This window comes from Bidens hawaiensis, unplaced genomic scaffold (assembly GCF_021521415.1).
Source record: "Bidens hawaiensis isolate Kalapana, Puna unplaced genomic scaffold, B.hawaiensis_p1.1 tig00419494_1, whole genome shotgun sequence".
NCBI lineage: Eukaryota > Viridiplantae > Streptophyta > Magnoliopsida > Asterales > Asteraceae > Bidens > Bidens hawaiensis.
The window spans coordinates 379,446-443,395 of record NW_027504880.1 but is presented as its reverse complement, the minus strand read 5'-3'; the positions used below and the strand labels follow the sequence as shown (position 1 = coordinate 443,395).

The 63,950-nt window shown below is 37.8% G+C and overlaps 5 protein-coding genes and 1 pseudogene across 5 annotated transcripts in view; 2 read left to right on the top strand and 4 right to left on the bottom strand.

Moving 5' to 3' along the window:
• Positions 1-21,135: 21,135 nt before the first annotated feature.
• On the bottom strand, positions 21,136-22,779 carry LOC143609152 (putative pentatricopeptide repeat-containing protein At5g37570 pseudogene; annotated as a pseudogene).
• A 4,649-nt stretch (positions 22,780-27,428) lies between these two features.
• Positions 27,429-37,514, top strand: LOC143609144 (uncharacterized). The gene is made up of 6 exons (XM_077083985.1): positions 27,429-27,897; positions 28,566-28,687; positions 28,777-28,817; positions 28,904-29,002; positions 29,084-29,427; positions 37,458-37,514. The coding sequence occupies exons 1-5, from the start codon at positions 27,429-27,431 to the stop codon at positions 29,232-29,234; spliced, it is 882 nt and encodes a 293-aa protein (XP_076940100.1). The 3' UTR covers positions 29,235-29,427; positions 37,458-37,514.
• A 1,805-nt stretch (positions 37,515-39,319) lies between these two features.
• On the bottom strand, positions 39,320-41,713 carry LOC143609143 (ATP-dependent RNA helicase DBP3-like). The gene is made up of 5 exons (XM_077083984.1): positions 41,582-41,713; positions 39,946-40,476; positions 39,783-39,871; positions 39,595-39,694; positions 39,320-39,514 (listed from the first exon to the last, which is right to left on the bottom strand). Exons 1-5 carry the CDS (start codon positions 41,711-41,713, stop codon positions 39,320-39,322), a joined length of 1,047 nt encoding a protein of 348 aa, XP_076940099.1.
• A 5,110-nt stretch (positions 41,714-46,823) lies between these two features.
• Positions 46,824-53,414, top strand: LOC143609119 (RNA cytidine acetyltransferase 1-like). Its single transcript, XM_077083969.1, has 26 exons — positions 46,824-46,995; positions 47,084-47,175; positions 47,887-48,058; positions 48,146-48,268; positions 48,422-48,595; positions 48,678-48,788; positions 48,977-49,110; positions 49,211-49,304; positions 49,448-49,546; positions 49,639-49,775; positions 49,902-49,999; positions 50,085-50,208; positions 50,288-50,375; positions 50,457-50,556; positions 50,646-50,698; positions 50,773-50,949; positions 51,047-51,084; positions 51,437-51,530; positions 51,636-51,815; positions 51,902-52,010; positions 52,094-52,166; positions 52,234-52,372; positions 52,453-52,581; positions 52,663-52,788; positions 52,882-52,947; positions 53,028-53,414. Exons 1-26 carry the CDS (start codon positions 46,891-46,893, stop codon positions 53,283-53,285), a joined length of 3,093 nt encoding a protein of 1,030 aa, XP_076940084.1. The 5' UTR covers positions 46,824-46,890; the 3' UTR covers positions 53,286-53,414.
• A 2,811-nt stretch (positions 53,415-56,225) lies between these two features.
• Positions 56,226-57,588, bottom strand: LOC143609117 (trihelix transcription factor ASIL2-like). Its single transcript, XM_077083966.1, has one exon. The coding sequence runs from the start codon at positions 57,563-57,565 to the stop codon at positions 56,366-56,368; it is 1,200 nt and encodes a 399-aa protein (XP_076940081.1). The 5' UTR covers positions 57,566-57,588; the 3' UTR covers positions 56,226-56,365.
• Positions 57,589-61,039: 3,451 nt separating this feature from the next.
• The window catches only part of LOC143609142 (putative phytol kinase 1, chloroplastic), a 3,506-nt gene continuing 595 nt past the window's right edge, over positions 61,040-63,950 (bottom strand). Inside the window, exons 2-6 of the mRNA XM_077083983.1 lie at positions 62,578-62,645; positions 62,182-62,313; positions 61,783-61,898; positions 61,570-61,684; positions 61,040-61,246 (exon numbers count right to left, since the gene is read on the bottom strand). Of these exons, the coding sequence (XP_076940098.1) occupies positions 61,054-61,246; positions 61,570-61,684; positions 61,783-61,898; positions 62,182-62,313; positions 62,578-62,645 (624 nt within the window). The 3' untranslated portion in view covers positions 61,040-61,053. The remainder of the gene's footprint in view (positions 61,247-61,569; positions 61,685-61,782; positions 61,899-62,181; positions 62,314-62,577; positions 62,646-63,950) is intronic.

The following is a 63,950-nucleotide window of genomic DNA, read 5'->3' as shown; positions in this document are numbered from 1 at the left end:
AAGTAATTTTCATGTATATACCAATGCCAGAGAGGGACATGCAGCATTGTAAATATATAAAAGTATGTATTCAATTATACATGAAACAAACTTACATAACCATTTAGTTTTAGAGAGTCTGGTATGACTTTTACAGCCTTGTTTTCAATCTGCTTTAAGTCGTAAGAAATAATTTATTTCTTAAACCATGGTATACTGATTTGTCTAACATGAACACAAAAAAAAAGCATTGGTTATTTACACACCTTTTATCTATCGACACACCCTTTAACTTGGGGTTCCATACGATAGTATAGCCGATCGTATGTAATGTGTGTGGATAAACAAAAGGTATACCAATATCATCTCCAACAAAAATTAAAACAAGATACCAAGCTTAATTTTCTATTAAAGTATTTCATACAATATCAAAACAAGATAACAACTTTACACGTGTTGCATTTGTACTGGAATTCATAGTCATAGTGCGTTTGTCTTCGACCAAAAGCCCATGAACTCCTGGATTCCATTCACACTGTTGGAGTGTTGGTGGTTGGTTCCTTTTTATTATTATTATTTTTTTATCTTTTGTGATTATTAATTTATCAGCACCCTTTGTGATTATGCTACTTGTCAATTGTTGACCTAAACTTCTAAAAAACTGTTTGGCATCATGTTGTCAAGAAATCCCACTATTCTATCTCTTTGTGCTTAATTATCTGCCATTCATAACACGCAACCATCTAAGTTTTTACGAGTGCTGGATACTGGATAACTGATATCCGAACATAAAATTGAAAGCGCTATTCACAATTCGGATATTTTCGGTTTGGTTTTCGGATATCCGTCCGCCAAACCCTATGCGCAACCAACGTGACCGATCCAAATTGCGAATTCGGTTTTCGATTCAGTTAGAGAATTGCAAATTCGATTTCAATTGGGATACTGGATAAGTGATATCCGAACCGATGAACACCTATAAACAATTATGGGATGTAGGGACACAATGCACTAAATCCATAAGATGAGTGGCTTACATTGTTAGAAATAAAACCAAAAGGATAACATTTGAAGCTAGTCGACCACTAATCACACCTTAATTAACAGATTAGCCACATGGATAACATGATTCTACAGTCAACCTTCATTTCCAAACATGGTGTTAGCTTTGAAACTCCATCTTCACACTAAAATCTCATCAATTCCATTCACAAAACTAATTCAATCCCCACAAACACCCTTATTCCAGCTAATTCAGCCTATTCAAGCATGCAGTTTGTCACCTTTACACCTCAAAACAAGAACAAACCCAAGGGGATTCAATGCATTATATTTAGAAAGATTGTGCATTAATGGCGGTGGCGGTGGTAACGGTGGTGGTGTAGAAGATTTTAGGAAAGATGGAGGAGGTGGAGGCGGAGACGGAGGCGGAGCGGGTGATGTTGTGAAACTTTTCTTGAGGGGGGTGGAGTTGTTATTGGATCCCGAACAGGCGATCGTGCGTGCGGTCGGATTACCGGGGAAGTTGGTCCAGTTATGTGCACAGGCGATGTGGCAGTTGCATTTGGCAATGATGGAGATTGGTAATGTTGTTATGATGTGTTTGTGTGCTAGTGTTGTTCTTGTATCTGCTGTTGTTACTTTTCTTGTTTTTAACTTTGTTATTTGAAGGATTGAATCCTCCTTTTGTCAGTTGAAAGTTGTTTTATGAATTAGAAATGTGGTAAGCTAAAAGAATAAGCAAGCCGGCTTCTCTTACTTTAGTCGCCATAATACGGTAAGGCTAAGAGGAGACAAGACAACCAGTTAAGGAAAATAGGAAATCCATTTGTAGACTAAACTTAGCCTACAAGTAACACATGTAAACTTTTGGTTGGTCAGAATGTGGGTCCCACATACTTTATATTAATTTCAGAGTCCAAAAAGGTCAGCTAAGGCTTAGCCTCCTTAGTTGGCTATTCCGACATGACTAAACCTGATTAGTCTAACAAAACATCAATTTCGGTCTTCTTATTACCTGACTGACCGAACCAAAACCCGATTTCAATGTTAGCCCCCCCGAGTATCTCGGTGTTAATTTATTCACTTGACCATCTAAACACCAACCCACTATCTCTTGATCGGGAGTCGAAGCCTAATATCGAGGTGTGCCTAACACTGTTGTTGAAACAAGTTGGATTCATAATTTACTTCCCAAGTTACATGTTCCAACAAAATGGGCTACGATAACATATAGTGATAATGTTTCGGCGCTCTATCTCTATGGTAACCCAGTTCAACATCAACGCACCAAACACAGAGAGATCCACATCCATTTTGTTCATTAAGCATATTCATTCCAATTTATGCATTATCCTACTTATGCAAACTTATGGGGTCTATTAGCAGATAAATATTCTGAATATATTATTCACTTACATGTTGATTTGGTTTTCCTAAATTAACTCAAAACTTTGTTGCATATCTCTACCTACATATATCTCACATTATTGATAATTAAGTGATTAACCAAAACTTACACAAGCATGGCATTAAGCCTCTCATTTCATCCTCACACCCATAAAACCTCATTGATTCCATTCACAAAGCTAGTTCGATCCCGACAGGTGCCACAAACACCCTTATTCCGAGTTGATCAGCATATTCAAGTATGCAGTTTCTCATCTTTGATCTCAAACCAAGAAGACATAACACTTGGGGATTCAACATTAATAGCGGTTGCGGTGGCGAAGAAGGAGGAGGAAGCGTTAAGGATGCAAAGAAAGACGGCTGCGAATGCGGAGGAAGAGGAAATGGAGGCATAGGTAAAGTTGTTAATAAGCTTTTGTGTTTGTTGGTTGTGGGGTGGTGGTTAATGGCTTTTGAAAGGAGGCCTCGTGCGCAGGAGTTGGACGCCATGGCGGAGTTGCTCTTGTTGTTGTTGTTTAATGCTTTGCGCCTGGTGTTGTTTTTAGTTGAGATCGGTAATACTGTTAGCAAGTGGTATAATGCATGTTGTTCTCAAGTATCTGCTGTTATTAAGTTTCTTTTCTTTTAGTTTGCTACTTGATAAGTTAACCCCCACCATTTGTCAATTGCAAGTTGTTTTCATGTTTTATGAATTATAAATAAGAACAGCTAAGTGATTTATACTATGGATTTGCTTAATATTGTTAAGAAGTTAAGAAAGATGGAGATGGACGTTGGTTATCGAGGTGCAGATTTTGAGAGGTAGGAGATAAAGAATTTCGTCGGATACATTAAAAGTTCCGTCAGATCCAACGGTTCTATAACGAATTCCGTCGGATTCATTAATATGATGACACATACAGGTCAATGAATTCAGTCGGAAGATTTGGAAAGAACCGTCAGAAAAAAGGTTCTTGAGTGGCTATTTTGGGGATTTTATAGGTATGAACGTACGGTAAACAAATATTCAAAGAGGAAGGTTAGAATGGCTATTTTTGTGATTTTCCCTGAAATTAATGCGCAAAATAAATAATATCAAATAAATATTCTGAACATATAATTATTTTATATTTTATATGTTGATTTGGTTTTCCTGAATTAACTCAAAACTTTATTGCATGTTTCTACCTACATATATATCCCGTATAATTGATAAATCAATCAAAGCTTACACAAACATGGCGTTACGTTTGTCATTCCATCCTCGCACTCGTAAAACCTCATCGATTCCATTCACAAAGCTAGTTCGATCCCCGCAAACACCCTTATTCCGAGTTCAGCCGATTCAAGCATGCAGTTTCTCACCTTTACATCTCAAGTCAAGAAAACCAAATCCTTGGGGATTCAATGTATCATATTCAGAAACATTAAACATTAATGGTGGTGGCGGAAGAGGGGGAGGCATAGAGGATGTGAAGAAAGACGGTGGAGGAGGCGGAGGAGGAGGAAACGGAGGCTTCGGTTATAAAGTTGTGAAGCTGTTTTTTAGGGTGACAAAGTGGATATTGGATGATGAAGGGAACCCTGTGGGGGAGTTGTTGGAGTTGACGATGATATTGAGCTTGTTGTGTATCGCGGCGGTGTTTATACTGCTTTGTGCAATGATAGAGATCATGAGTAATGGCAGTATCAAGTGGTATCAAGCATGTTTACATCTCGGGGGGGGGGGGGGGGGTATGCATGTTTTGTGCTCGTGTCTGCTGTTGTTGGTTTTCTTACTGCTTTCTTTTAAGTTTGTTTCAACATATATGTTTTGTTTGCCGAGTATTTTGAGAAAACTTGTGTAAGGCCCCGTTACCGGTAGCCCTACTTTCGTGTTGGATTTACTCATAAACGCAGTTCTAAATATCAGAGTTAATTAAAACATTCGCGGAATATAAAAGCTTTCATAAAACATTTCATAACAAAACACGTCTTGTCTTAAAACATCATTTTGTCTTTCAAAATAAACGAAACATTAGACTTAAACGTCTTGAGTCTTCCGATGCCAGCCTCTTATTCAGTGCCACGTGTCTCCTCAAGCGAGCTGCCTCATCCTACTCACCTGCGTGCATACTAAAAGTCAGCTACGCTGAGTGAGTTCTAGTTAATCATACACTATACAATACACATAAACTTATATTCTTACATTCATACTTTCATACTTTCTTTTGTATTAACTTACTTTCATATCGTACGCTATAAAGAGCATTACGACCTACCTTCCTCGAGTATTATTAGGGCTCGGTACCCTCCTTCCTCGAGTATTATTAGGGCTCGGTACCCTCCTTCCTCGAGTATTATTAGGGCTCGGTACCCTCTTTCCTCGAGTATTATTAGGGCTCGGTCCCTCTTTCCACGAATATTAGTAGGGTTCGGTTCCCTAGTTCTCGAATATTAGTAGGGTTCGATTCCCTCTTCGTTACCATACAACCATCCTTTCCTTCTTTTATTAACTTTATCACATTCATACACATAAGCATACATATCATACTTACTTTATACTTAGCGTTACAACCTGACAGTACGTGCAATATCCGAAGATTGTTCACGTACCGTCAAGCCATCATTCATACATATCACATCATTCACATAAGGCATACACTTATCTCTTAGGATAAGCGTATTAACAAACATATCGAGTATGCACACAGCCCCGAAAACATAACACATAAATGGGGCTAGAAACTCACCTGAACACGGTTACGTTCACCGTTAATCGTAATCCCTTTCTTCAGTTGTGCACGGCTGACTGTATAACAAGTATACATATCAATTAACTATCACTACTCATATCATCTTTCTAGTCTTAATTACTACCCACAACGAACGGGGGTCCGGGGGCAGCGCCCCTGGCAGCGGGGTCTAGGAGCGGCAGCCCCTAGCAGGGTCCAAGGGGCAGAGCCCCTGGCTAAGTTCGCCTAACTGTCTTAACACATTTTTCATTAGGTTTTTAATTTATTTACTAATCGAACTTGACTTTAGGCGAAGTTAAACCTTAGGCGAACTTAGCTTTAGGCGAAGTTAAACCTTAGGCGAACTTAGCTTTAGGCGAAGTTGTCATCAGGCGAACTTAGCTTTAGGCGAAGTTGTCATCAGGCGAACTTAGCTTTAGGCGAAGTTAACCTTAGGCGAACTTAGCTTTAGGCGAAGTTGTCATCAGGCGAACTTAGCTTTGCAGGCGAAGTTCATCAGGCGAACTTAACTTGCAGGCGAAGTTGTCCAGCTGCGGTACTGTTCGTTCTTAAATCACTTAATCATCTTCATTTCTTAACCAAATAACTCGATTTATGTATCCACGGAATCGTCTGACCAGCGCCTACAAACCCCAACCATCCAATCGACCTAACATCGATGTTTAAAGGGTGCGATTTAGGCATATAGGTTACGGGTTCTTTTATCAATCGATTAACCCATCAAATCATAACCATTTTCAGTAAGTTTAGCTTTGTTGGATTCGTTTTTACCATACAAACACAGATCTATCATTTCTATACTAATCCAAACCTAAACGAACAAGTTCTCGATATAAACGTACCGTAAATGAGTCGAACTACGAACACGAGCTGGTCTTGTTTCTTTGGTTCGTCACGACGATCTAGCACCAACAAGCTCGGGTCCTCGTCTTTGGATCTTGGTTCGGGTCGTGTGTGTTTTGGAGTGTGTTAGAGAATAAGATGGAAATGAATGATGGTTTAGGGTTTAGGGGATATTTATATCCCTTAAAGCCCATGGACCTAAGGCCCATTCTCATTTAACTCATCTCAATTAATCTAAGTCCATGATCCGTTCTTTACTCGATATTAATTAATTAATAACGCGAAATCACAAAACGTAACTTTCTTTATTCAACATTATAAATTTTAGGATGTTACAACTTGCAATTTTGATGGCTGTTTTTGGAAACACAAACTGATACAAAATAACCAAGAATTTACTTGGAAGCTTTAATCATATTAGACTGGTTGTTTTTGTAAAAGCTTCTCAAGGTTTGTAGCCTGTTTTTGTTCACTAACTAAAAACACGAAGAACTTGAACAAACTCATTTTACACTTTCTTGATTAATCGTAACCAAATTAACTGTTCGAATATGAACAAGTAAACCTAAGGAACAACAATTAAGGAATAAGGAAACTGAAGAAACACTAAGTGACCCCGGGCAGATTATGGGTAATCTGGGGGCTAAGTAATGTTTCCCTCGAAGGTTAGGTCCAGCAGAGTAAGTTGTAATTCAGGGAACCTGCAAAACAGACACCGTGAGCTCGTCACTGAGAAGGGGGGGGGTTCCTCCTTGTGACCACCCTCCGGCGTGAGAATCAGTCTATATTGCTCTTTAAATATAAAAGTATATGAATACTATTAGAGCAATTATCAAGTAAGTTATACGAGATAGTAGATGATGAAATGATAATACCATTTGCTGTCTTTTATAGCCGAAGGTGGGTTTCCAAGGGGTTTAGCCGGCCCAACACGCTACCAACTGTAACCTATGCACGTGCCCTACCTGTGAGTGGTGGATAGGTAGCGGCTGACACAGAGCAGGCGTGCCGTGCACTCTTCGTCTTCTACCAACTGCAGGCTAGGCACGTGGTCTGGCAGGAGTTGGTGGGCAGGCGGCGGCTATTGGTCACAGTGCTGTGGCGTGCTGTCTGCCACGCTGCTGTCAGTGAGCTGTCGCATTCTTGGTCAGATCTTTTGTCTTTACCTCGTCAGGTATCACGCAAAAGATCCTCCATCATACGGACTGGCCCATTTTGGCGGGAGTTTTCCCCCTCCCGCCTTTGCTCATTCTTTCAGGTGACACTGAATATTTGTAAGTGTTAAGCCTTATGCGTGTAGCTATGCTGTGCGGGTAGCCTTCCCTGATGGCTTGTATCCGCAACTGCGGGAACAGGCGGGTTACTTTACCATTGGGAGGCTTTTCCCTGCGTATGCAGCTTGCATACTGCGCGTAGGCTTCTCTGAGCATGGTGGGTCCTGCGGGAGTAGATGGTCTTTGCGCAGACATCCCTGTTCAAGGTGAGTCATGCGGGACCAACTGAGCCCTGCTGGGACCTACCTCTTCAAGTCCCCCCAGTCCAATGTTCTTCTCACGAATGTCTAATAAAGTGAGGTGAACTTTTGGACTTAAGCAAAGGGTTTTGAAAAGGGGTTTTTGTAAGGTTTTCCATGGGGGTTCTTCCCGCGGAAGTCCTTGTCACTTGCAGAAATTCCCGAGTTTCCTGCTTGGTCTTTGGGTATGATGCGGGTAGGTCTGTAACCTCCTCGCAAGTCAGGAGCATTGGGTCTTAGTTGTTCGGATTCTCCCTGTGGTTCTGGTAGTTTTTGAACATAGTGATCAATTATGTTTAAACCACCAATTCCATCTTGGAGCCTCAAACAACGTAGTACTCGATGTTCCCGCTATGCGGGGATATTATTTCCGTTTTCACAAGCATTGCCCAGAAGATCCTTCCTGGTTTCAATTCTCAGCGGGTGCTAGGTATGTGAAGGGTTTTGCCTTTACACTGTACCTGCATCCGTCTTACGGTTACTTTACTTCCAAGGTATTCCTGGCGTCCATTCCCTGCGGGTGCTAGGTATGTGAAGGGTTTTGCCTTTACACTGTACCCGCACCCGTCTTATGGTTGGTTGCCAAATATTTTGGCTTCAATTCCCTGCGGGTGCTAGGTATGTGAAGGGTTTTGCCTTTACACTACCCACACCCGGCTTATGGTTACTTGTTTGCCAAGGTAAGGGGTATTTTCCCGCTTACTTTTTTGAACCTTAGTCTTCAAATTTTTAAATTTTGAAATTTGAAGAGTTGGTGGATGGATAACAACCCAATACCTCAAACGTCGTGCGACGGTTTCTTCTGACTGTGTCAGGACGTGCCAGAAGTTATGGCGACATGACATTATGTGGTCATTCCAGTTGCTTTTTCAGGCGCGTGGGTACGGGATTTCGGGCGCGTAGCCGCGAAATCTCTGGCACACGTCCTTTTGACAGCTGTTGCCAGCTTGCCTTTGCCACGCGTCATAGTTTCATTGCACCTTTGATTTCTCTCTCTTCCGTATTAAATTCATCGCATTAATTGCGATTACTATATAAAGGGGGAGAGGGTTATTTGCAATTCACACTTTCCACTTTCATCTCTTCTTCTCCAGTAATTTCCGGCGAATTTCTCTTTTTCGGTAAAGCATTACTCTGAAATTTCTTCTTTCTTCCACCATGTCTTCTCACGATGCTGATGATCAGAAGACTGCTGGCGAATGCCAGTGTTCTCTTCCTGTCGAGCTGTACCAGTATATCGTCAGGAAGTTCATGCTCGAGTCTCTCGAGCCTGAGTTTCCTGAGCCCCACCATACTGTGTACGATGCCCCTAGTGGCAAGATCGGGGTTTATGCTGCATTCTTTGTCTACGGAAACCTTAGGTTTCCGTTGACAAAGTTTGTGTACCGTGTCCTGGAGAGGCACGGTGTGCACCTGACAGAGGTGCACCCCATGGCCATTGCCAAGGTCCGGCACTTTGAGTGGGTGTGCCGGATACTGGGCCTTGAGCCCCTCGTTGACCGTCTGATGACCTTCTACACTTGGAGGTGCATCCAGGGGTGGTACACTCTTACAACCCGTATCAAGGGTTTAAAGATTTGTACCACCGAGCGGAGTCTTCGCTCGTGGAGAAGAGAGTTCTTCTTCATATCCGCTCGCGCCATCCCCATCGCCATGAAGTTCAAGAATGGCCAGGCGCTTCCGAACCTTCCCGCCCTCAACTACGAGGAGGCGGAATGGTTCTCGAAGATATCCCAGGTCCAGTCCCCGGTTTTCCGTTTTCCGGAGTCGGCGATGGTGATGCTGGGGATGAGCCGGGTGTGGAAGGCGGCGAATGCGGATAAGGTTCCGATCGTCCTTGAATATGGTTCGAACTCTGTCCCTTATGGTACGTCTTGTTTCATTTTGCTGACTTCGATTTTTTTTAACTTTCTTGTTGATTTCAGAGGGGAACGATCTTCAGTCGCTCCTGAACCCGCGGGAGGAAGATGGTCCCGCGCGGATGGGTACTCGTGCTCTGGACGAGAACGAGTTGCCCATCTTAGAGCAGACCGCGGGTCGGTTCGTGGAGGTTTACCCGCCAGGCCAAGAGATCCTGAGCCACCGACGGCCAGGTAAGCCTATCTTCTACCCTGAACCTCTCAATGCTGTGCCTGCTGCTGGAGTTGACATTTCTTCTTCTGAGGAATCCGCAGAAGGTCCTCCACTGGTGCGGAAGAAAAAGGCTGCCGTCGGGAAAGGCAAGGAGAAGGTGGCCTCTACGGCCGACCCGGTAGTCCTATCTGACTCGGAGTCAGATAGTGCAGAGGTGGCGGGGAAGCCCGGTGGTGAGGAGACCACCGCTCCGGAGGCTGTAGCTGTTACCTCCGGGGAGGCAGCGACGACGACGGTTACCGGTGTCAAGAGGCCGGCTCCATCGGGTTCGCCCCCGCTCGTCCGTACGTTCAAGCTCAAGAAACCCCGTAAGTACCCCCATAATTCTTGTCTAGATTTGTTGTTTCAAATAAATTTTTCTAACACTTTTGCTTGTGCAGGTGTGGATGTTGACGCATTCCAGGGTGGAGTTGGAGCAAGTATTCCCCCGCCGATGAGGGAAGGCTCGGTCAGCCTTCCCGAGGCGTCGACCCAGGCGTCTGCGCCTGCTTCCGTTGGTTCCAGCCTTCCTGAGGCTGTTCCAGCTGAGAAGGTGTCTCCGCCGGCCGTGAGTGCAATTTTTACAGCATCTTTCACGGAGCCGGCGGTTACTGTTGCTGAGGAGGCAACGCCAACAATGGCTACCACAGCGGCTGCCACTATACCTGCGCCACCGGCACCGACAGCCGGACCATCAGGTACGCGCCGGGCTTCCCGCCGATCTATGCCACCTTCCCGTCTGCCTGACCTGTTGGATGGATTTCCTTTAGGTTCAGGTGATGGGTTTGGCGGCTATCGGCCTGTTATTGACCCTACAGGTACGTAGGGTTCTTTTTCCTTTGTATATTTTTATCATCTTTTCCTAACTGCCTTTGTTTCTTTCGCAGTGTCGGATTCCAATGAAGTGTATGTTCCAAGATGGAACATACGCCGAGGAACAACCCTTCGCACCCCTGTGGAGTGCGTGGACTGGGCTCGCCACGCTGCTCCTCATGGTGCGTTGGGGGAAGCCATGGCTAGCTACCAAGAGGGTAGGCTAACCAATGAGCTTCGGGTTCTCCAGGCCCGGACGTAGCCCCGCGTCGAGCTGCTTTGTCGTGAAAACGACAAGTTAAAAGCAGCGCGCGCCAAAGATGTATCTGAAGCGCGGGCTCTTCGGGAGGAGAACCGGCAGTTGGCCGCTGCCGCAGCCGAGAAGGAGAAGGCATTCAAGGCCCTCGAGGTTGAAGTCCAGGCGCGACTCGAGGCCCGCTCCAAGGCTGCCCAAGCTGTGAATGAACAGCTTCGGCTGGCCAAGGAGACTGCGCGAAACTCAACTGAGAGGGCTGCCAAGGCTGAAGCTGTTGCTGAGCCACTTCGCGAAGAGAATGAGCAGCTTAAATGCAAATTAAAGGCTCTTCAGCATGCTCATGACGCCTTGGCAATGGAAGATGCCAAGAAGGTGCAAGAGATTCTTGACCAGAGGGGGGTGCTTGACCAAACCGAGCGGAAGCTTAAGGGCGTCGAAGAGGCTGCCGCAAAGGAAGTATTACTTGCCAATCTGAACCAAAGCGAAGCCGAACGCGCCCGTGACGAAGTGCAAGCTACCCTCCAATGGCTACTTCGAGAAGCGTTGCCTCAGGTATCCTCTTTTTTTTCTTCTCTTTCTACTTGTAATTAGAAAATGTTCTAACTTGTAATTTTCTTTTGTAGGTTGTGCGTCGGGTCCTTTCAGAGACCTCTTACGACGATGCAATGAGCGCAGCCCTCAACGCTTCTCATGAGGATGGGGAGAAGACTGGCTTCCTGCTTGGTCTAGGGTTTGCTGAGAGAGGCTTTCCGCCCTCCAACTTCCCTTTATTCAATGTTAACACTGCAGCTGCTTATGACCAAGCAGTGAACCAGTACGCTGCCTTCCCGCATCCGGTGGTGGAGAAGGTGAATGAAGCTGCTGCTGCTGATGATGGGCTAAACATCCTTAAGACTTTCCTTGGACAGCCGCGCTCTGACGGTGCTGGTCCAAGCGGAGGTGGTCCTGAAGCCTGATCCTGAAGATCCCTTCCCACTGCTAGGATAGACTTAGCTTTGTATAGATTTCTTTTAGGCGGGTAGTTACCCGGCCACTGTTGTAATATATCATTGAAATATACGATTGTTATTCCTTTCATTGGATTCTTTGCTTTATAAACTTATGACTTGCATACTTAGTTTAAATTAGCAATTTTCCAAGTGTTTAGAATAAGTTAACCTGTGAACGTGGTTGATGATGGGTTAGAGTTTTGCTTCCTCCTTCGTGATTGTGCGGGTATAACCGTCACTTGCACTTGGTAGGATGGCTGAACTTTTGCCTTCATCTGACCGCGTGTAGGTTTTTCTTATCCTTTTTTAAGTGTTCATAAGTTAACCTTTTAACGTGGTAGATGGTAAGTTAAGTTTGGCTTCCTTGTTTGTGATTGTGCGGGTAAGACCGTCACTTGCACTTACAAGGATGGCTAAACTTTACCTACATCTGACCTGCGTGTAGGTTTTCCTTAGAACTTTTTTAACATTTTGGCGTTGTGTTTATGCGGGTATTGCCGCCTTCCACACGCAACTACTTCTTCCCGTAAGGGAAGTTCATAGGTTACAAGCTATCAATACATCATGAAAGGAGAATCATTTCCATTAGAAGTGGCTCTAGGCCTTTTCTTTACAAGTTGGAATTGATCTACATATAACATTTGCGTAATTGAGCTCCATTCCATGTTCTAGGGATGGGAGTGCCATCGAGCCTTTCGAGCCGGTATGCGCCCTTTCCCAGAACTTCTTTGATAACGTATGGCCCTTCCCAAATCGGGGCCAACTTTCCTGGGCGTTGTTGGTTCGAAGCCTCGTTGTTACGCAGTATGTAGTCTCCTTCATTGAAATTGCAGAGTTTTACCCGCGTGTTGTAGTATTTTTGCATTTGTCGTTTGTAGTTTTCTTCACGCACGGCGGCTAAGTCTCTGCGCTCTTCGGTTAGCATAAGGTCTAACCGTCTTTCCGCATCATTGTCTTCTGGTTGGATTAAGACCCTTGGTGAGGGTAAACCGATTTCGACTGGGATCATGGCTTCAGTGCCATAAGTGAGACTGAACGGGGTTTCTCCCGTACTGGTCTTCTTCAGCGTTCTGTTTGCCCAAAGGACGTGTGGAAGCTCGTCCACCCAACCGGATCTATGTTCCAAGAGTCTTCTCTTTATGCCTTCGACGATGCTCTTATTTGCTCTTTCCACCTCACCGTTACCTTGCGGGTGTGCCACTGAGGTAAAGGTGTGGGTGATTTGAAGTTCTTTCAGCCACTGCTGTAGCTTCTTGTCAGCAAAGTTGGTGCCATTATCGCTTACCAAATTCTGTGGAAGTCCAAAACGACAAATAATAAATTCCCAAATGAATTTTTTGATATGCTTTGCGGTTGTTTGGGCTAAAGGTTTCGCTTCTATCCATTTGGTGAAGTAGTCAATGGCTACCACTAGGAACTGAACATTCCCAGCTGCTGTAGGAAATGGGCCTGTCACGTCAATGGCCCACTTCTGAAATGGCCACGAGGAAGTGACAGGAACAAGTTCATTTTTCGGGCGATGCGTGTTGGGTGCGTAAAGCTGGCAAGATCTGCATTTTCTGATGTATGCCAACGCGTCCATATGCATCCCCGGCCAGAAGTATCCCGCGTTGTTTAGCTTGGCTACCACAGCGCGGGGGCCTGCGTGTACTCCACAGATGCCTTCGTGAACCTCCCTTAGGAGGTAGTCAGCATCTTGGTTGTCCACGCATCTTAACAATGGGCCAAGAAAGTTACGTCTGTAAAGGGTGTCATTGACCAGCTGATAATTCAGTGCTTTACAGCGTAGTTTTCTTGCCTGTGACTTTGACTCTGGTAACGTTCCTGCTTCAAGGTATTTTATTATTGGGGTCATCCATGTTTCTGTACCGGTTTGGATGACACAAATTTCCTTGTGCGGGACTGATGGTGTTTCGAGGAGTTCAACGCGGATGTCCTTTCCCAAGTGGGTGAAGGCCAGTGATGCAAGCTTGCTTAACGCATCCGCAGATTTGTTTTCGCTGCGCTTGACGTGTATCACTTTACAATCATTAAAATCGCGCATGATGGCTTTGGCCTGGGCAAGGTACAGGGCCATTGTGTCGTTCACAGCCGTGTACGTCCCGTTTATTTGGTTTGCCACTAGCATGGAATCTACATGGGCTTCCAAATTTTTTACACCCATTTTACGCGCAATCCTCAATCCGGCCAGGAATGCTTCATATTCAGCTTCGTTATTCGTACTTGGAAAATCCAGCCGAATAGCATAAGTATATTCCTGGCCTGCTGGATTTGTTAATTTTAACCCTGCGCCTGAACCCTCGTTACTAGCTGCTCCATCAGTGTAGAGTCGCCAGACCTCATTGATTTCGTGTGCTGGGGAGGGTTGAACCTCCTCCTGGCACTCTTTCTCCCGTGAAGCGGGGACTTCTGCAATAAAATCAGCCAGGACCTGGCCTTTAATGGCTGGTCTCGGCTTGTATTGAATCGCATATTCTCCCAATTCAATTGCCCATTTGGCTAGACGTCCCGATAACTCGGGTTTGCCTAGAACATTTGAGAGTTTGAAGTTGGTGAGAATAGTGATTGGGTGACCCTGGAAATATCGTCTCAACCTGCGTGAAGCGTGTATAAGTGCCAAGACTAGTTTTTCCAGGGTAGAGTACCGGGTTTCCGCGTCTGCCAGCACGCGGCTAACATAATAGATTGACATCTGGATGCCTTTTCGTTCTACAAGCAGGACTGCCCCGGTTGCTCTATCTGTTGCGGAGAGGTATAGGATTAACTCCTCCCCCGCTTGTGGTGCTGTGAGTGTTGGGAGTTCGATCAGGCGTGATCGAATCTCCTGAAAAGCTGCTTCCGCTTCTGGTGTCCAGCGGAAGTGCGTTTTCTTTAAACAATTTCTTAGCGTTGACACAAAAGGGAACGACCTATCCGCATGGTTTGCCAAAAAGCGGTTAAGCGCGACTAGTCGTCCATTCAGTGTTTGAGCCTGTTTTATGGTGGTAGGTGATTCCATTTTGACAATGGCTTCGACCTTTTCAGGGTTCGCTCTGAAGCCATCTTTAGTAATAATGACTCCCAAGAACTTCCCTTCTTCCACCCCAAATGAACACTTGCTCGGGTTGAGCTTCATGTTTATCTTTCTGAGCGTGTTGAAAGTTTCGTCAATGTCTTTCAACATCGCCTCTGGCTCGGGGCTTTTGATGACCAAATCATCCATATAGACTTCCAAGTTTCTCCCAATTTGGGCGTGAAACTCTTTGTCCATTAGTCGTTGGTACGTGGACCCCGCGTTCTTAAGTCCGAATGGCATCATTTTATAACAAAATGTGCCATCGGGCGTCCGAAAGGCGGTTTTGTCCTGGTCATCTACAGCCATGTGGATTTGATGGTACCCCTTATACGCATCCAAGAAGCATTTAAGGCGAAATGGTGCCACCGAATCCACCTTGAGATCAATTTCTGGCAACGGATAACAATCTTTGGGGCATGCTTTATTCAAATCTTTGAAATCTATGCACATGCGCCATTGTTTGTTATTCTTCGGTACCATTACGGGATTTGCAACCCATGTTTGATATTTGCTAACGCGCACGATGCCCGCGTCAAGGAGTTCCTTGACTTGGGTTCTGCACGCGTTGGTTTGCTCGGGCCCCATTACTCTGCGCTTTTGTACGATCGGCGTAACGGCCGGATCGCATTTGAGCTTATGCTCTGCCTTACTCCGGGGTACACCAGTCATGTCGGCTGGTGTCCACGCAAAGATGTCTGCGTTTCGCTGCAGTAAGCGCTTGAGTAAGGTGCGTGTTGGATCAACAATTGTCGGGCCAATGGTAACGGCCTGATCGGGATATTTCTCATTGAATGCCCACTTTTCAGGTTCAGTGATGGTTTGTTTGGCCATCTTCGGTTTGGGTTTAGAGGAGACGGATGCGATGCATACCTGGGGAATGCCCGTGATCATCGCTACGCCTTCAGTTGTTGGCCATCCCATCATGCCGTGGACTGAGGATACCACGGCGTTGAATCTTGCCATCCCGTCTCTCCCGAATAGGATGTCATACGTATGATGTGGTTTTTTCATTACAACAAAATCCACATCCTCCGTGCGTGAATAATTCCCATCGGTGAGAGTGACGGGGAAAGATAGGGTGCCCAAGGGAGTGTTCATGCTGCCGTCAAACCCTTCCATTGAAGCGTAGACCGTCTCCAGGCGTTCCTTGTCTTCATCGTCTAGCTTGTCGAAGAACTGCCTGTACATCACTGTCGACGATGCGCCATTGTCAACGAGGGTGCGGGAGGTGATGTAGTGCCCCAGCTGGCTTTTAATGACAATGGGGCCTTCTTTGTTTGGGCCTCCCGGCACTCGCGGGAAGCGCACTTCTGCTTCCTTCCATGCGCATGGTTCGGTCATCGGTCTCTTTCTTCCTCTGACCTTACCATGGACCATGTTGATGCTGATGTCGACGGGCTTTCGTCCGTTACCCCTGTACCTGTTGTCGTTCCTTCCTCCCTTCTTGATAGATGCCACGAGGTGTGCGAGCCTCCCATCCTTGACGAATGTCTCGACGATGTCCCTCAAGGATGTGCACTCCTCAGTGCTATGGCCCTTTGTCCCATGGAAGTCACAAGACTTGCTTTGATCCGCATTGGGTTTCTGTCGGATCGCTGGGGCTTTTGGCCATGGCAGTTTTTCCGTGGCAAATATCTCCGTGACGCTCTTGGTGAGTGGCGTCCAACGGTTTTTCCGGTTCGAAGGGTGCGTGTTGTCCCTTCCGCCAACCAGAGGGCGAGAGCTTGAGGGGGTGTCAAAGTTTATCCTTGACTGCCAAATACCTTGCCGCCTCTTTTTGTTTAGCCGGGCGGTTCTCACATTGTTCTCCCTTGTCCTCTGTGTGTAGAGGTTTGTATTCTGGGGGAGATCTCTTCCCAGCTGTTTCTCCGTTTCGGCAAAGCGTTTGGCTGCCGTCATTATGGCATCCCATGTGGATGGCATGCCGTCTTTACCTGTCAGAGTGCGGATAAGTTCTGGGTACTCAGCGCCCTGAATGAAAGCGGCGCGAACGAGGTCTTCGCTGATGTTGCCCAGACTCAGCTTCTTGGAGTTGAAGCGGGTGATGAAGTCCAGTAAGGATTCATCCTCTTCTCTCACACAGTTGAGGATCGTCCACTGCTCCTCAGTGTGCTTCCTCTGTTGACTAAACTGTTGACTGAACTTGTTCTGGAAGTCTGCCCAGTCATAAATGTGGTGGACCGGTAAACGGTCGAACCATGCTCTGGCTGCTCCTACCAGAGTCATCTGGAACATGTAGCACCACGTGGGTTCCGTCCAGTTACTGACGGTTGCCCCCGCAATGAACCTGTTCAGATGGTCATCTGGGTCGGATAGGCCATCGTATGTGCCAATGTTGGACATTTGTTTGGCACTCCTCGGGGCGATTGCTTCTGCAATGTCCCTTGCAAATTTTGACCTTCCTGCGTTTGTGGCAGTAGGTCTAAAGGCCTTGGAGAAGTCACGCGGGCTTTTTTCCGTGACTGGTTGGAATGCTTCCCCAAAATTCCTTTTTGGCTGGGGATCCGTTTCCTTACGCTTCCCTTTCGCCCTATGGCGAGGGTTCGCGTCGGTGTCGGAGTCTTCCTTCTCGTCGTCTGAGTACTCGTACTCACTACTCATGTTGAGGTGCTGGCGAGTACTACCGAATTCCTCAGCTTGTTGGACTGAACGCAAGCGTTAGTCCAACTCAGCCTGAAATTCTCTTTGACGTGCCTCGGCCCATGCCTTCACTTGATCAAGTGTTTGGCGAGGGGCTCGAGTTCGTTTTTCCAGCTGGGCATCAGTGAATCCCAGTGGAATATTTACTCCACTTGCCCCTACATGAGTGACTGGGGTAGTGTTCGTAAAATGTACTTCACTTGCCCCAGCTTGGGTGGCTGGGATAGTGTTTGTAAACATTGTGTTGCCGGTGTTTACCCCAGTGGCTGGGGTTGTGGTTACCGGAATTTCTCTAGTCATCTTGGAAGTTTTGAAAAACTGGAGAAAGATGTAGTTCTAGCTTTATGCACGGATGGCGCCAATGAAGAAACACTAAGTGACCCCGGGCAGATTATGGGTAATCTGGGGGCTAAGTAATGTTTCCCTCGAAGGTTAGGTCCAGCAGAGTAAGTTGTACTTCAGGGAACCTGCAAAACAGACACCGTGAGCTCGTCACTGAGAAGGGGGGGGGTTCCTCCTTGTGACCACCCTCCGGCGTGAGAATCAGTCTATATTGCTCTTTAAATATAAAAGTATATGAATACTATTAGAGCAATTATCAAGTAAGTTATACGAGATAGTAGATGATGAAATGATAATACCATTTGCTGTCTTTTATAGCCGAAGGTGGGTTTCCAAGGGGTTTAGCCGGCCCAACACGCTACCAACTGTAACCTATGCACGTGCCCTACCTGTGAGTGGTGGATAGGTAGCGGCTGACACAGAGCAGGCGTGCCGTGCACTCTTCGTCTTCTACCAACTGCAGGCTAGGCACGTGGTCTGGCAGGAGTTGGTGGGCAGGCGGCGGCTATTGGTCACAGTGCTGTGGCGTGCTGTCTGCCACGCTGCTGTCAGTGAGCTGTCGCATTCTTGGTCAGATCTTTTGTCTTTACCTCGTCAGGTATCACGCAAAAGATCCTCCATCATACGGACTGGCCCATTTTGGCGGGAGTTTTCCCCCTCCCGCCTTTGCTCATTCTTTCAGGTGACACTGAATATTTGTAAGTGTTAAGCCTTATGCGTGTAGCTATGCTGTGCGGGTAGCCTTCCCTGATGGCTTGTATCCGCAACTGCGGGAACAGGCGGGTTACTTTACCATTGGGAGGCTTTTCCCTGCGTATGCAGCTTGCATACTGCGCGTAGGCTTCTCTGAGCATGGTGGGTCCTGCGGGAGTAGATGGTCTTTGCGCAGACATCCCTGTTCAAGGTGAGTCATGCGGGACCAACTGAGCCCTGCTGGGACCTACCTCTTCAGAAACCTAGATTAGGAAACAAGAATAACATCTAACTATATATAAATAAAAAACATTTACTAAAAATAAGAAAATTTGGGCAACAAGTAGTTAACTTTGGTCCCCGAACTTTAGATCTCTTCCAAACCACTCCATTAGATTTTCCGCACCACCCTTCGGTTATATCAACATTGTCAAATGCAATAGCTTTGTCATATAAAAATATTTAAGTGTGCTACATGCATGGTGTCTTTTTCCCTACCGGTCGAGGGTTCAAGTCATGTTATGAACTGTGGAGTAGAATTAGGAAATTATATGGGTGTGGGTGCTGCTCCAAAGGAAAAATGTGACTTTATATTATATGCAGCATGTAACTTTGGAATGGAATTTACACTTCCAGATGTCCAAGAGATCTTCCATTCCAAAGGCACCCCAAGACCATGATAGTAAGACCACTCGCTATGGGGTGCCATGGAAGAGGAAGAAGGGCACCGTGGAGGAGGGAACACCGCCAGGGGGCATGGTGGAGGCGGGCGCGGAGGGGGGAGCGGCCATTCAGACGACCGGCGCCATACAAGAGCTCTCTCTCTCTCTCCTCTCTCACATACACACATACCATAACGGGACGGGCTTCGATGCCCCTCACCATAGCGGATAGCCTAACAGGTTCTTTGGTGCCAACAGTTATATTCACTTAAAAAAACACACTACATATTTTCTACTCCTATCTCATAATTATATTACAACTAGTTTTTAGTATAATTATGCTATAGTTGGGTTTGAGAGCCGCATTGTAATCTAAGTCGTCGTATTATAATATAATTATGCTATAGTTGTTGAACGATAATATAGTTCACAAAAGATATGACCAATGTGTTTTTCATTATACAAAAGAAGGTTTTCTCAGTGTTAGGCTGAAGTACTTTAGTGCTATCTATGGCATCATTTGTTGTGGTATCTTTGGGTCCGTGTTTCCATTTATGACAACCATGTCTTTGCAGCTTATGTTCATCATCTCGATCACATCTTCGTTGAAGAATATGGCATCGGTTGTCCATGTTTTATTTGAGATGGCCGTGTTTACACAGTACCTTGCGGAATCATATTAAGGTTGTTATTTTTTGTGGATTATGAGTGGAAAATGTATTTATATGAGTTGGTACTTGTACCTTGTTGTCGAACAGTTTGTGTGTTGTGACTTTGCTTTCAACCATCATGATGGGTTGCCGATCTGATCATCCACCAACATCTCTACCACCACTAACAAAGAAACCAAATACGATCAAATATCATCGAGAGAGGGAGACGAAGTTGGAAGGGTATGGAAACAAATGGCAAAAAAAGTGTTTTGGATATACTGACCATGCGGTGACCAAGTGTAGCAGCTGGTAACAATCACTATAGCATAGCATACAACTGATTAAGCACAAATGAAAATGAACAGTAACAATGTGAATTATACTCAAGATATTTAATATATATGTATATATATATATAATCTAATAATTCCCTTCAATTTCGGATATACAAACCACCTTGTGACAACTTCTAGTGTTTAATAATACCCCACTTTAGGATTACACGAAAAGCTGTTATTTAACATAGAAAATTGTATTGCAATAATCATGTGTATGCACATGATAAGCATTCTACAACATCAAGCATGAATGGAAATGTGTATTCAGTAGAATGAGTATTAAATCTTAACTCTTGAGGTTTAAAAACCCATGGGCAAAAAGCGGGTTCATTAAAACGAGTCGTTCAAAACGCACCAGCAAATAAGTGCACCTGCATACGACAAAAGAGAAAACAGTTAATACTATCAAGTAGTCAAAAACAGGTTCGCTTGAGTTGACCCTTTGATGAATTTATAGATGTTATGTACACGCTCATATACAGTCAAAAAGACAGGTATATTTTACACGCAAAAAATACCGCCTCACAAAATTAATGCCCAAAAACAAAAATTAAGATGTACAATGATGCAAATTTTGGATGATAGAATGCCGATTTTACTTTGATGCATTTAAGATGCCACCGACTTGCAATATTGATGATAAAGGCAATAAAGAGATATGTGGGAAACTTTTGCTAGATAATACGAGCTTCGAGATATATATAATGGCCCAAGTTAGTATATCAGATAAAAGTTATACAAATAAAAGGCTCGTTTAAACTCACAAGCTTAATCGAGCACGATCAGTGAAGCTAGGGCTTGTTCATTAAACGAGCTTATTTTAAGGCTCAGCCCCATTTAAGCCCGGCTCGAAGTTTCTAATACCTAGTGAAAGATGAATTGATCACCTGCTGAAATTAATTAAATTTCCGTTGCTACTTTTTATTATCAACAAGGGCTTGTTTCTCTTCACCAAGATCTCTCAATCAAGCACATTGCAATGCTGATTTAGCAAACCCTAGGTCTTCATCTTGACACGAATCAGGGCCCACATTACTCATTTTTCCAAGAAACTTCTGGTCTAGAAGAATGTTACCGAGCTTTAGGTCACAGTGAACTAACTATAAACAAATTCACAAGCCACATTATAACCAACTACACCCAGGAAGTTTTCTAATTCCCATTTCGCTCATCTGATTCCTTACACGGTTAACATCAGCCCACTGATTCGAAGCTGCATAGATATAGGATAACAACACATAATTAGCAGCATTTAGAGGCTCAATCTTAAAAAGCCGACCCGCGACCTCTTCACCTAATGCCACATCACTATGTATCCTACAAGCAAAAAGAAGAGCACCCCAAGCACCAGCATGCGGCTCCATAGGCATGTCTTTAAGAACATTATACGCCTCGTTTAACCTTCCCGCACGACCAAGAAGACTCACCTTACAAGCATAGTGATCTATAGAAGGTTTCAAAGAGTATTCATTAACCATAATATCAAAAAAGTGGCAACCTTCATCAACAAGTTCGGCATGACTACACGCACTCAGGATGATCGTGAACGCAACATAATCAGGAGTCAACCCTTCTGATAACATTTTGTGAAAAAGGTCAACAGCCCGGTCAGCATGACCGTGAACCGACAGTCCCTGTATCATTGAACAATAAGATATTAAGTCACGTGAAGGCATTTTTTCAAACAATGTCGCCGCACGCTCCAAATTCCCACATTTTACATGCATGTCCACCAGTGCAGCCGTCACGTGACTTTGACCAAGGTCAACTGAACTTTGACTCAAATAAAAATCGACCCGGTTAGCCAACTCCCAGTCTCCAGCTTGTGAACACGCAGACATTAAGCTCACCATTGCATACTCATCAGGCATAATATTCCTAGCAACCATGTCATTGAACACTTTAACCGCCTCCTTAGGCTGACCATTTTGCGCATAACCAGATATCAAAGCAGACCACGAAACAACATCTTTATCCGGCGATTGATCAAACAAAGCCCGCGCCGACGCCATGTCACCCGACTTCGCATACCCATCAATCATCGTATCAAACGAAACCATATTCTTATCCGGCATTTCATCAAACAACTTCCTCGCACTTCCCATATCCCCCGACTTCACAAGCCCATTAATCATCACATTCCACGAGACCACATTCCTTTCCTGCATTTCATCAAACAACTTCTTTGCCTCCAAATAATCCCCATTATTCGAATACCCGACAACCATAGAAGTCCAAGTAACCTCATTTCTCACAGGCATTTCATCGAACACCTTCCGTGCACTCCCAATCTCCCCACATTTCCCATAAAAATCAACCAAACTCGACCCGACAAACACATCGGATTCCGCCCCATACTTAACCACCAACCCATGAACAACCCGCCCTTGTTTCAACGCCAACACGCCACCACAAGCTTTCAAAACCAAAGGAAACGTGTACTTATCAGGACCCACATCACAACTTTGATGCATTCGTTTAAAAAAATTAAAACTTGTGGTGAAAGATGAGTGTGTGCAGTGGGCTTTCATAAGGGCATTCCAGACATAAATATTGGGTTGCAAAACCCGGTCGAATAGAGTGGAAGCATACGCAATCTGATTAGGGTAAATTGAGCTAGAAATAGAGATGAATTCGCTTACGAGAACGTGGTCTTGTTCGGAGCCTTTGCGGATAATTAAGGCGTGAACTTGTTCTAGGGTTTTAAGGGTTTTGCAGAGTTTTAGGAGAATCCATGTTGACGGAGATGAAGATGACGGACCCACCATGGTGATGTTAATTGAATGTATGAATTTATAAAAGAATTGAAGTAAAGGAGTATAGTAAGTTGATTGAATTGAATTGAATTGAATTGAATTTGATTTAGGTTACTGTAAAAGATATGAGTAGAGGAAGAAGACGTGGTAAAAAAAATTGGGTTTTTATTATGGGCCGATGTGTGTTTATGGGTTAGGTCTGGGCCGTGATGCTCTTGTTATTGGACCAAGGGCCAGTAGAAAGAAAAAGTCGGAAGTTGTAGTGATAGCGTAGGGCGGTTCATGAGCCGAGCCGAACCGAGCAAAGGGTTGCACGTTGCTTGGCTCGTTTAAAACCTAACCGAACCGAACGGCTGAAATGCGAACCGAGCGGAAATCGAAACGAGCCAAAATCGAACCGAGCATTTTTCGATTGAACATCGAGCGATTTTCGAGCATTATTTATTTCTTTTTCACTTTAAAATTTTCAACAAGAAATAAGTTTGAAGGTTGTAAATAATATATTTTGTAAACAAATTAGTAGTTTTTAGACAAACGTATTATAGGTTGTAAATTTTTAGGAGAAAAAAATTTGAAGTGAGATATAATGAACATGTAAATTAACTTTTGTATTCTAAAAACTTGAATCAAACTAATAAAACTATAAAATTGACAGAATAGAAACAATTTAAAACGGTTTAAAAAATTGTATACTTATATTTTATGTGTGTTGCCTATATATTTATATATTGTTCATATATAATTATATATAAAATAAATTAAAAATATTCGAGCCGAACTGAACCGAGCAGACCTTTGCTCGTTGTTTGGCTTGTTTACAAACTGAACCGAGCAGAGCGGCTCGTTTACAATCGAGCGAAAAACGAGCGAGTAGTTTCCAAGCAAATTCCGAACGAGCGGCGAGCGAGTTCGAGCGTCGAGCAGTTTGGACGGCCCTAGTCGGAAGTTGTAGTGATAAGTGAAGCAAGAATTGCTAAAAAAATCTGTGTTATTTAATTAAACTAGAGGTGGACAAACCGGTTTTTTAGGAACCGAACTGGTTATGGGTTTGGTCAACAAAGTCGAGAAGCGGGTCAGATAGGAATCGGTTCTGGGTATGGTCGAGCTTTTAACCTAGTATAGGTCGGGTTTAGATTTTGATCTGGTAGAGGAGGAACCAGTTCGGCTCCGGGTATGGGTTTTCTAAACTTAAATGCCTAGTTCGTACCCACAAGTCAGGTTCGAAAAACCGGGTTTTATGACCACCTCTAATTTAAGAGTTGTAAAATTTTAGCTTGAAAGAAAACGTAGTATTGATTATGTTGGATAAATGAGGAAGCGGAAGTATTATTACTTATAGGTGCTAGCCTTTTATTTTTTTTTTGGCTTTTATCTTTCCTTGTTACGTTTTAGTTATTTTAGAGTACAAGTTTTAGTCCGTGGTTGAATGCCTGATGTGTACATAACGTCATAACGAGAGAGAGTTTTAGTCGGCCTGATACTACAAACTTATGGAACGCATTTTTTTAGATCTTGTATTTAAAGCAAATGACACACACCAACAAACTATACACAGGACGGTGGTCACATGTTTTGTCTGTCTAAAAGTGTTATAATGAATTGTTACAATGCCAAAGTAAATGGAGTCTACAAGCGTTAAAAATCATGTTAGCCTAAATTTGACTAGTGAGATACAGATTAAATGGTGGGAATGGAAAAAATGATTATTGTTAAAATCATTCATAAACCTAGGGGTTTTACAAATTCAGATATCCAAAGTTTTGGATATTTGAAAATTTCAGATATTCTAAAATTCATATATCCGGACATTTTGGGTTCTGAATTTCGAACAATTAGGATCTGGTTTTGAATTCGGATTTTTTTCGCACTCTTAAAGAAATCGCATATTTACTAAACTTCAAATAAAAACTAGCGTAATTCGAATTTCATGTATTTAATGTCATCTTAAAGATACAAATATCTGATTTACTTTGTTCACAAAAGGGAAAAGGTCTATTTTGAGCCGGTTATAAAAAACTGATATTTGTAAGTTTGAGTATACATATGATAAAACAGAAACACCAAACCTGTATTGATGTAAAATTGGTTATAATTTTGTTTTCGGTGATTTAAATGGGATAAAATGACATTAAAGTCTGCATACACAATATTCTTCATGTTAATCTAAGTATGCAACATCGTATTACGAAAATGTAATACGTTGTGATATTGTAATTGTTTTATACCACCTTTGAAAGTTTCTTAAGGAACTTGATAACTTAGTAATCATGAAAAACATGATCATGGTGGTCCCATGTTTTTTCTTTAACAAAAAACTTTGTATTTTCAATAAAATAATAGAGATTAAATAATTGGCCAACAAAAGTTGTTGGTCATTAACAAATGGAATAATCGTGTAAAAATATTGTTTAACACTTGCAAAAAAAAAAAAAAAAGGTTAGACATAGTATGATTCTCTAGACGTTTCAATTTTACTTCAAGAAATGTAGACTAGTGATATTTTGTTCCTTCTCTTGTAAGGAGGTTTAATGAGGAATTGCAGAGACAATCAGACAATATTAACTTAGGCTAGGGTTTGTAATCATCAATCCGAAATAGAAATTAAACTCATGTGCACTGAATTCTAAAGTATATTTTAGTTCTAAAAAGTTTATATATACCTAGTGAAGAGATATGGTCCCAGATTCGGGTTGTGTCCGGGTACAAACTAAAATAGACCAAGCTTATTACAACTAATTGCACTGTTAATTAAAAAAAAAACCCAATGATTCTTCAAACATAATTACAAAGATTATCGCAAGAAAAATTCTCTACCTAAAGTAAAAGATTTCATGGATACGAGGCAACCTTGTCACCTTTAAACGCCTTGTGTCTCTTATAGTCTTATTGTACATGTATACGACGACTTGCAACAATAAAAAAACTTATTGTTAGAGAAGGATAAACGGGCTAGAGAACCACAACTCATAGCTTTTAAAGGAAGAAGGAATTTAACATGGAATATAACAAACTAGGACAAAAACGGCCAAGCGGAGAGTTAGATAAATCGGGAATTGAAGATATCTGGTTTTGGGCTTTTTTAGATGTGTTATTCACATTTCGTTACTCAGACTAATTTTATTGTATTTTATCTAATTGAGCTTTATACCTCGCTAGCAAGATCATCATAACATGAAAACTTTTACGAGCCAAATTAGTTCGATCTTTTAACAAACCATTTTCAGGCAAATTACGATTCCCTTCTTGGGTTAACACTATTCCATTGTTATATAGCATTATACCATATAAGTGGAATCACTTTGGCTTTGCCAAAACTCAAAAGCTTTAAATCTGTACTTTTTAATGCCTAAGGATTCATATGGTTAGGTTCAGAACCTTGAAGGATCAGAAACAAAAATAAAAGTGGACCAAAAAAATGCTTTGGAATTTGGAGGTCCCTCTTTTTCACTTTTCGGACGTACATGAAATCGGCTATAGTACAGCCACGTGGGCCAGTAAGAACTGCCAATTATTATGTCTACGTGGATTATCAAGGGCATCAACTTTATTTATTTTGAAGAGTCGTGTAACGCAATTATTCAAGAAAATTGCCCCTGACCCCTTAAGTCCACTAAGAATTTCATTCTATATATTTGTTGATTATGAAGATCTTTTTATTTATTAAGTTGTTATTTATAGAAAATTGCCAAACTAGTTAAGTTGACCAACTTTTTTACTAAAATAACCCTAGCCATAACCCCTTGAACAAAAAATAAAACCCTAGCTGCCGGGTAAGGCCTAAAAACAGTTAGCTAAACTTTTGAACCATCAACTAAGCACTAACATAAAAGCCCATAGCTTCCGTCTGAGGCTCCGAGCCCTAATTTCCAGTGTCTGGTTTATAAATTTTTTGGGCAGTGTATTATGGTAAAATTTGTATTACTTATCGGTTATGGCCAACTCAACCTTTTTGGAGCCTAAAAAAAATTGTAAATCACAATTTTTCTCATAGACGAAAATCACGAAATATATTCATTATTTTACAACTATAACATGTGAGTATATGCTAACAAACTTTTCATGCGCATTTCTAAAAGACGCAACATCACACATTCAACATAAATTTGAAAGAGTGAAGGCTAATTAAAAATTTAAATATTGTTTTTCTACTACCGAATTATATCTATATATCACTTTAACCAGATGAGACGTCATAAAAAAACCATTTTACTAGTACATAATGAAAAAATAAACATCCTTTGTTTTTCAATTAACTTTGAGAGGCTTTGCATGGCTTACTTTTAATCCATTTGGTTCATCAAATTTCTAAAACGGAGAAAACGCCCAGGACCAAAAATGTATTCCTTGATTAACACGTTACCACATCAACAACCACACCAACGGAGAAAACGCCCAGGACCAAAAATGTATTCCTTGATTAACACGTTACCACATCAACAACCACACCCTCGTGCTTCTCATGTGCGTAACATCTTCTTCTTGACAGCCGTCGACCTTCCAAATTAAAACCAATCAAACGGACCACACAACCCAAAAACTCATCTCTCAACACACCACCGCCATTACCAAAATATTATTCTCACTATAATAACCACCACCTCGCCGCCGAAGAATGGTGACGCCTCCACAATAATATCCTCTGCCTCCGCCGCCTCTCTGTAATGCTCGCCGGCGTCATTTCCTCACGTCCTGCTCACTACACTCTACCGGCTCGCCACCGTCACATCCCGTCAGATGCCATTTTTCCGATCAAACTACTCCTTCCGGCGCCGGAGCTCACCGGCCGCCGGCGTGTTCCTATTCATTGTTCAACTATTGAGTTAAACTTTTCTGTTTCCGATATATGGCATGCTATCCTTCCGGCGGGAAATAATAGCGGGAATAATAATCTCCGGCCGGTCGGTGAGGGCTCGTGGAACGTTGCGTGGGATGTGCGACCGGCGCGGTGGCTGCACCGGCCTTATACGGCGTGGCTACTGTTTGGAATCTGCGCTTGCTTGGCGGCGCCGCCGGTGGTGGAGATTAGTGATACCGGCTCCGAGCCGGTGGGAGATGATGATAGCAAAATAAATTCCAATTGTATCACTAATAATAATGTTTCTGAAAGCTCAATAAGTTATAGAATAACAGGTTTGTCATTCCTTATGATTTTAATTACATTCAATTGCAATTTTTGTAATTGTTGTTCCTATGCTATTGCTATAGGTTTGTAAAGCTAATTTCATCAAATTTTGTTAATTATAACAAACACCCATATTTCAAAATTTCATTTTTTTTTTATTTTCTTTATTTAATAGAATTAGTGTTGTGAAATCAGCCTAGGTGGCCATGTAGGCTCAGATTCTGGTACTCAACCGTGTTTTAAAAATCGTTCAGTCTCTGAGCTAGTCGGTCCAACTTGGACAATCCGGTCACGTTGGATTTTTGCTGTTTTTCACCGATTTTTGTTGTTTTAACGGTGGATACCTTGAAAGATGAGAATTAAATGATTACTATGTTTATAATATTTAAGAATGAATTTCACTTTTTGAAATACTTTAGTATTTGAATATGTATCCTTTTGATTTATATAATTATATGCGCATTGTGTTATAAATGTTAGTAACTTTTAATATTTAATGAACGTATATAATAATTCCCTGAAAACTAGTTTATTTATAATTTACCATGCTCAAATACTCCTTACCAAGGCTGAGTAATCGTAGCTCTCTAGTTGACGGTGCAGATATAAGAGCTTGTTTTCGTACAAACAATTAATGAGACATGAGTATATATTTTAAATATTATAAGCTTTGCAGGGGTTCCATCTGATGGAAGATGTTTGTTTAGAGCAATAGCTCATTTGGTATGCTTGAGAAACGGAGAGGAAGCTCCTGATGAGAATAAACAAAGGGAACTCGCTGATGAATTAAGAGCTCAGGTAGATTTTAGGTTTGACCTTTTTATATGAGTCAACATTCAAAATTCTCATATCAGGATTTCAAAGTATGACACATGTTAGATTTGCAGGTTGTAAATGAGCTTCTAAAGAGACGAAAAGAGATCAAATGGTAAGTTTCTTTTCTTGATTCATTTTCCATTACCGTTTCACTATGTACAAATGAAACAAAAATCTTATAATTATTATCTTTTTTAGGTTTATTGAGGATGATTTTGATTTGTATCTCAAGATGATTGAGAAACCTTATGTATGGGGTGGAGAACCCGAGTTACTAATGGCTTCTCATGTTCTCAAGTAAGTTTTTTCACGCATTGTTTGCCACCTTTAGTTTCTTTTGCATTATATGAGTTTGCATAAATTTCGGTTCATTTATAGGACCACAATATCAGTTTTCATGCTAGAGGAAAGCACCCAAAAACTGTTGCACATTTCAACATATGGTAAAGAGTATGAAAAGGATGACAAGAGTCCAATTAAAGTTTTGTTTCATGGGTATGGCCATTATGACATATTGGAAGATATATGACAAATCAATATACCATAAAGTTGTCATAACCAAAAAGCTAATCGGTAAACTTTGGCTTTTTAAACTGGTTCTTTGCAAAGATTTCCTTGCGCTTTTGTGTAGATTCTTTTACATTTGTCTTGTGTCAACATTTAACTCAATGAGCCAAGGGCGTGATCACGATCGCGATCGAGCTTTTGAAGGCATTTTGTTAGTGTTTTTGGTATCTCATTTATGCTAGCTTAAACTTAAATGGTAACTTAAACATAGGCTTTTGTGATTGAACACAGTTTGAAGGGATTGTGTCTTTTATTATTTTATTATATTATGGGGTTTGTCTAGATTATACCATCTTGTTTTTTTGGAATAAAATGGTTTGGGTTTTGTTAACCCAGGAATCAATGGCTTAAGATTTTGAGATACATGATTGTATTGTAATCATAGGGATGCTTATTAGTAAAATTAAACTAGCCAGGTTGGTTGGATCAGCCAAAACTGTCGAAATGGTTCAATTTATTTAATTAATGTATATTACAAATTCAAATAAATATGAGTTTGGAGGGTTGTGCTGCTAAGTGTGCCACAAGTTGGGTTAGATGATGATCATTTTTTGTCATGGTATATGCTCTTGTTAGATGCTCCTAGAAAGTAACCCCAAATGTGACAAATGATAGAAAAAATGAGGTCTAAAATTCACTTTTGGCAAAAAGTTAAAACTTATTTGTATGAAAAATGAGGTCTAAAAATAACCTTCTTTATTCATTTGTAAGGAGGTAGTGATGAAACATTTGGTTGAACCAACTTTGTGGTGTTTATTTGGATGTTTTGGTTTAATTCGATTTAGATTTGGTTAGGGTTTGATTTTTGCAATTTTAGATTTGTAGTGTTTAAAAACTTTATTTGGATCGATTACATGTCAAGATAACGGATAAATACTCTCTCTCTTGACATTAAAATTATTATTTCATTATTTAGTATAAGAGTAATTGAATTCCTTAACGCAATATGACGGTTTTGTTTTGGTTGGTAGCAGTTTGTTACATTATGATACTTTGGCATAACCAAAGAAATATAGCTGTGATATATTGAAAATGATAACAACACATGTTTTACATCGATCGAAACCATAAGACTTTGGTATCGGACATTAGTTTGGTTCGTCACAAAATTTATACCAGAATATCGAGAGAGAAAAGTTAAACACAATCTCGTATACTTTTGTAGTAAAGAGAAAAAAAGGGTTTACTGTAAAAGATCTTTGTGGTTCCAATTTAATAAAGAAAAAGTGCACTTTTCGTGTGCATTTTTATTTTATAAGGAGCTATTAGTAAGATGCCAACTTCAAGTGCAAAATCCATCTAATAAATACATTGATAGTATTGCCATATACTCATATAGTTTATTTGATTAATCTTCAATTCTTCATTGAAATCCAGCGAAGAGGATAATAATTTTGGGTTGTCATGCAAATCAAAGAGAATAAGTGAACAAGTAAGGCCGTTTGGTTCACAAATCTTTTTGGAATTAGGATGGAACTGTAATTTAATTACTATAAAATTTAATGTTTTGTTGTCATATGAATGAATATGATGGAATTTCAATTTAAATATATTTCACCACTCATTGGAATCTAATAATCCTTTACTAGCCTAATTGAATTTTCAACTTTTCAATGGAATGCTTGCCGATTAACAAAAATGTACTATACCATCAAATTCCATTTATGAATTTACCAACCAAACACAATTCTATTTTTGATTAGAATTAGATTCAATTTCATCAAATTCCAATTTCTTTCAAGATTTCAATTCCTTCCAAAATAATTCTACGAATCAATCGCTCCCTAAGGAGAAAATATTGGTTAAACGGATCTTGCGGACCACGTGGCGATGACTTCTAGCACAAATAAGAGCGTAGTGTAAAAGAAGGAATTTTTTTTTTTTTTTTTTTTTTTTTGGAATTTGTCAAACTTCAAAATAAATAAACTTTTTTAGGATATAATAGACTTATCATAAGAAAACAAACGAAAGAACTTAAAATTATACCGAAGCTTAGGTGACACTAATATTTGTCCCTAGTACTTGAAAAGATGTTGCTAGTTGCTTTTAAGAAAAACTACTTAAATATATTTTTAATATATTGATATTGTGTTTTTCATTATCTGTGTGAGTCTAGTGACGTGTTAAAGAAAATAGAATCAAAAGGGTTTTTCAGAACATTTTCAATAGGGGGTTTTGTGACATTTGAGTCAAAACGAGGTACACCTCAGTATATATTTACCGATTAAGCAAATAAACGCCTTTTGCGTAACAAACGAACGATTAACCGAACGGGTCGGGTTATGACCCAGATATCTCGGGGGGGCCATCTATAAGTGATATACGATCTATACAAGCTAAATCATTAGAAATATGGTCTTAGTTTGATAGCAAACAAGTTAAACGAAAACATGCTCGTTTAACCACCCGCTATAGATTTAAACGCGAAAGATAGTTACAAACCAAGCATTGTATCATCCGTTAAGCCGAAAAAGACTTACCAAACACTTAATTGAAATGTTTTAAGCAATCCGTGAAAATATTTTTGATTTTTACAAACATATAGTATGTTTTCATAATTTTACACAAAAATAGCCGAAAAACACTCGTTTTCGCGCTATTTAACGCACCCGATAAGTTTTTCGCGCCAAAAACCGAACCCGAACTAAATTTGGACCGGGCTTTTCCTATTTAGGCTTGAGAAACCAGATTAATGGGCCAAAACAGCCCATCATGGGCCCAAAGAGACTTCCGATCGGCAGCCCACCCCACCCCCCATTTTTTTTATATAACTTGTTTAGGAAGCTTGTTTATCCAATTTAGTTTATAAAATCTGAGGTCCAAGCAGCTGCATCCTAAAATTCCAGAAAACCTTCAAACCCTAAGGTAAATGGCTTAAATAAGTAGTTTTTGAACTTGTTTAAACTTGTTTAATACCATAAAAACATGTCTTGGTTACTAAAAATCATTCCTAACCGTGTAAAAATCCTAAAAATGGTCCGTAAACATGTTTTGATCATAAACACGGTAAGGAACCTGTTTTGATAGTTTTTTTGGCCATAAAGACGGATTAAAGGGTTGAAACGACGTTTCTACGGTTCAAAAGTTCGTTTTTGTGCACTAGCCGAAACCCTAACTTAAGGGCTGTTATGTTAATGAAATATTGCTTGGTTTGTGATATACTACTTGTACCTAGCTTGCTTAGAAGCACAAGAACCTGAAAACTTGATTAAAAGGTCGGAAATGAGCCAAACCCGTTAAGGTAATGCCGAAACACTCGCTTACGAGCTATTTAGGTTAAGGTTGTGATTTGCATATTTTTAGGACTTGAAATTTTCCAGGGACATCAGGGACCATTTCAATGAGTCCCTTTTCAAATTTGGTAATTTTTCGACCATCCGAGAATATTTGGCGAATTTATTACCGAATTGGGACGTTTATTTGGGAAAAATAGCTAAAATACTTCAAAAATTATGAAATTTTTCTGGGAACTCATATTTGATGTATTTTGATCACATATGAATTTTGGGATCATTTGGAGAAGTTTAAAGGTGTTTTGTTTATTTGCGTTCGTGTGAATTTTTATAGCCGAATTTGGGCCGAAAAGAATATTGCACGAACTTTTTACATTCTGGAATTGATACAGATTGTTTTGGGACATGATTTGAGTATTCAGGAATTTTTGGTGAATTTTTGGAAATTGTTTGGGGTAAACGGACGATTTTCAGGCGAAATATAGCTGATAAAATGAATTTTTATAAATTAATAAATCAGTAAATAAATTCCAAAAATATTTTTATAAAAATCTACATGTTTTAATTGACAAGTGGTTAAATTTTCATAATTTAATGATTAACGGTTAATTAATTATGCTAATCTGAATATTAAACAAATTCAGTTTTTATAACAAACGGCAAGTTCACGACTAGTGAACCTGCGGGAAAATCAAAACACCAAGAGTGATCAAAAATTATATGTTTGGACTAATTAAGTGAAAATGAACTTTTCTATGAGAAACCTGGACAATCCGGGTGGATTGTGCGCGTTTCTTCTCAAATCAAACTGTATAAACGGAAACGGGCCCCGTGGCTAATCCAGGACCCCAGTATGTGATCTTTCTTTATAACTTAATCATTTTATTAACCAATACAATTACCCAAGCTTATTTTCCCATAACTGTTTTCTGAACGCGTAAACGAACAACTTGGCCCAGCTGGGAAAACGGGAGTCTGAGCCAAGTTCGGTTTTAAGTATTAGACATTGAACAACATCACAACCTAAGCCTATTGCCACTTTCTGGGCGTTCCAGCTACACCCAGATTAGTTATACAGCCCAGTTTAGTATTGAGATTATAATAATATTAAAATATTAATATTATTATAATATTGATTATAGGAACTACTGATAGCGGACCGAACAAATCACGAGCTGATTCAGTACTGAATATCTTCTAAATCGTGAGTTTCATGACCCCACTTTTAAACTGTTTTACGAACTTTTGGGGTGAAAAGCATGTTTGATTTCATATACATACCTGAAACATGTACTGTTGTGAATTATCTAAGTGCTAACACACGAAAGTCCCCACGATCACAGTGATTAACTTCGAGCCGGTGGCTTGTGAATAGTACTATTGGTTTGACAAACCCAAACGAAATCGGCCTGGTTGCCGTGTCACATAGCGCCGTTTGCACATGACCATATTTATACAAACAGGCTATGTAGTGTTAGACATAGCTATCTGGGCATGTTGTGGGCGGAAAGGGGCCACAGTGGTTGATTGAGCGTGGGAAATGGAGGCACGCAGCACGAACAGTCAAGGCTTCACTGTAGCTTAGCATAATTACATCACATACATCATTTACATACATACATACTTATTTCATGATTACAAGTGTTAACTTGTGAATACTCATTACTGTTTTCTTGAAACTCGTGAAACTCACAAACTCTAGTAGTTGACCCGTTTTAAACTGCTTTTCAGGTGTACCTAAATTGGAATGATTTGGTGACCTGTTACTTGCCTGAGGTGTGTGATTGATGCTACGTGAATAGAAGCAAGGGCGATAGTAGTAAGAATGTATGGTTAACGAACTAGTTTTGTTTGTATCGCCTAGACTGTAAAACAATGATAGAACGAAGAAATGTAATATATTGTAAATTAGTTTGTAATGTTTCTTTATAAACAATGTATTGATATCAGAGGTATCTTTTACATTCCCGTTTTACACTTCCGCATTGTGCTAGTCGGGGTGTGACAGGTTTTCTCTTATGTTGTATCTTATGTGGTTTCTAGGAGAGAGAGAGAGGGGGGGGGGGGGGGAGTTTTTAGTTACAAGCCCATGTTGTGAGGGAAAATAGAGAGAGAAGGGTTGGTTGGGTGATGTGGAGGTGTTTTAGATTATATGTAGTGAGAAGCTACAAATTAAGGGCGATTTTTGACACGTGTCGTCACGTCAGCAAATTGGCAATATTTGTTTTAGGGGTGTGACGGTTTTGTAGTTTTATCACATCATATATATATATGTGTGTGTGTGTGTGTGTGTGTTACACAAACATACTAATATAATAATATTATCCCAACAAACACAACCAGACGACAAATACACGTCTCCCCCCCCCCCCCCCCCGGGGAGGGGGGGGGTTCTCGCCCAACATTGCCCTTTGTCCGCCCACTACACTTGGCCTTTTGAAGATCTCCGTTGGAGATGCTCTAACCTACATGTATCAGTATCAACATGTGTATATAATGTATCACATTATAAAGACAAAAAGTGATCCTAAAATTGACAGCTAACGACTATTATCAAGTGGACCCTCCAAATCGTACACACAAATATCTTCCGGAGAGCGATGTCTAATGGTTCCTAGGGACCATTGTTAGTATAGCACATGTAGATGAATATATATTGGGCATTTGCAACAAAGCTAATAAGAGAATTCCCTTTACACCGTAACCATGTTTCTTACTCCCCAACCTTACTCCCTCAATGTTCTTGTCACAATCCTATACTTTCGATAAAGCTCATATTATCCCATACTTACAATAGGCTAATATTTGCTTCAACATTGTGTTAGTGATTTTAGTGTAAATAAGGATTAACTTGTTAAGCAAGTTAATTGTAATACGAAACTAAATAAGCCGGGTATACACTTATTTGATCATTTTATAATTTATAATCCTATTGGTACTTAAGGGCAAAGCCCCTAAGCAGGGGGGGGGGTCCAATGGGGCGTTGTTCCAAAGGCCTTGTAGCAAGGTCCTAGGGGCGGCAGTCGCTGGCGAAATTTTTTTATTTTGACAGATATTGTGAAAATTAGAAGCGTATTTGTTGATTTTGAATTTTAAACAAGTGATGACTGCTTTCCTAACCCTAATAAATTGTATCTTGATCATGCGATGTGCTTCCTGGTGCATAAAACTCTCTCAAATCCATACTCGTTTCTTGCTCTCAATATGAGATTTATCCGGTCAAAACATCTGGGAATCACAAATAGTTTTGATCTAAACGTGCTATGGCGGAAATCAGTAGCCAGTAAGGCGATGGTATACCTGTGGAAAAAGAGGATGAAATAGAAAGAGAAGACGAAATCCGGGAAGAGTTTGGAGGTGATTTTCTCGTGAGAAATAAATATTTCCTTTTGAAAATGAAGATGCAACAACAAAAGGAAGCAACGATGAAGACGACGTAAATGAGCATGTTCAGAACGTCAATAAACGTCAGCAAGATTCAACCGCATATGCTCAAATTATAGAATTCCAGGTTTGCCATCTCAAATTATTAGGTTTTGTTAGTGGGTATATCAAATTGTAAAAATATGCCATATGCTTGTAAAGCTAATTTTATCAAATTTTGTTAATTGGTGAACATCATTAGCGTCTTTACTTCAAAGTTTCATTTATTATTTTTTTTTTCCTACATATATGTCAAGGTGTAAACAAGCCAAGCTCTCATGAGTAGATTTTTAAGCTTGAGCTTAGCTTGGGTTTGACTTGTTTAATACTTGTTAGTTGCTTTACTTATATTGATACTTATTGATGTTGCATTTTAAGTATAACTTTTATATTTATCATACTGTATATAATTTACTTATTATGTATAAATTTATATATAATTATTATTATAAATTATACATTTATTATATTAATTAAAAGTTATAAAAATAATAGCCATGTTTAATTTTGGCCTCGACAAGTGAAGCTTAGACTTGTTTATTGAACAATCCATTTTTTAGTTCGAGCTCGGGCTCAAGCTTGTTTAAGCCTGACACGGCTTGATTTGAGCTTTTAGCGAGCCAATCTCGAGTAGCTTGGCTTGTTTACACCCCTAATATGCTAGTTCTCCTCCGATAAGGAAACATGAGCCAATTTTTTAAATATTATAAGTTTTGCAGGGTTTCATCATGTGAAAGATGTTTATTCAAAGTAATAGCTCATTTAGTATGTTTGAGAAATAATGAAGAAGTTTCAGAAGAGAATAAACAAAAAGAACTTGCTGATAAATTAAGAACTCGAGTAAACTCAACATTTTTCTTTAGTCATTACTCAAGAATGTTTATAAAGTTTAAAAGGTATTACACATGTTGATCATCTTTTAATGCAAATTGGGATGTACAAGTTGTCGATGAGCTCGTAGAGAGACGAAAGGATATCGAATGGTAATTTTTTTTTCTTGATTCATTATTGTAAAAAAAACAATAATCTTATTTTTATTGTTTTTGTTAAGCTTTATCGAGGAAGATTTTGATATATATATCAAAAGATTGAGAAACCTTATATATGGGATAAAGTTATTAATGACTTCTCTTGTTCTCAAGTAAGTTTTTTTTTTTTTTTGCACATTGTTTACGACCTTCACTCTTATTTGCGCTATGTGAGTTTGCATTAATTTGGCTCATTTATAGGACCACAATATCAGTCTTCATGCCAATGCCAGATGAAGTCACCCAAAAACGGTTGCACATTTTAACATATGGTAAGAAGTATGAAAAGAAAGACAGGAATTCAATTAAAATTTTGTTTATGGGTATGGTCATTATGACATATTGAAAGAAATATGACACATCAATATTCCATAAGTTGTCATAACCGATAATCCAAAAGAAAAGCAAATCGGTGAGCTCTGACCCTTTAAGTTCGTATTTTCTCTTACATTCATCCCATGTCAACATTTCAAGGGCACGATCGCGATTGGGCTTTTGAAGGCATTTTTGGTATCTCTTTTATGCTAGTTTAAGCTTAAATGGTAACTCAAAAATAGGCTTGTGTAATTAAGTGCATTTTGAAGGTGCCTTTTATTGTTAATTTTTATTTGTCTAGGTTATACCATTTTGTTTTTGGAATATAATGGTTCGAGTTTTGTTGACCAGGGAATCGATGGTTTAAGCCTTTAAGATTTATGATGTTATTTTAATCGTAGGAGTGTTTATGGTTTGGGTTTTGTTGACCTGAGAATCGATGGTTTAAGGCTTATGATGCTATTTTAATCATATGAGCGTTTATGGTTTGGTTAGTCTACCTTTTCAAAATTAAGTTTTGAGAAGCGAAAAATTAAACCAGCCATGTTGGTTAGATCAGCCAAAACAATCAAAATGGTTCGGTTTAACTAGTTTGTATTATTACATGTTTAAAAATAATAAAGATACTTTATATATATGTCAATGTTGTTAGAAGATAGAATGATGGGATTATTCATTTTCTTAACGGCCAACGCTACATTTTCACTCACTACTTATTTCTAAACTACAGCAAATATTACTCTTTGCTTACCCAAAACCTCCAATCTAAGAGGCCTTGCACCTCTATCATGCGAGCAGTTCTTGCCGGTTGCAAAAAAAAACACTCGAGTATTGCAGACTTCTTTGACAATTTGTGTTCCTTGTAAAAGAAAGGTTATCCTCGAAGAAACTAGGGGTAACTTTCCCAAAAGGTATCCGTAGTGGGAAGTAGGTTAAATTAGGAGATAATTACACGACCCTAAAATACATGATAGAACTCTTGCAAAACACCTTTATGCTTGGTTGATTTGCCTTCACAAGTTCACAATGTTATATATAACGGTGCTTGAATATATTGCAAAGGAAGATATTGGCGGTTCTGGCCAAGATCAAGCACATGGCATTTTAAACTATACTCGAATGAATTTGTTATCGATCGGTGATGGTGGAAACAAAAAAACATGCATCTTGTCTATTGGTTTTATCTACTAGTAAAGTTGGCAGTGATTTTGATTGCAGTGGCATAAAGAAGCAACTCAAAAATGAAGCTTGCAAAGTCAAGTTTATGCAATCAAGTTGGCGATGATTTTTATAACAAATGTAATCGAGCACATCCAAAAAGTGAAAACGCGTAGATGATAAAAGTAAAATGTAATTCGTTCTGTTATATTTATTAAAGTATACCATTTAAGTTATATTAAATGAAGTGAAAAAGAAAAATTAATACACTTGTTGAGGAACATCAGCTGATGGTGCTGCAAGCCTGCAATTGTAGCACCTTTTCTGGTTAAAATGATGCAAACATGAAAGAGATCTCAAACTCATACCATATGTGTCAATTTTCAGTCCAATTACTTATAAATGGTCAATTTGGCTTGTATATTGATTCAAACAGATTAAAAGCCATCATGATGTTAATTTTAAATGCATAGTTGCATTGCATACAACCTCGTCAATCGTGGCCATTCAAAGATTTAGACACTATTGTTATATTATTTGTCATTGTTATTATTAAGTTTTAAAAAATGACAAAATTGTTTCCCCAACGTATTTTCTCCTAAACCAATGAAACAAAAAGGCCCAGTGAATGAATAGAATTATAAAACCATCTATTCTAATTAAATTAATATGTATCGCCACACATCTTCGGTAATTTCTCTATGTTGCACTCTTAAGTCTTACAAATTTTAAAAAAATGACAAAAATGTTTACGGGTCAACCCAACATATTTTCTCTAAACCAATGAAACAAAAAAGGCCCAGTAAATGAATAGAATTATGAAACCATCTATTCTAATCAAATTAATAAGTATCGCCACACATCTTCGGTAATTTCTCTATGTTGCACTCTTAAGTCTCACAAATTTCATCTCGTGACAATATGCACACTGGGGATGACAAAAGACTCGACACAGCAAGCGAATATGCATTGGTCAACCCACTGCAAAATACCACTGTATGCAGGTCAACAGAAATATGCTTCTGAATGGATTTTACGCTGTCAGCGTAAGCATCTCCAGAAGAACATTCAAGTCCATCAACAATCTGTATGATCCAAAAGGTTAAGCTTAAATCACTAATAAATATAATTATCTGTTAACACTAAACATAAATGATAATCATACCAGTGAACAAACACCAGAAATATCAACAGCATCCAGTGAAACAAGCTCCAAAAGTCTATCTGGTGTGCATACAATAAACTCCGGCTCACAAGCTTTTAAACTGTACAGTAAACAAAGTTTTCATAAAGTAATGTTTTAAAGAAGTAATGTCCACACACACACACATATATAATATATACATTACTTACCCATGAATTTGATGATCTATAGAGGCACCCGAATGCAGACTAACTGTATGTATTCCAAACAACTTCAAAGACTTATACACCGTACGTACCTGCAAACTCTTAAATTATGTCTAATGCATCTTTTGAATATTACTATTTTAAAGAACAAAAGTAACTAACTTACCTGTGCTGCTCTCTCTTGTGATGGTACAATGAACAAAAGATATGGGCCGGTGAAAGATTCACCATCTAGTTCCTTGTTTGTAATAGTATCAACAGCAGTTGATCCAATCCAAGCAATTTGCTTAGTGGTAGCACATCCACTTGTCTCCAATACATGCGTGCCACGTGTATAGCATCTCCAATATTCAAATCCCCACGAGTCAAAGAACAAAGGTTTCCCTCTTTCAAATGCTTCATCGTCACGCATTGTATCTTGTACTGTTTTCAAACATGAAATTAAGAATTTTGACGGGCAGCCTTCGTCGTCCAGTGTTGACTCTTTCTCGACCCTTGACTTCTTTTGACCCTGGTTTTGACCATTTGATTTATGATCCTTAGCAGCCTTTCTCTTATTTTGTGAAGCAGTGTTACTGTTTCCTGTCAAATTATTATCTTCATTTAATGGCAAAACTTTCTTAGTTTTCTTGGATTCAAGATTCATATTTTTGTCATTAAATGGGTCCTCTTGAGCAGGGAGGCTAAAACACATTCCCTGCGTCAACACAACATATAATATACATACAATAATCAAACCTAATGAAAACAACAGAATTAACAGATCAATAAATTAAATTTGCATAAAATTAGATGAAATTTTTTATCATACCAGTATAGCAACAATTACAGGCTAAAAAACAACTAGGGGTGAAAACGAGCCGAGCTGCTCGCGAGCTACTCGAGACCATATCAATAAAAAGCTTGAAACGAGTCGGGCTTTTAAGGAGCTCGAGAATAAAAAAAAATCTTTCGTTATTGAGCCAGAGCTCGAGCCTTTTATGGGAAGCTCGTTTAGGCTCGTTGAGCCTTAACGAACTCCAGCCGAGGTTTTTATCTCGTTTAAGGTAAAGGGTGTGGATGAAACCAAAAAAACTGATTCAAAACCAAAAAAGAAAATTAAAAAAAAAAAACTGAAATAATCAGACGAAAACAAAAACTGACAGTTTGATTTTACAATTTTCATAAAAACCGAACTGAACGGAAGTTACCGAACTTATAGATTTTTTTTGTATTTAAAACTTTAAGTAACTTATAATAATTTAATATATAGTTTAACTAATATATTTTAGCCCATATGAATAATAAATCAATTAATTATTAACTAACAAAAAAATTAAGGCCCAAATTCATTATTTTTTGCCACCTTTTTTACGGCTCAAAATTTTCAAGCCTAAATGGCAGAACCGAAACCAAAGACACAACGGTTTTTATAAACTCAAAATCCGACAATTTGGTTTTTGGTTTGGTTGTAGCCCAAAACCGAACCGATCCATGCACACCCCTATTTAAGGTACTACTCGAGCCGAGCTTAGGCTAAATTAACTCAAAACACATAAAAATAATTATAAACGAATAAAAACTAATTAAGAAATAATAAACAAGCTGAAACACAACTTGACAAAACGACTCACGAGGCGCGCTCGAGCTTTAATTTGTAGTATATGTTTATGTATGCCTATAACCTATAACGCACTCCAGTAAGCAAAACCCCTTCAAATCATCATAAAACAATACAAAAATCCTCACATGACACCAAATCTCTCAACGAAAAAAACAACAGCAACCAATCACAATAATCTCATAACCACAACCAATTATACCTGACGCATTCTGCGTTTGCCGGATTGACGACGCTTTTTCTGCGCGGTAACAGCGGCTATGCGTTTATTAACCGTCGATGAATCGCTACGCAGCTGCTTCTTCCTGATGATCGCATCTTCTCCGTTAGCCATTGCTGCTAAGATCTCGAATAACAAAAGGCGGTTATGAGTTGAGACTAGCAGTTTAGTTGCCGGAAGGAATGAGCTTTGTTGATATAAGTAGTGAAGCCCAAGGGTAGTTTTGGTATTACGTGGGGGATGTATGTAAAGGTTTGGGCTATTTATTTATGGGCTTTTATGTCTCGGTTGGTGTTTCTTTGTTTGCACGCCAATGTAAGGTAGATACTTGTTTTGGTCTATTTTTTTAATATGTATTTTATTTGATTTGATTTTTTATTTTAAGGGGTGTTTGGGATTTTTTATTTTAGCCTTCTTGTAACTTATTGTTTTAAGTCATAAATTTAAAAGGTGTAACTTATGATTTATTGCTCTCACACCGGTGAACTCATCCAAACATTTTATGACTTTTTGAAGAAGTTATAAGTCATAAGGAGGCTAAATAAGGAATCCCGAACAACCCCTTAGTTATCATTGATAAAGTTGAAATATCATCTATGGTGTGGGTTTTTTTTTTTTTCTGCGGGTGGTATCTAAGTTGGGACTGATGGACGGACTGATGCACGTAACGGCGAAGCTTGGACAAAAACGTCGCGTCAGGGAGGCCAAACTCAAAATGTATAAAAAAGTTCGTAAACAGGGGGGCTCTAATTTTCGGTCAAAAGCAGGCAAACGTACACTATGTATAAAAATTTTCAGAAAAAAGTAGGTAAATTTACACTGTTGCGTAAATAAGCAGGGGGTCGGGGCCACTAGCCACCCTGGCCCTCACTATCCTTTGCCTATGGATGTACCTTGTACGGGCTTTCCTTCAGGGACGCATCAGCTTAACATCCTACGGTTCTATACTTAGAGAATAAAGATTATCGGGTAAATCAGTGACACGTCAGTGATCTAAATGACCATTAAAAAAATATATCGTTTTAATCTATGCCTTTGACTTTCAACTAGTATAAACTTTTTAATAAAAATAAAAAGCTATAGTTTATAAAATATAAAAATCAAATATAATACAAGAAAATCATTAGAAGTTTGAATAAAATAGGATTAGAAGGTGCTTAGATTAAAAAACAAAAAAAAACTAGTCATATCAAATTTTTGATAGATGCATATCCATATGAACAGAAAGTTAATAATTACAATTTTGAATCCAAACCACGCAATCTCAGTCTAAAGTTTGAGAGGTCAAGAGTTTAGGGAGTTGCGACTAGAATGAAAGATTTTTTTTGAATCAAATGTAAAATGAATTGATGACCCTTAAATATGAGGTCTATTTTCAGCTTAATTAGGTATATTTTCAGCTTATTTTTTATGTAGTCTAGTTGATCCTGTTCTTAATTTGTTCTTAATTCATATGAAACTTATATATTTTATATGTGTGTTTGTGAGAGAATGCTATGTATATCTAACCTCGATAATAGTCATGTAACTACTTGATAGCTAAGTTGCCATGTATCTTGTCAAATTTCATAACACATTTGTGATTGTTTGTTGAGTAATGACTCGATCCTAAGAGGTGTATAGCTTGTAGAGATATAGCAAAATTTTAGTTGAATTAATAAAATTATAAACAAATTACAGTTATCATACTTCATTTTTATGGTTAAGTTGACATTTACTTTCATTGAGACCAAAAATAGTAAATAAAAACGAGTAAACATCACAAGGTAGGTCGGTTTTAGGGTATACATGTTATTTTTGTTTTAAATATATGTAACTAGTTTTATTCTTATAAGTTCAAATAGACTAAAATATGTTTTGACGAATTATAATATGTTTTTTTTTAATGAAAAATATAATTCTACTCCTAAATTTGATACCTTTTTGATAAACCGGGAGAAAAAGGATGTGAAATGACAGTATGTAAGGGTAAATAGATGTTTGAAGGGATAAAAGTGTATTGTAAATTATCACACAAGATGGTTTGAAGGGATAAAAGGTTTGAACCCCAATTGTTTGTTTGTAACATGGAGATTTTTGGCGTAAGAGAATTAGCTTAACGCCGTTAAAAGATTTCTAGTCATTTATTGATTGATTAAGACGATATCTGTTATTACTATTAATTTGTTTTAAACGGAATTGAAAATATGTAGAAGCTGGGATGCTTAATTTTAATGATCTTTAAGATCTTACATTTAATTGAATCACAATGGTTATAAATATGTATTTATTACGAATAAAGTTTATATATTCATTGTGATTATTAATACTTTGTTTGATTCGATATATAATTTTATTTATTTTTTGTTCATATATTCATACTTAACTCATATGCCTTTATCCCTCCCTGTCCATTATTTTTATTCTTTGATTTCATGTTAGTTTCACAATATCAGTTTTGGTGATTCATGAAAGAAAAGAAAAGAAGAGGAAAAAAGGGAGGGGGGGATAAGTTGTGTCTTTGGTTTGGTAGACGAATCCTAACATGAAAATAATGTTAGATGCGTATGCTTGTCAACACATGTCAGGTTGCTCGTTGACATGAGCACGACTTGTTTAACACAAAATTTATAGTTTATTTTGATCTTATTACATGTTTAACAATTTAAATTTTAAAAGCGTGACCTATAATGTATAGATGGATTACACAAAATTTATAGTTTGTTTTAATCTTATTACATGACACGAGAACAACTTTTTAATTACAAAAATTACATGTACATTGGTTCACACACGTTCTCGTCATATTGACCTGACTATGACATGTTAAGATAAACGTGCTTGCTGGTCCAACTTAGAAATCAATCAAAACCCGGGAAATCATGTCAAGCATAGGTGGTGTGTATATACACACAGACACACACATATATATTCTCGCAAGAATTGTATCAACTTAATTATCGGACAGTACGGGAAGAATATAAAAGGAACTATAGTGTTGAACCGGCAATATGTATGCATGTGACTCTCTGAATAACTGGCAAGTGTGTAGAGAGGTTACATTTAAAATTTTAGTTTATATTCATCTAATTACATATTAGTACTTTAATGATTATAGTACAGTTTACAACGAGAAATACACAAGTGTATAGAAGAGTTACGTTTAAACTACAAACGCATGATACATTTTTTGTCATGTTGATCTAACTATGATGATATAACATGCAGGGTTGGCAAACATCGGTTCGGTTTAATTTTTACACATAATCGAAACCAATAATAGATAATCAGCTTCTAAAAATTCCATAACGTAACCAACAACCAAAACTAGTGTAGTTATCTCGATTCGTATGCCGCTTTTCGGTTCGGTCTAGTCTACCTATTATAATAAAGTAAAATAATTGTGGACACGTCATATTTTGGTTTGTTCTTACATTTATTCTCCCTCCGAAACTAAGATCCTAATATATGTAATAATAGATCAATAATTATTTATTTTTCTTTTATTCTCTATTTATATTACATCTATATATTTTTATAAAAATAAATATTAACATATTATTTTACTATATATTCCCAAATACTTAGTGAAATCCAAACATCAACAACAAACCATGTTTGTCCAAGATTGAAAAAAATATAATTTCAAATGTTATCATTAACATATTGTATTATGTATATTGTAGAAGATCGTAAAAAAACAAAACTCAAATATGCTTTCATTTGACAATGTAACTTTTAATCACTAAATTATAAATATATGCTTAAAATTCGATCCATTTTTTAAAAATCAATCAATTTATCTATTATTATTTTTTAAATTGTCATATAAATTTATAAATTACAAATCTATACTTTAAATCTATCCATTTATTTTTCGGTTAATTTAATAACTATATATATGTTAAAATGCAAGGGTAGTATATACCAATAACTTTCAGACATAACAAAGTTTATCATATTTAATTTCTTAGTTTTTTTTATCAAGGATTGTTTCGAGTTTTTTTGTGAAACTTAAATTTGATTATTATGGTTCAGAAGTTGGTAAATAGATTGTTTGGTACAATTAACTACATTTAGATCAAAATTTGTTACGGGTCAAAAATGAGAAATCTGAGTGTTTTTAAAAGTTTGATAATGCAAATAGACTTATCATCAAATTTGTTACGGGTTCAATATGTTGACTTGAAAATGTCAAACGGATGAAAGTTATAATTTTAAACATGATTCGGGTTTCAAAATTATTTTCAAGGGCATTTTTGGAAATAATCAAAAGGGTTGGGATTTAGCAAATTGATTATTTTTCCCTTGACTATTAAAATTTAAGAAAATATTGTGAACGCTTTCGACATTCTACCCCTAGACCTATCAATGCTTATAGCTTTTATCAAATTTGAAATATTTGTGTAAGCATTAGCTTTTTTTTTCAATGGTAATCAGAACGTTGTATGAGAAGCATGTCATGCAAAACTATGCTCAAACGAAGCAAAATATTCACAAAATTAAATGAGTTAACATGTTACTTTTTATGTTGTTATTATGACAAAATCGAGAAGCTCCCCGAATCTTATCAAATATTTTTCATATTGTAGTTCAGAAAAACATAATTCTTGAAAAACATTCGTTGTTACAATTTAATGTTTACATTTTCTTTTATGGGTGGTAAATTGATATATACATATATATATATATGTATGTATCAATAAAGGTAACACTTATTATATATTTAGGCTGAGCGGTTAGAACTACTATCGTATGAGAAGTCTTATTCCCAAAATTGGTTAATAACCAAAATTCTTTCATACATATATTACACTGAGAATGAAATTTTCAATAGAAAGAGCATTCTCGGGTACGTTTCTGTACGTGCATTTTTTATTAAGTTAATTTAAAAAAATCATTATGTGATATAAATAACATTAATTTATGTACAAATAGCATAGATACAAGCATAGATGTAATACATTTTTATATATACATTATGTAATTATTTGTTTTACTTGTGATTTTATATTTTAGATCATCCCATGTGTGACACGGACACTAAAGCTAGTTCGTATTATATTATATTGAAAGAATAATAATAATAATAATAAATCTCCTAAAATCGAACCATTAACCCTTCCAAATTTGGGCTAGACTATAAACTTGAAGTCCTAAGCAGGCCTGTTTTTCGGCCCAAATTATACTCGGACCCTAAAATAAAAGCAGTTAACCTTCTTCTTCACCCGCAGTGCTGCAATTTCATTAACACTCGCACGGAGCTTTAAACGCAACACGCCAATCGAGCCAACTCGCCGTCAGCAAGCAGAATGAGGAAGAAGGTGGACGAACGTATCCGAACGCTAATTGAAAACGGAGTCAAAACCAGACACCGTTCCATTTTCCTTATTATCGGCGATAAGTCTCGTGACCAGGTCAGTCTAACACACACACACTTGTTATTATATAATAACTAATTTTGTACTGTATGTATTATTAATATTTAGTTTGTGTTGTGAGCAGATAGTGAACCTGCACCATATGCTTAGCAAGTCAGTTAAAAAGGCTAAACCTAATGTGCTTTGGTGTTACAAGGATAAACTTGAGCTTAGCAGGTGCTTATTTATACTAACTTTTATTTTACTTCATTTTTAGTTTTGAATTGATAAGTATTTGCTGGATTTAGTACTTTTTGTGGATGCGAAACAAGTTCAATGCTGATTCTAGTTATTAAGTTAGTTTGATTAAGTTTATTGAATCGTTGTATGTTGTAAGGTGCTGTGAATTTGCTTATCACATGGTTAATGAGCCGAGCTTGGCTCATTTCGACTTACCAGAGCTTGAGCTCGGCTCGTAAGTTCTTTTTTCTAAAGCTCGAGCTCGGCTGGTGAGTCGTTTTTTCGAGTTTGGTTCAGGCTTGGCTCGGCTAGTTTGCTATTTATTAATTAAATTTGTATATATTTTTAATTATTAAGTTGAGAAAAAACCATAAATGAGCCTAAGCTCTGCTTGGGCTCATGTGCAGTACCTTAAACGAGCCAAAGCTTGGCTGTGCATTGTGAATATAATAATAAAAGTCTAAAGAGTTAAAACTTAAAATTACACAACGCTCGACGAGCTTAAACGATATTCCCATACGAGGCTCGGGCTCAAGAACTACAAGCTTTATTTGAGGCTTGGGCTCAATAAGGCTCGGATTTTTTTTGAGCTTTTTATTGATTTGATCTCGAGTAGCTCGCTAGCGGCTTGGGTCGTTTGCACCTCTATCACAGAGTCTACCTAGAATGTTTCTGGCTAATGTAATGTTCATTATCTCTGTGTCATAGTCATAAGAAAAAACGGATCAAACAGGTCAAGAAGCTCATGACTAGAGGACTTTTGGATCCTGAAAAAGTGGATCCTTTTTCACTCTTCCTTGAAACTGCAGGAATTACTTACTGTCAGTACAAGGATTCTGAGAGGATTCTTGGGAATACATTTGGCATGTGTATATTACAGGTAGATTGAAATTTATAATGTCTTTAATGTCAAGTTCTATTGTAGCTGGTACATTTTCATAAGCAAATGTTTATTGTTTTTTACCAGGATTTTGAGGCTTTGACACCAAATCTTCTGGCTAGAACTATAGAAACAGTGGAAGGTGGTGGATTGGTTATTCTGTTACTTAGTTCATTGAAATCACTTACTAGTCTATACACCATGGTTATGGTATGAAATGAATCACTAGCTTATTATTCAAATAGCAAGTCTTGTAAATTTTATAGTTGTGTAGATAGCGTAATTCTCATCTATTGTCTATGATATTTAATCATGTTTTTTCATTAAACATCTATTATATAACTTTATTGGTGCTACCTGCAGGATGTTCATGAAAGGTTCCGTACAGAATCTCATTCTTTAGCCACTGGTCGCTTCAATGAACGCTTTTTACTTTCTCTTGCATCATGTGGTTCATGTATGGTTATGGATGACGAGTTAAACATATTACCAATCTCATCTCACATGAGATTAATAACACCAGTTCCAGTAGAAGAGGTAAATTACTGGTCTCTTGGAACATTTTAGTGTTTCTTAATATAAGACCGATGAGATTTGGATCTTATTTTTGCAATAAAAGGACTTGGAGGGGCTTTCAGAAGCAGAGCGTGATTTGAAAGATCTGAAAGAGCAATTGAAAGATGATTTTCCCGTTGGTCCGCTGATTAAAAAGTGTTGCACATTAGATCAAGTACTGATGCTTCTTATATTGCTTATTTTCTCTTTAGGTTTATTAGTACTTATTTCTACATGATACTATTACTCTTAACCACTCCAATATACCATCTCTTTAGGATTATTTAATGGTGTTTCTTGATTATGACATTTTACTCTTTACTGTACACATGGAGCTAACATATTGTAAATATTTTTATTTAGGGTAAAGCTGTAATAACGTTTCTTGATGCGATTTTGGATAAGACACTGCGTAGCACGGTGGCTTTGCTTGCTGGTCGTGGTCGCGGGAAGTCGGCTGCACTTGGTCTTGCAGTTGCTGGAGCCGTTGCTGCAGGGTGGCAATCTTACCTGTTATCCTCTGGCGTTACCTATCAGACTTTTTGATTTTTTTTATATGCTTTGATCTAATATTCTAATCAACATATCATTCTGCAGGTATTCAAATATTTTTATTACTGCTCCTAGCCCAGAAAATCTAAAAACATTGTTTGAGTTTGTATCAAAGGAATTTGACATGCTTGAGTACAAGGTGAAAGTTGTTTATATTTCGTATTTTATGATTATTTTAGGGTGTGTAACTGTACATGCTATTTACTGTATTTTGCTTGGTTTTTGTTTTTTTTGTATTATTATGATTATATTTGTTGATATGCTTTACTGACATTTGTTTAGGAGCATTTGGATTATGATATTGTCAAAAGCTCAAATCCAGAGCTCAAGAAAGCAACTATCAGAATAAATATATATAAACAGCATAGGCAGACAATTCAGGTTTTCATACATGCACAACTTCCCTCCTGGCATTTTAATTCTATTTTTTATATTACTGTAGATATAAGCTATAACTACATGTGTCATTGCAGTATATACAACCTCATGAACATGGAAAGCTGTCTCAAGTTGAACTCTTGGTGATTGATGAAGCTGCAGCTATTCCACTTCCTGTTGTTAAGTCTTTACTCGGGCCTTATTTGGTTTTCCTTTCTTCTACTGTTAACGGGTATGAAAATTTACATATATATATACACGCATTTATATGTATTGATCTCTGTGTATTTGGGTTTGTTACAACTTCTCATATTTGCATGATCTATAACTATTGTATTGTTGTATATCTTTCTTAAAGGTATGAAGGTACAGGACGATCTTTATCATTAAAGCTTTTGCAGCAATTAGAAGAACAAAGTATAGCTTCTACAAAAAGCACAAAAGCAGATCCTTCAGGTATGATAAGCCCTTAGTTAAATTCCATGTGAATTTATGTTAGTTTGTTTTAAAACTTGATGTAATTTAATTTACTTGAATGCAGGACGGTTATTTAGAAAGATAGATTTGACTGAAGCCATTAGATATGCGTCTGGTGATCCAGTTGAATCGTGGCTTAACAATTTACTGTGTTTGGACATAGCAAATTCCATTCCTAGCATTAACAGGTTAATTTAAAAATAAAATGTGTGTGCTATCATTTTGTCTGCATTAGCGTTATAATGTATCGTCTCTTTGTTCAAGCAGGTTACCTCCTCCAAGTGAGTGTGATCTTTATTATGTTAACCGGGATACACTTTTCTCATATCATAAAGACAGCGAGTTATTTCTGCAGGTAGTTATGGTCTTGTTTATTATTATTTTTTATTCTTTTTTTCATTTATATTAATGTCTTACAAGTTTTCAATTTATTTAGAGAATGATGGCTTTATATGTTGCTTCTCACTACAAAAATTCTCCAAATGATCTTCAATTATTGGCTGATGCTCCAGCTCATCACCTGTTTGTATTACTCGGTACAAGCTCTTTATTAATTTTTCTCTATATTGAACTATTATATTTAGTATGGATTTTGTTGATTTTACTTTATTTATTATGTGTGCAGGTCCTGTCAATGAATCAAAGAATCAACTCCCAGATATTCTTTGTGTCATCCAGGTTTGTTTGCATTCATTTCTTTTAGAAGCTTCATATTTAGTTAAATACATGGTTGTTGATTAATTGTTGTACAGGTCTGTCTTGAAGGGAAAATTTCAAAGGCTTCTGCAATGAAAAGTTTAAGTGCTGGTCATCAGCCTTCTGGAGACCAAATTCCATGGAAATTTTGTGAACAGTTTCAAGATAATGACTTTCCGAGTCTTTCTGGTGCCAGAATCGTACGCATTGCGACACACCCAAATGCAATGAAGGTATGCATTTTCACCAGATTCACTTTCTTTTTTATCTTTTATGTTTTTTTATTCTTTTAAGTGCAACATGAATGACGGTGATCTTATTATATTGCAGCTTGGATATGGTTCAGCAGCTATAGAATTGCTAGCAAGGTAGTGGATTTTTATCTTGTAAACGAATGGTTCAGGAACGTAAACGTACGGACATCACTGAGAATAGATGAATGAACATAAACAAACATAACTGTGCGAAAACCAAGTAAACGTGAACAGACAGTGCTGCTCATGTTCGCTCGTTTAACTAACAGTGCTTTTCATGTTTGCCTTTTAACTAACAGTGCTGTTCATGTTCGCTCGTTTATGAACAAACAGTGCTGTTCATATTCGTTTGTTTATTAAATAAACGAACTTCCTGCTGAACTATTCACGAATGGTTCATTGAACTTTTGGTTCGCTTACAAGCCTATTAATCTGTTTCATTTATAATTTATAAATTATGGTGTAGGTACTTTGAGGGTCGAATCATTCCCACTTCTGAAGAAGATGTCCTGAATAATCCTGAATCTTCACCTGTCAGAATTACAGAAGCAGCTGAGAAAGTAAGATCTTCTTAGTCCTTACTTTTAACATATTTTTTAATCTAAATTTTTGTTTTTTCCTTACCTATGACAAAACATTTTTTTTTGTATTAACTGTTAATGCAGGTGTCATTGCTTGAAGAAAACATAAAACCAAGATCAAATCTACCACCTCTTCTTGTACACCTATCTGAAAGACGGCCCGAGAAGCTACATTATCTTGGTGTCTCATTCGGGCTTACTTTGGACCTATTTCGTTTTTGGAGAAAACATAAATTCGCACCATTTTACCTTTGTGAAATTCCAGTTAAGTTTATATTTATTGTTGCTATTAGTATTCTAACGTCTTTATTCTCTCTTTTAAAGACTTAATCCTAATAATATGTTATCAGAATTCCGTAACTGGTGAGCATACTTGTATGATGCTGAAACCTCTGGAAACCGATGATATCGAAGTTAACGGATCATATGAATTGGGATTCTTTGGTCCTTTCTATCAAGGTTTGCTCATCTTATGAATAAACTTTGTTAGTTACTGCAATATATAAAGTATTTGAAAATTAATTTCTCTCGTATGTCTTTAGCTTTTAGGTCATCATTTGCTAGGCTTTTATGTTCTCCAAGATTTAATACCATGGAATACAAGCTTGCAATGAGGCACGTCTCTTGTGGATAAAAAATGTTCATGCATAGTTTTATTTAAGTCATATTTTTGTTTTTGTAGCATATTGGATCCAAAACTGAGCTTCACTGATGAAGATGCTTCAACAATTCCACATGAAACATACAGTGATATCCTTAAATCTCCAATCAGTATGAAAAGACTGGAAGCTTATGTGAACCAACGCGCTGATTATCACTTGGTATAACAAATCTTCAGAGTAATAAAATGTTTTTTGAAACAAAACATAGGCTGATATTTGTGTATATTATTTTGTTACAGATTTCAGACCTGAAACTTTCACTTGCAAACTTATACTTCCAGGAGAAGTTACCAGTTCCGTTATCATATGCATATGCTTCTGTGTTACTATGCATGGGCTTACAAAATCAAGATGTGTCTTATGTTGAGGTTTAGTTTGTTTTTAACTGAACTCTAACTAGTTATTTTAATTATTTATTTTTTATATTTATCTTTTTTTTTCTTTTGTAGGGAGTAATGAAGTTGGAAAGACAACAAATTATGTCAATGTTCTTTAAAGTGATGAAAAAATTTCACAGATATTTGGATTCAGTATCCACAAAAGAATTTAGTTCAACTCTGCCTCTGGTCAAAGAAGTAACAAATTTTTATTTTTTTGAAAGGCGGCATTTCATTAAAACAACATACAAGAGCAGCAAAATTAAATTAATGTTTACTATTTAATTACAGGTGGAATTGAAGCCACACGAGATTACAGTGGAAGAGGATCTCAAAGAAGCTGCAAAGAAAGTCAAGGTTTGTTTGGTTGACCGTTGATGTAAATTGTCTTAATAATTGATATTTGAACTTAAATTTGTTTTGTGATTGTATTTTAGGATGATTTTAAGGCAAACAATGATGGTGCATTGAACCCGGAGTTTCTCCAAAGGTACGCGATTGCGGACAAGGATGTGGAGTTCGAGAGTGCTTTGAGAAACGGGGGAGGAAATGTACTTCCAGGTGGTGTGATTAGTGTCAAGTCGAATAAAACAAAAGGGGAAAAACATGGGAAATCGAAGGATAAGGACAAGAGTGACAAGAAAAGAAGCAAGGATGGAAGTTCTTCCAAATCATCAAAGAAGAGAAGGACCTAATTATTTATAATTTGTGTTACTCTACTCACAGTTTTGACAGGATTATGTTAGTTTTTTTAATTATACTGCTATGTTTGTAAGAACAAAAGGTCTTTGATTCTTAGACAGAATTTTGTTTTTCCGAGCAAATTTTTTGCAAATTTGGATTTTATCTTGGAAGGTTTTAATACTTGCATCTAGGAGTGTTTTTGGCTTTTTCTTTCTTTTTTTTTTTATCTCGAGTTATAGATTTTTCGAGTCGAGTTCTTTGGCCTTTTGTCTAGAAAAAGGTAACCGATTCCCAACTAATTTAAAGTTCCTTTAAAATTCGGACTGGTCGAGTACGTGTTAGTTTGGGTCAGGTTTGGTTTCTGCGTGAAGATGTGAATAATATATACAAAATATCAACAAATATTATCATGCTACTAAAAAATATAATCGAAATTCAAAATTATTGACTGTTACTGAGTTTTAGTAACTAAGTTGATGCCTATTAGTAGGAAATTGCAATTGATTTTGAGTGACTTTAGAAAATCATTTTCTATGCAACTTTTAATTATTTACGCTCTATATACGTTAGAGGTTCCTTAGAACCAAATCCATAATAATTTTAAATGAGAATATACCACCCCTATTAGTAGGAAGTTGCTATTGATTTTGAGTGACTTGTATAAGTTTTTTTTATGACTTCAAATTCGGTCTTCAATAAATCACAATTATCCAAAATGGCTAGGTGACACTAAAATCACCAATAAACTTATTCCAATAGTTATAGTAGTTAAAGTAAGCTTCATTGTTTTAACTCTTAAACCTATGATTTCCACACGTAAAACTTTGCTACTAATAGAAGTAAGGCAGCAAATCAAGATATCAAATTCTCAATGGTTTGTAAACGGGTGTGAATGCGGTGCTAGTTATAAAAGAGTAAAAATTTGTATTGTTTTGGTTTCATCTTTTAAAAACATTAGATTTTTATGTTTTTTTTTTTTTGGTTCCATGAAAATAACAAAATTGAGAGGGCCACCCACACCACGAATGTTACCCTCGTCATTCGACCATAGAAAGACCACGTAAAACGTGACCATCAGTCACTTGGTTTCATAGGGCCAAGTGATTTACTATTCATGTAGAACAAGTAAAAATTGCGGTTCTTTAGAAGAATTAACGGTTAACTTTAAATTACTCTAACTAGTATTATGACCCGCATGTTGCAACACGTTAAACCACAAAATGGGTCAGAAAATATGAAAAAAACGCTAACAGTTGAGATTGGAGAGACTTGCAATGGATTGTGGTGACTTGGCTCCTTGTATTTCCAAGCTAATAAAAGTGCAATAAAAATCTCAACATCTTAATTGGACGGTTCTTTACGCTTAACAAGTCGTCTTGGTTTTGATCGCTTCAAGTTCTTGGACTTTAGTTATTAAATGTTATTGGGTAACATAAATATTGTGCATAACGTACTTAACATTGTTAGTACAAGTTCACATCCTCTGGTCATCAATACAAGACAGCATTTTACAACCTATGTCTGCCTTGTTACCACTTTTCTGTCAGTTTTTTTACACCATGTACTAAGCCTGGTTTTGAAAAGAATGAAGTGGTTAGTACCTTAGTTACAAGTGAACTAGAATATCCCTAAAATATGTAGTATTCACATGAATCTTCATTACGCATTTGACATCCTATTTTAAGAATTCTTTTTAACATTAACAAAAACAAGCTATTATATTAAAACTTAATCCGCAATGAATTGTTTATTGGATTACATCGAAACAGAAGGCAAGCGGGCAACAAGCTGCGCCGCTACCCCTTTTTTAACATTTATGTCCCCTGTACTCTTTTAAACAATTTCTGTTGCAGATATCAAGATTTTTTAAACCAGACCTGGCCCGGCCAGGTCATCGAGTTTAAACAGGAACCAATACAAAGCTAGTAAAATAACCAGCTGGTTTTCATACGAACAGGTAAACCAACCTAAACTGGACCAAACCCGAATAAACTGATGAGAATCAACTGAACGGCACATTCGCAAGAAGGCTAAAACTTGATAAAAGCAAATTCAGTTTATGGGCTTAATAAGTTAATATAAATCTGCAATACAGTTAGAAATCCATGAAAAGCACAAGTTAAAAACAAATTAAAAAACTAAGATATGATATGCTTTCCCTTACCACTTTTCTTTCATCAGGTCATTTAGTACATTAATTTTGTTTTATACACTTTTATTATTATAATTTATAAATAACAGAATACTATTATAAGATCTATAAATGAGATTATATATAAAAAATAGCTTTTGCAATGGTTTTTATTTCTTTCTATATCAGTAATTGCAACAGTTTTTCTTAAGGTTAACCCGGTTTGGTTGAACCCAAACCGAACCATTGAGTTAAAACTGGTTTGTAACCCCACACTTTGAAACCGATCTGAACCTGGTCAAATCCAAACTGACCAGGTTGAAACCTGGTTTCAAGCAGGTAAAACACGATCATTTCCAACCCAAAAACCAGGTTATAAGTTATAACCCGAACCGGTTTCACCAAAAACGGATTTAACTAACTCTGCCCCAACCAACCCGGTTTCAATAAACCGGTGTGGGCCAAAAACCTGATTCATGCACCTCTATAAGAATTTGGTAGTTTTTCGCTATAGGATTGTAAAAACAAAAGTCCAAACAAAATTTGAATTTGAAAACAATCATATATCAGATCAGATTACTTGCATAACCCTTTTAACATAATATAGCATATTGATTCATCAAGAATCCACAAAGGTGCAAATAACATAACAATGGTAAAGTAGGTAAAATGACCAACCTTGTTGTGTCTTGAAGATCACCTTCCAAGCTTAAACCTTTAAAGAAAGATGCTTGATGAACCACACAGCCATGACAAACAAATATACCTGAAAACAAAGATTACGAACCAAAAACTCCAAAGCTCGAAGTGTATCAATTGGACAACATGAAACTACTTAGATTAAAGCAAGCAAATTCAATTACATACATCTCCCTAAACACCCTTAAACAGGGTCATCATTAATTAATTAAAAACCAGTTCTTTGTTCTCATAAAAACACCACTCTACTTTGGTTATACTTTAGTTATTGCTATCATCACTGTGATTATTGTTGTTTATGGTGTTATGGTTACTGCTGTGATGATTATGATTATGATTGCTGTTATTGTTCTCCGCATTTCTTCTACTCTGCTTCAACTGCGACAGCTCCAACTGCGTCTTCATAAAAAACTGCATTCTCTGCAACTCAAGCTCCTTGGCAAACTTCATACTCTGCTTCTGCATCTCCACCATCTGCTGCAGCTTCGAGCTCTCCGCATGCTCATACGCTTCCCCAAATTTCATAATCGCCTTCGTCAATTCCCTAACCGAATCCCCCCAATTCTTCTCCCTCAACACCCGCCCCTTTTTCTGTTGATGCTGAATTTGAAACCTAGGGTTAGGGTTTAAACTAGACCTCGCATTAAACGGAATTCTAGCACGTTTCTCGTACGGATCAGATTCCGGAGAGTCCGGCTCCGGTTCTGATTCCGATGACTCGGGATACGCAGGAGGCGGACGCATCCGCTTACGCTGCTGCTGAAGCTTCAATTGCTCCTGCTGCAGCTGTTGTTGTTGCTGCTGCTGTTGCAGGAGCAATAGCTGCTGTTGCTGTTGTCGCTCCTGCTGCTGTTTTAGCCTCAAACTCTGAACAGGCGCCGATCTAACTCCAACTGGTATCCCAACCGGAACCGATCTCAAAGGCGGAGTAGCCGACGCCAGATTACTTTTCGCAGAAGCGATCGGTCCAATCAACTCATCCAACCGCTCGTAAAAACTCCAAGTGCTCAGTCCACCGCCGGCGGCTATCTTCGCCTTTTCCAACTTATACTTCTTCTTCACCGTATCAATCCTATTCTTACACTGAATATCCGTCTTCGGAGCCTTCAAATAATCCTCTCGACTACTCACAATATCCGCAACCTCCTTCCAATGCTTCTGCTTCAAATTCCCCCTGCTGAGCTCCACATACCGTTCTCCCCACGCCTCAATCAACACCGCCGTGGCTCCTTCGCTCCAGCAATCCTCGCGTCCTCCGCCGCCACCAGATCCGGCGCCTCCACCGGAACCGACGGTACGCGGCTGCTGTATCGGAAGCGCTAGGGTTAGCGTGTTCTGCGGCGGCGCGGCGGAGGCTACCGTGACGGTTATCCGTGGATTCGAACGTTGCGAGTCGCGAGATCCGGATCTGGATCCGGATCCGGCGGATTGGTGGGAGTGGATATCCTCGTCGTCTTCCATAACGGAAACGTAACAGATCTAACGAAGAAACAAATTGTTGATGGGATCTAGAAAAAAAAAGAAACGGAAATATAATAATAATAATAATAATAATAAGAGAAGAAGAAACGGATTGGTTGTGTGTGTGTTTGAGAGAGAGAGAGAGGAGGAGGAGGTAATTAGGGTTTAATTTAGAGAGAGAAAGGAAAGGAAAGAGATGGGGGGTAGTTGACCGGCGTTTTTTACGATAAGGGAATATAAATTGATCGGTTGACGGAGAAAAACGGAGGAGAAGTCGGCCGTCAAATATAAAGGACACGTGGAATCCCATTGGGTTTGGTTTATGGGAAAGCCGACACACCGGACGTAATTAGTCAGCTCCTTCCGGCTGGCTCGGCTTCCCTCCTTTCGGACCTTTTTTTGTTTTTGTTTTGTTGCGTCACTTTCCGCTTAATTTCAGTCTAAAGTTTTTAAACGTAATAACCTTTTGTTCATCTTTTAAAAGTTACCTTTTCTTTCCACTCTTTAACCTTTTGATCTTTTGATTTTTTGAATAAGTAATGTTTAAATTTTGTTATATTGATATTGTAAAAAGTGAGTGAATATAGTATGTGTTCGATGCAAATCGATACCTCAAGATTCAAAACGGCAAATTTTTGAAGAATCGTTCAAGTGAATCGAAAGTATGTTCTCTCTAAGGTTCAAAATCGTTTTTACACGGACGTGGATGCAAAATTACATTTTTGCCTTTTGGGCGGTCAACCAAACGCTTAATTGGACGGCAAACCCATTTACAAATAAACACCTCCACAGGGGTGACACCGGCGAAAAATTCACCACGGGGTCGATTCCTGCGTTTTGGGTTTCACCACAGAAGTCAAAACTGCCATTAAGTCGAAAAAAAAGAACGGTTAAGATGAGACTCTTTATTTTTCATTGAAATCAATACATTTTTTTCAAGAAAAAAACAAATTTTAAATCTTAATGCGACCATTCCTCCCTCTCATGAAAACTTATAGGGATAAAAAAATTACATTAGAGCAGAGATCGTAGTTAATATACAAGTCTAATACAAAGGAAAGAAAGACAAAAATAAAAAGTGTGGGAATGATTTGTGGCCTCACAGAAAAACTGTGCATGTCGCTTCTCATTTTTTTCTTTTTCTTTTTTTTAACCTTTTTAACTCTTTTATTGATTTTTTTTTAAAATTAAGTCACATATTGATCTAACCAATTAATCTAAAACATTATGTTTATTGTGTTTCATTTAATATTTTTGATAGCCATCACAGCGAGTAGTTTTGGTAGTGCAGGTTTGGTCATTATAGTTTGACTGCCCGGCGTGAGATATGAGTTGTATCTTGCTAGTTTATAAAACATTTATTCTTCCTATTAAAAAGAAACTTAAAATAATCCTACAACCCATATGTTCTTTTAGGTTGTTGCCCACGCTCATGTGGATTGTCATTTTCAAAAGCATGAGTGATCGATGATCCAACAAGTTAAGAATCGTGAGTTCGTTTTACCCTATTTGAAATAATCCGGATATTTCGTCTTTTTCTATAAAATAAATAAATATAAATAATAATAATGATAAAAATAACAAAGTAAGAAAACACATGACCTAACGTGGTCTAGTGGTATGGTGTCTACTCTTTCAAAATGGAGGTGGTGGGTTTAAATCCTTGCACTTGCAAGGTTAGGGCGATTTTAGTGGAAATGAATTTGCTCTTAAAAAAAGAGTAATAATTAATCTTTAATATTAGTTATGTTAACATTAGAGTAATTATTATTAACTTTTAAATTAGAATAATTATTACTACGCTATTTGAATTTTCTGTAATATAATTACTCTAGTTTAAAACGGTAATTATTCTAATTATTTGTATGTTTAGTACGTTATTTGTGTATCAGATCTCATCGCTAACCAATACAACAAAGGAAAAGTAAGAAAGAAAGAGACATTATTTCTTAAAACAATTCCATCGTCTATCAATTTCTTTCTGCAGAGAAAATTGTCTCCACCTTCACCTATAAATAGAAAGGTGTAAACGAATGTTTCTTCACACCAAAATCCAATTCTATATCTCAAAGTCATACCTTTATCCCAAATAAACCTATCCAACAAAATATCAAAGATTTCATGAAGCATCGAAAACCTTCGAATGATCACCGGCGTAATTAAGATAATACCGAAAACTTGTTTTGAGATATTAAGGATCTAAATAATAGCAATAATACTTGTATTAATAATAACTATTGTCAAATTCAAATAAATACATTTTAAAATATTGACTAAATGACCTTAAACACTTTGAATGTCTTCTGTTAGTTATGAAACTGGTTCTGAACTCTTATGAAGCCATAGAACTAGTTTTGAACTAATTCAAGTGTCCTCAATTGTTTATGAAGTGTTTTGAACTAATTTTAAAAGTGACTAAACCACTTTTGAAGTACTTCTAATGCCTTTTAAACTACATCCGATATGTTTAAAGTACTTATGATTTCTTCCAAATTATATCCGATGTGTCTAAAGTACTTCTGGTGACTTTTAAACTAAATCTAAAGTCTTTAAAGTACATCAAAGTGGTTTAGACTAAGTATAAAGTCTTATGAACTAAACTAAAGTTTTCTGAACTAAACCAAACTCTTGTAAACTAAATATGAAATACTCTTTACTTTTTAAAATTGAATGCGAAATACTCTCAACTCTTTTAAACTGAATTTAAAGCCTTTGAAGTGGTTTTGAACTCTTTTAAACTGATTTTATTTAGGAATCTAGTGTTTTTGGTTAAAATAGGGTGTTCTCGGATAAATCTAGTGTTTCCGGTTAAAATCTGGTAAGCCATCTGATTTTTGAATCATCCCAGATTTATAAGCCATCCTAAATTTCCTGATAAACTATCAGATTTCTGATTAATCATTTTCTGATGAACCTCCTATCTTTTAATTATTCTTAAACTTTAATCATTTCATTTGCTTAACGTTGATGGCTCTTTAGCTCGATTGGTTATTAAGGCAAAGAGCCAACACACCACATTGATTTTGATGAGGTATTTAGCCTGCTTGTCAGGATTTGTGGACTTGGCATCTCAATAGGCATCTGGATGAGATATGATATGGATGACTCGAGTCCATCCACTTTGTTCTTAGCTTGGTATTATCTCGTTCTTGGTTTGTTCACTAGTTGGCTCTTTGCCTTAATATAGATGTGCCAACCTATAAAAATATGTAACCACCAAAAGTTTCTATACAGCCTCAAACAGACTCCTAGAACATGGCACCATCGGTTTACCTCCTACACAATTAATTACTACAATAAAGTAAAAAAAAAAAAAAACTAATGGAGATACACTATTGGAAACGCGGGAAACTGAATTATTCCAAAATCAGTAAATTTCCCTGTTAAATTATCAATAAATTAACTTCATCTTCGAACTATTCAACATCATAATAGAACATTTCATATCATACAACAAAAATGAGATATGCCACACAAAGAATATAGCACTAAGGTTGGAAGCCAAAACTCAAATATGCAGTCAACATGCTTACCAAAGGAACAGATATATTGTCATCTAAGCCTCCTTTTGTCGGGAGTGACTCAACCAATGTCGCCACCAATGCAACCACCACCACTCGTTCAATTGTCAACCACCAGTTGAGTTCAAAGGACCCAAATATTGAAAAGTAGTATAGCATTCTGGATAAAAGGGTAAAGTAGTCCTTCGTTAATACATTTGGTATTTGGCTTATTACTTACTGTAGAGGTGGCTATTTTGAAACTTTTACATATAGATAGATTCATCAGCCATTTGAGTTATGTTTTATCTGAAATGGACCGAATGAAAAAGTAACTAAAAAGGGAACGCGCTTAACTGGTTGGAAGTCGTCCAATATTTATTTTATTGCATAAAAACTCCCAAAGTATTATATCTTATAGAGTTAGTTTATTATGATAGAAGTGTAAAATAATTATTGTTACTGTATATTATTAGGGAAATGAGCAATAAGATGGACACGTACCCGATTGAAATTAAGAAACCAACTGAAAACATTGAGATGCTACCGGCCCAACTTTTGTGTTTGTTGTAAGGAAGTTTATGGATTCCAAATCTTCTACCCATGATATCTGCAATACCTGTAAAGTGTATCATGTTAATAAAAAACACACAAACAAAATAATAATAGTAGTAATAAAAAAGGCTAAGAAGAATACACAAGGTTGAGAAACTATACCATCACCACCACACATCATTGAAATTGAAACCACACCGATTGGTGACTCGCGCCAGAAAACAATAGTAGATAGAATTAACATCAAAACATAATATAGAGGTCCTCTAAGCAATTCCCTGCAATTAAATCATTTTAGTTTTGGGATAAAATGATAAATTTATTTGGAAACTCATTATTAAAAGGTAAAGGTTAACTGCGCGCATAAGAAGATAACCGGCTTCAGTCTAATTTCTATTTCATAAACTTATAATGACCTCCAAAACTTGATAGGTAAAAAAAGTCAACTTGGTCAAAGGCAGTGACATGTTGGGGTGTCAATGTGTCATTTTGACTAGTAACATATATGGTTTACCTTAAATAAAAAAAATTAAAAGTAAAGATACGATTATGAGAACTTACTCTGGTTTTCCTTCTCGTGTAACTGATTTTATTAGATCTTCATTGGTTACAAGAGAAAGACCGTGAACAAGAAGCCTTGCACAGTTTAATAAGGGCACTATAGCAGCAAAGTAACGAGCATCGGTTGAAGTACTAATATAGGATAGAAATATCAACTGTAAGAGTTTGATTGATAAAGACATACATACATATATATGTGTGTATATGCACGTGTGTATTGGTGGGCTCAAACAAGAACTACTACAATTTATTCACCTTTGAATACACTATAAATCATAGCGACGCAACAATGTATTCACAAGTGAATACTGAATAAAATGGTTCTAAAATTCGGTTATTCTTGTTTGAACCCACTCCTACGTATATATCGTAAAAAATGGACAATTTAAAAAATACCTAAAAATTGGCCAGCAACCCATATAAAGCAATCCAGATAATATATGAACCAACTTTCTGCTTAGATTCTGAAAGGAGGATGAAAGCTGATTTATGTTAATTATTCTACCAACTTTACGCAAAAGATATCTTAATCTGTGGGTGCTTGTTATAGAGCGTGACGGCTTTATGTATATGTTTTCATAAAGTCATTATCTTTACCTGTTCCAAAGGTGTATGATGTTCCGGTTGACTTTGAAAAGTCAAGGATATCAGAATGCTGGTGTAAGCATGTACAATCCTAAAATTTAGCAATATGTATAAAAGTGAGTATTCTCCTTTTAAAGTTTTCAGGCAGCAATTTCAACTTATTTACTTGTGAATTGCCAATTTAGGATATGTGTTTATCTCTAGCATGTCAAATATATAAGATTTAGCTATAAGAGGAAACTTGTCAAACAGGCTGAAGGTTGTCCAATGTGTATTCTTGATTGTCAATGTTGATGCATACAACCTTCTAAACCCTTTTTTTATATAACTACACCATTATTATAAAAATCTAGCTTTCTTGATCATATTAAAGGCATTACTTATTTATAAAAACCTTTAAAAACATGAAGAAGAAAAAAAGTGTTATGGGTCAACTAAAACCAACCCGAACCACTAGTACTTTGGTTTGACCCAGGCCCGTTTTGACTCGTTAGCCGACCAAATTCGCCACATCTAGATAAGGATGAGATCAATAAAGTACCGGTACAGAACCCATACGGCCGCACCAGAGCATACTGATACCGAAAACGAGTGAAACAATATACCAAATACCACACCGATTTTTTCGGTTCAGCACCAGTACCATAGAAAATATCGAAAAATACTGAAACCGAATGGTGCAGCACCAAAAAATACCAATACCAAAAACGAGTGAAACAATATAGCAACTTCTGTGCCAACTTTTTCGCGATCAGTTCGGTACCATCGAAAATACCAAAAAATATTGAAACCGAATGGTACCGCACCGAAAAATGAGTGAAACAATATACCGAATACGGAATACCATACCAATTTTTTCGGTCCGGTACAATTGAAAATAGTGACACCGAATGGTATCGGTACGACTGTAGTCGTACCGAAAACATTAAAAACGAGTACCAATAATGATTTGTGTTGGGTAAAAAATGTTCATCCCTACATATTGATATCACTATACAGTAGCTAATTAGCTATAAGATAAACTCACAGATTAGGGGTATATAAGGAAATGCATTATATGATTAATAGTAGATTAACTGACCAAGGGTTTACAGTTTATATAAGCTAAATTATCTAATATCTATATAGAGTGAAGTACAATGTTGGTGCCGTAGGCTCACAAGCCCATGATTGGGCGAAGTGGC

What these genes read in the sequence shown, in the direction of transcription:
- LOC143609119 (XM_077083969.1), top strand. Translation starts at nt 46,891, where the DNA reads ATGAGGAAGAAGGTGGACGAACGTATCCGAACGCTAATTGAAAACGGA. An exon ending in AGTGTTGCACATTAGATCAA is followed by an intron (nt 48,789 to 48,976) that starts GTACTGATGCTT and finishes ATTTTTATTTAG; the next exon opens with GGTAAAGCTGTAATAACGTT. An exon ending in CACACCCAAATGCAATGAAG is followed by an intron (nt 50,950 to 51,046) that starts GTATGCATTTTC and finishes ATTATATTGCAG; the next exon opens with CTTGGATATGGTTCAGCAGC.
- LOC143609117 (XM_077083966.1), bottom strand. Translation starts at nt 57,565, where the DNA reads ATGGAAGACGACGAGGATATCCACTCCCACCAATCCGCCGGATCCGGA.
- LOC143609144 (XM_077083985.1), top strand. Translation starts at nt 27,429, where the DNA reads ATGCTCGCCGGCGTCATTTCCTCACGTCCTGCTCACTACACTCTACCG. An exon ending in AATAAGTTATAGAATAACAG is followed by an intron (nt 27,898 to 28,565) that starts GTTTGTCATTCC and finishes TAAGCTTTGCAG; the next exon opens with GGGTTCCATCTGATGGAAGA. An exon ending in CTGATGAATTAAGAGCTCAG is followed by an intron (nt 28,688 to 28,776) that starts GTAGATTTTAGG and finishes TTAGATTTGCAG; the next exon opens with GTTGTAAATGAGCTTCTAAA.
- LOC143609143 (XM_077083984.1), bottom strand. Translation starts at nt 41,713, where the DNA reads ATGGCTAACGGAGAAGATGCGATCATCAGGAAGAAGCAGCTGCGTAGC. An exon ending in CACAAGAGAGAGCAGCACAG is followed by an intron (nt 39,872 to 39,945) that starts GTAAGTTAGTTA and finishes AAGAGTTTGCAG; the next exon opens with GTACGTACGGTGTATAAGTC. An exon ending in TTTCTGGTGTTTGTTCACTG is followed by an intron (nt 39,515 to 39,594) that starts GTATGATTATCA and finishes TGGATCATACAG; the next exon opens with ATTGTTGATGGACTTGAATG.